Here is a 72,089-nt window from a genome sequence, read left to right as displayed (position 1 = left end):
GAGAGGAAAAAAAACACCATTTTGGCTCTTGTAAAATAGCATAGCTTTAAAATAGGTAAAATCATGTCTATTTTAACCAGGTAAAGATTTGGCATAGAGACATTGATTTAAGCACTAGCTTGCCGATGTATTTAGATGAAGCCTTGGTGGCCAGAAATGCTAACTGCCCAAGGTGTACTTCCTGAGAGTTTAATTTAACAAGATTAATAATTTCTGAGACGTGGAAGGAATCATTTAAATGTTTTGGTTAGGGCATCACCAGCTGATGCATGACCTGATATGTCTGAGCAAGAAAGAGTTTCAGTTCAGCAGCTTTTATGACTACATCTGGTATTAGGAAATTAGGACTGTGTTGGATCAGAGATTAGGCCACAACTCCCATGCATTTAAATCAGTAACTGAGTATATTTTCCAAGAAGAAAATTTTTCTGTCCTACTCAATAGTTTATAGGGAACTGGCACAAAGCAGCAACAAAAATAGATCTGTAACTTCAGCCTGCTGAGCAAATATAGGATTGCCTTACACTAGAACAAGGCAGATTTCCACAGAAGCTGCAAAGACTCAGCACTTCTAGAGATCTCTCTCTTGCATGTGGCTATGGGGGCTGGTCCATACATTTAGGCTTGACTTGAGTTCAGAAAGTGAATATAAGTGGTTACGAGAGCCCTGGTCCTGTGCCCTATCTCTACCATGATGCACACCACCCTCCATGCTATCCTCTGAGGCCAGCACCAGCACAACAGTTGGGTTGTTTTAACAATCTTTTTTAGCACTAAAAGCAGCAAACATTTTTTTTAAGAAGATAGGTTCTGTGCTTTTAAAGTCCACATGTTCCTATTTTGTGCTGTCTTTATTCTTTCCTTCTCTCTTAGTTTGAATGCTTCTCCAAGCCAGGCTGCCCATGAATATTTTCCAGATTTGCCTAAATCTATAGTAGCCAGATTGCCCCTGAATAGCAACAACGCAACACCTTTTGTGTCTTAACAGAAAATCAAGCTAAAAGCCACTGCTTTTATACATGTATAGTTAATAACAGAGAAAACCTGAAGACAGCTGAAGAAAAAGGGGGGGGGGAATGTTTAAAGACTCTTTCTTTACGAGCACAGCAGCAAACTGAGGCATGGATCATCCAAAGCAGAAAAGCCAGCAGCCTCAAGCAATGCCATAATAGAGATCAGAAACCAGCATTCAGCTCTCACAATACAGAATAAAAGCTACAAAGAGAGTCTTCTGCTGATGCTAAGTAACAGGGAGTGGTGACAATGGAGACCCAAAAGACAAATGGCTGTTGAAATGGCCTTTTTTTTTTCAAGTTACCACTGACTATTCTGTTTTAAAGTCCTCCACAAAGTGTGGTCTTCTCCAGTGACAGTATAGCTTACACATAAACTAAGAAAGTGTGTATGGCATGAGGAGCATCTGCTCAGTAAATAAAGCTCATCTAGCTAAATGGATCTATTAACAAAGCATTTTTAATGTAAGCTTGAAGTAGTCAAATCAATCCTAGATGGGAGATTGGTGCTGCAGGATGCTAAAAGCTCTCAGGTATGTCCTTGGGGACATCAATGGCCTTGCTGGATTAGATCTCTGTTCAGACAGCTTTGGGGGATCATTGAGATGAATGCCAACAAAACCCTTAAGAAACAGGGAAGCATTTTGTGCTAGTATGCATGGGCACATACTGTTAGATTAGCTCCTTAGTGCTTTGCACCTGACATTAAGATTTAATTACGGTGCAACCTGCAATTATCTCTTTTCCTGGCTGCTTTAAACCCTTGCTTTCTGGTTGCTGTAAATCCCTGCTTTGCCTTGCAGTTCTCCTTGGCTTCAGTTGCTCTATTATTAGTGATGGACTTACTCGTGCAGTAAATCAGCTCAGACAGAAGGACTTCAGTATTATTCTTATGCTTACCCTTTGCTTGACCACGGACTAGCAGAAGTCACATATGGCCAAGTACCCAGTAAAGCTTGTTACCAACAATTCAAGGTCAGGTGGCATCTGCAGGGCACTATTTACTCACATTTGTGCCATGATAAAATGTGTCCCAACAGAGACAAAAACAATTATATTTTTAGATATTGTAACATTATCCATTGTAAGATGCTGGAGCAAATACTAATTAAACCCTACTTTCTTGCCTGCATTACTACACACAATTGATATTTTAGAGTAGGGTACTTAGAATAGCTATTTTGCCTCTTCTTTAACTTGCATTACTCGTTACACTTTTTCCTGTACCCAGACAGAGCAATTCTGGAAGATTCTTTCTTCTGAAACAGTTACGTGATCATCTAGGTGTATAAATACGCAGACTTATTTATGCTTTTACAAACTGCAGTATAAAGCAGCATGTTAATAACCATAGGAGAGTGAAACAATTAAATGTCATTAACTTTTAGCTGGGCACAAAGGAAGTTACGCTCCATGTTACCTTTAATCTGTTTTTATGAAACAGAAATCTTCAGCTGTATTAGCATTCAATAGTTCAAAGGTAGGGAGGAAAAAAAAAGCCCTTGGAATTAATTTCCTTGATATAAATTTTAGAGCTGGCTGAACAGCATAAGAAAAATGCTAAATAAATTATGTATAAAACTGAGAATATGTGCAGAATAATGTATGACCTGGTCAAGACACTCTTATTTTTTGGGAAATCAAAAGTGATTCGAAAGAAAATTACCTCAGTATAATAGTACTAAAGAGAACTAGAGCAATGTGAGGTAAACTGAGCACAACTAGAACTTTTTCGTTACCCAGAAATTTGGTTGAAATCAGCACTATAACCTGGGATCAGTGTGTACATTTATAAAGGCACATACCATAGAGGACTCAAATGACCATCTGTCACTCCTGATGCCCAGCCACAGAGCTGGACTCTGAGCTAAGCTTGACCACACTGACACTCTGGTCCCTCATAGAATCATAGAATAGTTAGGGTTGGAAAGGACCTTAAGATCATCTAGTTCCAACCCCCCTGCCATGGGCAGGGACACCTCACACTAAACCATGTCACCCAAGGCTCTGTCTAACCTGGCCTTGAACACCACCAGGGATGGAGCATTCACAACCTCCCTGGGCAACCCATTCCAGTACCTCACCACCCTAACAGTGAAGAACTTCTTCCTTATATCCAATCTAAACTTCCTCTGTTTAAGTTTTAACCCATTATCCCTTGTCCTATCACTACAGTCCCTAATGAAGAGTCCCTCAGCAGATGCTATATTCTCTGTTACTCCTTCCCATGCCCCAAACATTGCACAGAAGCAGTCTTGCCCCCTGCTTGCACAGCGGCTTAGAGCATTTGGCCACTGTCCTGGATGCTTGCACTGTCCTTCGGGACCCAAGTGGGCATCACCAAGAAGCCACAGCCATGAGCCTAGAGGTGGCTGTGTGACTACCGGGGTCTTTCTGCCTTCCCCTCTGAAACCTGGATATCGGGACATTAACTAGAGTATTTACTATAAGCCATTTTTCTCCAGGAAAAGGGAATACACTTACGGCTGCTACCTCTAGGCCAGCAAGTAAATACCCTGTGCAGCATGATGACTGCTCTAGCAGCTTGGTAGGCAGAATATGTTCCCTTCCTGTTTGTAATCCACCTCCATTTCTTCTGCAAAGCTGGACAGTGGAGGAGGAATGTGAGCAGCTTGGATTTGGTCTGTTTTCTGAATGCAGCTGGGTTCCTTATGGGTTACACAGTCCTTCTTGGGTAGAGCTGGTAGCTGTGTCAGGGGGGCAGAAATCAGTTCAGCACTGCGGTGCTTGGCTGCCTGCAGGGTAATGGCCTGACCCAAGAGTCACTTATCTGGAAAGCAAGGAGCAGAAGGCAAAATTTTGTCACCATCTGCAACAGCTACTGTGGAAAGAAATTGCCTTGTAGGTGGCAACAAGGTTGTCTTCTGAAGCTTGAGCAAAACTAGCACATTCAGAAGATGAACACTGAGACTATTACAGCACTGTCTGGCAATCCCCAAGCAATGATCTCACCTATCTTGCATCATGACAACAAGCATCTATTGCCCTCACAGGGTCAGACACATGTTGCACTGAGGAGACTGGAGAACTGCAATCAATAACTGGCAGACTCCCCATTCCCTTCAGGGGTCTTCACAGCATTTAAAGACACAAGGGGTCCAGAGGCCACTGGGTGCCTATCTGAAATCCCCCAGGCCAGGGTCTGCCCCTGAGGTTACCAGTCACTGGCTCAGTTCCCCAAAACCTGTCCTTCAACCTGGCAGAGAAGCTGAGAGCTCTAAATGTCAGCTGGTTTTCTCCACCAGGACTTCCCTGATGGGGTGTCCCTCATGTTTGACTGAAGAGCTGACACAGCCAGATCGTGGGCTCTGCAGATGGAAGTTAAATATCATCTCACAGCGGTGATAGCTTTTTTCAGGCAAAGACTGCTTGCTGAGAGGAGAGCTGAGCAAGGTAAGAGCGCACACACATTTGCAGACCTGCTGACATACTCTTAAATAAGATAAACACAAGGTGAAGCTTCTTTGCCATGTTTGTCATATGGTCTCATGCCTTCCAGTTTCTTCTGCTGATTTCCCCGGGGTAATTGCAGAGCATTCTTTTCTTCACCCATTCCATTGTACCCATGGAAACACAGCTACCACCTCATCAAGCATCCCCAGAGCAAGGCATCCTGCAAGGCTGTGGGCCACGACAAAAGCTGGTGACAGACCCTTGTGACAAAGCGCAGTGCTGAAATGGTGATGGTAGTTGTTTGCACAGATGCTCTTGTGCCTGGCATGTTCCTCCACCATTTGCTGCTGGAGGAGTGCAACAGGTTGGAGTTGGCCTCTCTGGCTTCTCACATTGATACATGTGTTAGGTTCATTATCATATTTGCAGTGCTTTTCCAGGATAACCGAGATGTGAATGTTTGAGCTGTGTCAACAGTACTCACTGTTAGAACTCTGAGGAAATTAAGGCTCTGAAACAATTGCAAATGAAAAGCCTTCTTTTTTTTTTTCTTTTTTTTTCTTTTAATTAGTAATTCAACCAACCATTTAATAGAGAGCAAAACAAACACACAGAGGTGAAGGCAAGGTATGTAAACTAGATTTCTGCTTGGCTGGATATGCTTTCTTAGGGTGCAATTGGTAACACTTGTATGTGTTAATAAAACAGTACCTACCCAAAATACACGGGAAAAGCTGGGGCAAAATGCCTCTGCTGGCTTTTTCAAAGATGTTTCTGATACTCCTATTTACTTCCATTTATTCCTCAAAGGTCAGCTTTGATCCAAATAAGAACTGAGGATTTCTACATTAGTTTGAGAGTATTAAGAATACATTTTCCAGTGACTATTTCCACTCCTATTATGGAGGTCCAAGATCTTAATTTAAAGCCATTAAATCTTCAAGAATCATTAGACTGTTTTTGGCTAGATGAAGTCCATGCCAGTAGGGTTTCTCAGCTGCACTTATTTACAAAAAAAATAAGTAAACTTTTACAGAAAACATCCAATGCTGAAAGATGCTTTAATATATGCATATCCCTGAGCAATATTCTACATTACATTTTAGTCTACACATATCACCCCAGAGTTCTCCTTACTTTAGGAGTCCTTTCAAATCCATATATCCCTTCCTTTGCAATTAATTTTTGTTCCCCCCTTCCCCCCTTTAAACTAACCCAGTAGGAAGTTTTCTTGCTGAATATTTTGCATAGTGCTGAGGTTTAATCTGCTTCAGCTCCTCTACAATGGATTTTGTGAGGGTTTTTTCCAGTTTTGCTCATCAAGCAAGCTGATGGTTAGAGGAGATATCTTGGGCACTAGCTGTAAGTGGAGGGAGAGATGTGGCACATCCCTGGTGCTTTACATCTTTAGTGTCAACCGGGTGCTAATGTCACCTGCTGCCAGGTCCCAGCATCCCCAAGCATTCCTGGCTATGCTGGGGAAATCCTGCATTTCACTTCCTTCTCCAGCAGCAGCCCAACATGCCATAGCACAGAGATCTCCCTGATGTGGGTAATGGCATCCGTGCCTGCATCCTGCTAGTTGTGGAGGCTCCAAGCAGCTTCACTACATCCTTTGCCAGGTTCAGAACCTCCCATGCTCGAGGCTGACCTGCCAGGTATTGTAGCTCAGACACCACTTGATTTAACTGCAGCCATTCCTACAGCCTCAGGCAGGGGCTTACTTCCCTTCAGTTTGCCTCCCTCCCTCCCAGCCCTCAGGAGTGGGGAAGACTCCTCTATATGCTGTCAGAAATGACATGTAGGAGGGTGAAATTCAGAGACAGTTGGCAGAGAATCAGCACTCAGGCTACTCTGGTGAAATGCACATTTTAAAGCAACCAGGAAAAAAAAGAGGATAAAGTACACTGCTTTATACTGCTGCGTGCATTTGGGCAGAGGTCTGTAATAGGCCCAGTGTATCAGGATCATTCCAGTTCACCAAGTGAGAAAGCAAAGCATCTCCCTTCCAAATTCATCATGATCTCCAGGAAGGAAAGATTATAAATGCTGGACATACACTGGGAATGAAAGCATAAATCTACCTCAGAGAGCACACTATTCAAACAGAGCATTAGTCACAGCCCTATGCTCTTTAATAGCCCCACTGCTGCTATTTATAACACCACAAGCGTCCTTGGAGCTACAGAAAGTCCAAACACCACTGGGACGAGTATTTTCCCACCCGTGAGAACAGAGAACCTGTTTGTATGATGGTGGTGACTCAGCAGCGGCTGGGGCTCCTCCATCCTCTGTTTGCAGAGCAGTGGTGGGAGAGAAACCTTGTGTGTGCGAAGCTGCCACCTTGCAGAGTCAAACTTGCCACGCTTAGACTTGCAGAGAGGTTTTAGGCTGAGCACTAGAAAGTAACCCAGGTTTGTCAGGGGGTTTCAACTTAAAAAAACAGTAGTGGAAGTGCTTGTGAATAGAAGCATGTCCAGAAAACTATGTCTGCTCTTTGATGTTCAGTCATCTGCTGTCTACTTGTGACAGGAGCTGTTAGAGGATCTGCCCCCTTCTCCAAGAGGAATCCTGGCTCCCTTAGGCCTGAAGTTGCCTGTCCTTGAATTTTCCCAAACAAAATCCTATCCTGTGGCTTTGCCAAGATTTTTGTTTGGCCATTTTGAATTTACCATTTCACTTGCTCTAGTCAAGGGCTTTATATGCAAACTCTGACGCAAGTCTCAGCCTTTTTGTACCAACAGTAACACACTCAATGATGGAAGTATGTAATAAGCAAATGTTCTTCTCTGGGTGTGTATAGCAATGCACAAAATTTAGTTTTTCTAAGAAAGTCTTCTAATTCTGTTCCTCTCGGACAACAACTCTGAACTCTATTTTCTAACATGTCTAAGATAACTAATGCTTCAAAACAACAAGGTTTATCTGTCTGAGCTCTGCAACTGAGATCTCTTGGAAAGTTTCAGCTGTTGCAGAACACAGAGTTAATGCTGTTGTACAACTATGCCTATGTGACTGGGCTTTTTTAAATGTATTTATTTCTGGAGCAGAAAGTCGGGATTTTGTTTTATACATGGAGATTTTGTTTTAAATAGGGATTGTATCTAAGGGGAAATGAAATTCCTGCTCCTTAATGTCAAATGAAAAATGGATTTTTGCAAATCTTTACTCCTTGAGAGCACCTTGATGGAACAGAATCTCATCTTTACATTTCAGAGTAAATATGTGGACATACCTGTCTACCAGGGATAGTGATTTAGCAATCTAATCACCAACTGCAGAAACCACAGCCTCCAACTCTTGCCCCTGGGGGCCCAATCCAGGAAAGAGAAAAACACAAATGTCACATTTCCCTGCTATTAAAGCTCCGGGGCACCCAGAAGTCTATTCAGCCCAGAAAGAAGCAATCAGCTTTTTCTGCATCTCCTACAATATCTCCTCCCAAGCCTATACAGACAGCCACCAGACTCTACAGGTGACTAAGACACTATGAGGCCATTCTTCTGCATTTTAGAATAAAGTTAAGAGGTCTCACAACAGTGCCCATGGTAGCAGGCCCCACAGCAATCCATAGTAAAAGGTAACACGTGTCCAGGAACACCAGTGCCTAAATAAAGAGAGGAAAAGAGAAGCTCAGCTTGATAAGAAAATGTGCCCAGGATGACCCAGCCCAGCAGCCAAAGAGTGACCAGATCAGCCATGGATGGGGCAGGGACAAGGTAAAGAGAAGCTATGTTTTCTGTGGCTTTCTTTGGCATGGCTTCTTTCTCCTACACTTTATACAGGCATGTACCTACTTCTCTGGTCTTGACCTAAGCTTATCATCCTCAACACAGAGGACAGCTGCTCTCCCTGACAGAAAGGGGCATCCAGCCGGCCCACTTCAAGTTCCCATCCTGACTTAGGCAGACAGGGGATTTTAACATGGGCCTTTCCCAGTGATGCCCTAACCACAGGGCTGCTGGCTATTCTGCCTCAAGGTTCAACATTTCCAGCTGGCACTGTTCCACTCTGCAAATAATTAAGCTGGAATAAATCTGGTTTGGTCACTCTCATGAAGCGTAATGTAGTATAGACGTAGAAAAGGGGTTTCACAGAGTTGTCTGTGATCCCCATCATGTTATGCTTCAAGAAGAAGTTGTGAATTTCCTCCACACTGAAAGAAGGAACTAAAGGGGAGATCCCAAACCCTGGGTAACCCGTCTTGGTTCAACCGCAGAATGAACAGAAGCAAGCACAATTAAAGGAGGAAATGACATGGCCAGTCTAATGTTGCATCACTGGAGTTGGCTTGGAAACCTCATAAGCCAGGTCTGCCTGCCTGTGGATGGGAAGAAAGAAAGAAAATGTTTGCTGCTGCTGCTTAACTGCATCTCAGCAAGGTTCCTGAAAAATTCCTCGCATGCTCCAAACCTGCGCATCTATTGTCATACATTACGTTGCTTGGAGAGAACTCTTAGATGTTCAAGATCCAAGCAAATCTCTCAGGGTTGCAGAGCAAATCAAAGACTATAGGGATGGCTCTGGCAAGGGGAAATGAAGATATTTGAAAGCTACTCCCTCACACACCCCAATTTAACATAATCTGACTTCTTTCAGATCTGTGTCATGTGGTTGATTTCAAGCTCCCAGGGAAACTTTTCCTGTGGTTGGGACATTCACTCTGTCTCTCATGTGGGTGTTCCAATAGGTAACAACATATGTGATTATGTTGCATACATTGCTTGAACTGGGGTGCACATCTTGTCTTCTTTTATGGGGCTCCAGTTTTCATATGACTGATGGAATAATGTGTCAGACTTTCTCCCCTCTGAAAAATGTGAAAATGACCAAAGGTTTCAGACACTGAGACATCCAAACAAGGCAGCCAACATGACTGCGTACGACTTGCTTCCTTAGAAAAAACATACTAGAAAACAACATTCATGTAGCTGTTTCCTTCTGTACTCTTAGTTCTCTAATCCTTGTTAACTAGTTTGCTGGTAGGACTGGAAAACCTTTTGTTCGCGGAAGCCACACAGTCTGTATTGGTGAGGTCCTAGGCATTAGAGCCTCTGCCTCAATTTACAGGTTCCCTGTGTTCTACAGGTGAGGAAATCAATCCTTCCTTTAGCAAAACCTTCCTCTACCTACTTTTTTTTGATGAACGTAAGTAATGAAAATTCTATTGACTATTTTCACAGCACAGTTGAAAGCCAGATACAAATGTAAGCAAAACCGGGCAGCCTTCTCTTCAAAATACTCTCTTCTCCAGAAAAAAGGCAAGAAAAATGTTGGTTGGAAGTGTTAGTCAGCATGTATAGCTGGGATGAGCAAAAGCACCTCACTTACAGACAGACACTTATGAAAAAGAGGAAGAGGGTCCATGTTCCATACCTACCATGTAACACCCAGAGAAAGCAGACCTACTTCCTCAGAAGAACCTCAAACAATTGTGGGCTGCCACAGATGCACTTGGGAGAGTGGGAGTATGTTGAGTTTTCAGGGTACCAGCAATATAGTGCTATAGGGTCCAGCATAGCTCATTCTGGTAGCTAATGCCAGCCTCCCTCCCTGCAGGCTGGGAGTACAGATATCTGGGAGGAGGAAGAAGAGGAGGAGGAAGGTGGTGTCAGCGACATGATTCACACCTTGCGAAGCAGCAGCCACAGCAGCTGAGAAGACTCCCATGCCATGAAACTGGATTGCAGATAACTGAGAGGTTTCTCCCATGTACTGTGAGTCTATAAAACTGCATGTGGGTGGGTTATCTGCCTTGGAGTATGCCTTTTCCCTTGACTGAACCTGGGCCAATAGCCTACCATTTCCACCAGGACCCAGCTTTGCCTTAAGAAGCAACATGTGGCTTGAAAAGTGCCTTTGTCATCCTGTATGTAAATAACAGACACAGTGCAAGCTGCACCAAGTTTAGCAAAGACAATCATAGCTCCTATAGATTTATTGTTGACTGTGTACACATTAACATGTAAATACATTTTTAAAAGCCTGAATGCAGTACATATTTTCTCAGTCTGTGTTCTTAAATTGATAAAATACATCTGCTCTGAAGAGCTATTACAGCTTATCACAGAAACTTGGATCTAATTTACTGCCAGCAAAAAGCTTTCTTAAAGTCTCTCTCTCTTTTTCAGATACTGTACCATAAAACATGATAATTCACATTAAGAATGCATTTAAACACTGCTGAAAAGACAACTTGTCCTGAATAAAAGGCATTCAGGGTGATGGCTAGTATAAAACATAGCCAAGATTGTAAATACAGACTTCAGTGATTTGGAGTGCTTCAAATCTTGCCTGATGAGCCTTATATAGCCAAAGTGGCCTAGAGCCTGCTGAAAACCATTGCTCATTAAATCAGCTCCCTTATGAGTCCTTAAAACCACCCACAAGAAGTTTGAGAAATCCAGACCCATTGCTTTCCCCCCACAACAGTCTCTTCACACTCCTTTGAGGGTTTGGTAGTGTACCAACCAGAGACAGGCAGAATTTGTTGTTCCTCAGAGGTTATAAAATAAAATCAAAACAAATTAAAAAATCAAATAAATCCAAATCAAATCAAATTAGAGCAGGGGAGCAAGTACCAAATACATACTAGTAGACTGTGGCCATGAGCTGAGGATTGGTGCACTGATGGACCATCTGAGCCATCTTCTGCCACAGACAAAAGCAGATAACTCCATGTCTTAAGGAAAGGTTAAGGGGAAGAGCTTATGAAAGGAGCTTGAAAGGGGCAGTAAGGTCTGCATGAAGCAGTCTTGCTTGCCCCTAGACCAGTCTTGCCTGGCCCTGCAAGAAGTCCCTGCCCACAGGAGAGTGCTGCCACAGCCCAGCTGTACTCCACAGTGCTCATCCATGCACAGGGCTCATCATCCTTCCCAGATGTCTTCCTCACACAGTGTCCTCTCCAGCCCTTGCCTTTTTGTCTTCCTTCCCCCTCTGGATGGTGAGGTCAGCATAGAGCGGTGATGAGGAAAAGTGGTGTGAAAATACTCCTGGTATTCTCAAACAGCACATGATTCCCTAAGCAAACTGTGTCTAGGCAGCTGGCTGCAGAGCCATGCTTCCTGGGGAGCAGCTCCTTTTGCTCCTGCACCAAGGACCTTCTTCAGGACTAGCACCTTTCTGCAATGGCTCTAATGGATTTGGTCTGAGAGGGTTACAGTTACCTACTGGTGCTTGGTCACTTGTCCAGTTCTTCTCCTCAGGTCCAACCCCAGTGCTCATGTCACTAGCTTTAAGGCAGATCCCGGTGCCATGGGGTAGCAGCTCCCTTTTCCCAAAGAAAGAGGTTGAGAGAGAACAATACACTGTCCCCTCCTTACCCTGTTGCAGCAGGGACAGACACAGCCTTTCTGACAATTTTAGGGGTTTCCAGACACCTGGCAACTTTCTGCAGCTCCATCTTAGACACTGGTTCCTGTTTGCATACAGAAATTAACCACTTGCTCCAGGAAACAAGCAGAGCTGAAGTCCTGCCCTTTTATCACTACCAGATCCCTCTTCCTCAGAAACACTCCCTAGCTGAAGGCCCAGTGGGTATTGGGGCAGGGTGATCCTATGTGCATGCAACCACTGGGACTGGGAGTGCTTTTCAGTATCTCCTTAGCCACCAGGTGAGGCCAGGCAGTCGCCTCCTTACTCCAAAACCAACTTTCAGAGCATTCAACCCACCCATCTGCTCAGAGAAGCAACCACCTTGCTATGACTGCTTAAGACATGGTAGAACAGGAGTATTGGGCTTGCTCAGTTTAAATTCATTTCTGCTTCTGTGTAGCCCCGTTAAGTGATCCCTAGCAGCTGCTGTTCAACCACACATCCATGTTTCCTTGTTAACAAACTGGAAACACTGTGCTGCTCTGACACCCCTGATCAGTGTCGCTGCAGATGCACTTTTGCGCAAGGCTGTTCTGCTAACATCACTGCAATTCTGAGCATCGCCAGCAAAGCAGGGCTGCACACAAGCAGAGAGGCTGCAGGAGACAATGGAATATTTCAGGCTAGAGATGCAATGCCATAGATGAGTAGAAAGAAGGAAAAGAAAGAAACACATAGGTAACTCTGCTCCTCCCAAAGTATCAAGTTCTCTGGCAGATTTTCAAGCTTTAAAATGATAAATGCCCTTGCATTATTGCTTGAACCACTCTGCCAAATTCTCTTCCTCCCTCTGAGCAGAACTCAGACTTTCCTGGAGACCTCTCTGCAGCCATGGATAAATCCTGTATTTTTTTGGCAATGTTTAAGTGTTACTGTGATCTCTTTGCATGCACTCAGGTGTCCGTGCAAAAGCAGCACCAAAACCTACCCAAAGAATTCAGTGCCAGGCACCTAGCAAAAGCTGGGGACATACATGTTAAATGCTTTGAAAATACCACTGTAGAGCATGCTTCTCAAGCCACTGACTCCAGCTAATTTGCCTGCCTTTAGAAAAGGGCCCATTCAGGCCAGCATCCACAGATGAATGTTGTTGTGCAGGAATACAGTATTGTTGACTGTAAAGAAAAGAAGAAGCAAAAAAAAAGTCAGATTTCGTTGCTTCTTCAGGCATTACAGTTGCTTAACTGAAAGACTTCAAATTTTCCTGTAGTCATTTTCTTTTTTTCTGTTATGCTTCCAAATAACAGGCATTCATTTATGAAACTCAAGAAAGAGGAAGATGTTGAAAAGCTATTGATCTGCCAGGTGGAAAACTACAGTTTCCAGCACTTTTTTTTCCAGCTTGGAAAACATCACATCATTGCATTATTAAAATACTAAAATCATCATAAAATTGTTTTATAACAGGAACAATCACAAAGACAATTCATTCTTTGAATTTCGTTTTCAAGCCTGCACATCTATTGTATGCCATGCCTGTATGTATAGCCAGTTGTGAATAAAGTTCTGGGACTTGTTCGCAGTGCAGATTATAACCAGAGAAGAAAATCCTGCTAGCAATGCTGATATTCATCCCTATGAAAAAAGCATCTCTAAAATAACTGCTCATGTGCCACAGAAGATGCCAAATTATAGTACCTCCCTTTCCATTAGTCACTCCACAGCATTGTTCCCTGTTGCCACGTCTCATGCTTCCCCAGCAAGAAAGCAAAGATGCACCCAACTCCCTGCTACCTTTAAGAGACAGATTAAAAGCATTTTCTTTTATATTTTCTTTTCTTGTGGGGGTTAAGGAGGAAGTGGGTCATGAACAGAGTTACAGAAGAGTTTGGGATGTTGCAATTCTAGAGTTTTACAAAAACACTTCTTTGTAGAATAGCAAGAAACAAGAATGCTCAGCTTTTCATCATGCTTCAGGTATTTTCTCCAACTAGTTCCCAGCTTATTGTGTCAACTCTCTCCAAAATAAAGTGCCTGCCCTGCACTGTTTAGCAAAGCCTACTTTCATGTCTCTTGGGCCTGTGGCATTTTGTTCAGCAGCAAACAGAAGCCGCCAATACCAGCAGGTACCCATTGATTGCCTACTTCAGCTATTGCTCTTGTCAGATATAATGGGGCCTGACATCACATCTTTCTCTGTACTTAATGAGCACTGTATTGCAAGGGTCAGAGAAACCCTAGACAGACAGTACCCGATGTTGAAAAAGAGCTTTTAAAAAAGTCAAAATCCTGTTCTTCCTGTAGTTGCTCCAGAGTGGGTGAAGTTGCAGAGAAAGGACAGCTTCAAAGGCACAAAGTGGATTCTGGCATGTTTTCCCCTTTTGTGTTCCAAGCTTTGGGTTGGAAAAGGCTGCACTGAGGGTGGGGTTTTTATATTCGTTCGGTTTTGCTGCTAGACATGTATTTAATATTTTTCCCCAATATTCCTGTTATGAGAAGTTGCAGCCAAAGTTAGGGAAACATTTATCAATAAAGAAGGCACATACACAATTACTACAGCATGGTCTAAAACAAAGGGAGTTCACTTTTCATTACCCTGAGGCATTGAAAAGGCTCTGCCATTCTTCACTTATTCTCTCTCGCACCAATATTCAGCTATTGGAAACTGGCCCCCACCATTTCCTAATGAAGACACAGTCTCCTTGCAAGTTTTTAGTGAAAATACTGGAGGTGGACATCAGTGTGGTTGAGGTGGGAAGGGACCTGTGGTGATTATCTGGCTAAACCCCCTTGTTCAAGTAGGGTCACCCAGAGGTAGTTGCGCCAGGAGCATTTCAAGAAGACTTTCAAGTATCTCTATAGAGTTTGTGCACATAAAACATTTGTTTTCCTCATGTAAATGTGCAGAGTGCTTTATTTTACCCCAAACATCCTTCCACAAGAAACAAATCACACAAATGATAAATAGGTCCCAGTGCAATGAAAGCAAGTCTTCAGATACAGCATGGCTGGGGCGTGCATTAGTTTCTCCCATGACACCAATCAATCCTTCCACCGCTTACATGAGAAACAAATAATCCTGATTTCTCTTCCCTCTGACCTTTGTCTTTTTGCCCTTTCACACACCCAAACTTTGCCTGTGGTACCAGGCCTTCCAAGAGGATTACAGAGACAGAGGGATCCTTTTTTCTGTGAGACACCCAAGAAATGCACAGCCAACTTTCTAATCATCTTATGCCATCACAAGGGACAGCAGGGGTGACAAACCAGCCTGGAAATTTTATGTGGGTCAGATGGGTGGCTCTGTGGGCAAAGCAATGACTAAGCAAGTTTCAGTTCAGCTAGCTTGCTGCTCTTCCCCTGGGGAAAAACAACTCCTGTGTGAATAAAGAAGTGGTTAAATGTGAGGTTACATGACCAGATCTCTCACCAGTCTTCAATATTTGGGGATTTGCTGGCCACTGATGCATTCATTGCTTAATTTTGCTAACATATGATAGTACATTCTGCATATTATTGTCATCCAGGCAACTACCCTGTGGCTGTTTTTTGGGGGGGTTGTGGGGTCTTTAGGCTTTGCTGACCTGTGGTGATAACCAGCTTTGTAGACAAATGTCATTTATGTGAGGGACCTTCTTCACTGTATGCATAACAGTGTACTTTTTGGAAGCTAGCCCTGATTTCCCCGGAACTTTCTCATTTTCCTATTAGGTGCAATAATATCCCTCCTCCAGCACTGACTGAAATAATTAGGAGTCATATCTCTGGGCTTTAAGAGGCTGAGAATGAAGCCTCCAATTTGCTGTGTGAGACTTTTTGTAATAGCATACCACAATGAGCTGCCCCTGCAGCGAGAGACTTATTCAAGAAGGTGGTTGGGGCAGCAGGAGGTTGAAACTGCAAGTTTCTCTGGCAGAACTGAAGCTTCATGCCCCTACCTCTAGCAGGGAGATCTAGTACCATGGCAATGCAGTGCCTGCACTTTTAAACAGGGCTTAACAGCTGGGTTTGTTTATCCCAACTGTTACCATACTTGATTCTTCATTAGAAAGATGGTGTGACTATAGCAGCCCAAATAAATGGGCTAATAGTACTTCTTGATAGCTGAAAAATCCTATTAATGATAAAAAGAAAAATAACCATGATCCATTTAGCTTGTCAGCTTACACTTTTCTCTGTTTTGTATCTCAGATTGGTTAATCAACTCAGTTTTATTTTTATTTATAGTTAACTTTTACTGGTGGATTCAATTGCAAAGGCTGAAGCAGGGAGGAGACACAGCCCTGTATGAAAACCAGCTGTTGACATTGCATTTTTTTTTAATGAGACATTTCTGCATTGCTTTGCCTATCATTGCCTAATTTGTGGCCAATCACAAACACATTCCTACAGATGCAGATGATGACAGTGTCAGAAGACTCTCATTGTTCTGGGGGTCACAGGAAGTCAATAGCAATGGAAGGGCTTGGGATCCCCTGCAAAGAGATTTCTAGTGGTTTTAGAATTTGTACTCAACAAAAATCTAGGGTGAAATTAAATTAGACAAAACTACTTGAAATTAATGTTTTGGCAAAGATATTGTGTATGTTATCATTCCCACCATATACATTTGATTGCTCTGTCAGGTTGTTTTCAGGATTTTTCCACAAACACATATTGTGCCAAAATGTGAAGTTCTCAATTAGCCGTGCAGTCTATTGTGTGAGCAGCCCAAGTCCAAAACACAGCATTACTCGTGTAGGTAACCCTGTAAAATGCATTAGATTAATGCATTAGAATAAATTCACATGTTTCAAATTAGCTTATATCAGAGATGGGTATTGACTGTGATATGCTGGTGCTGCACACAAAATATTCCTCCTGTATGATGCTATCCAGCCAAGGGGCATGAGCAAACACAAGACAATAGCCATAAGCATACAGTAATCAAGAAGGGAATTACAGCAAGGGGCAGGTGCAGAATTTGCCTGCCTCTACTGGAACAAACACTATGTACAAGCAAATCTCAGGGGTGCTAAAAGGCTTTGCTCCAAGGAAAGGCTAGGACATCCCAGGAAAGGGCACCAGTCAGCCAGACTCACCTGGAACACAGGTTGCCCCATCTGCACAATGCAGTGAGAACATCTCAGATACACTTTAAAGAAGTGGTCCTTTAACCCAACCAAGTTTGTGTGCAGCACCATACTGTTTGGATCTTTTTCCTGAGGGCATACATAATGCTTTCATGTTCACACTTGCTTCGTCATCCACTGTGGAGCTGATTTGGTTTCTCATGCTGATGAAGTCTTGCATTTCACCAGTTCTCATCTACCAACTCACTTGGATTTCTTTAATCAGGCCATTGTTTCTCTCCAATTCAGTGAGCCAGTTTCTAATTCCTAGTTCCATTTGGTTTACCATCAGTATTATACAGTTAAGGCTGTTTGCTTTATGCCTGTAAGTTCAAGATGCCAATGGCATTTTTACTAGCTCTGCCTACCTCACTAGGCTGCAGTCAGCACCAAAGCAAGGAGATGTAAGATGAGCAGACCAAATAGGCTGCAGCTACAGAGCTCATAAGAAGCTCTGCAACATAGCAGCAGATACCAGGTTCTAATGCCATAACTTTGAAGGGAGATGGCTCCCCCACAAACCATACCCTGTAAAAAGTCAGCTGTATGACAATGGATATTGCTGAAAAACTAAAACCTGTAGATCTTGGAATTAAACTCACAAATGAATAAACTATTAATAGGAAATCATACCATGTATTCCTTCACACCCATGTCTTCCTCTGTTTGACGTCTGCCCACCAGCATGTCCCAACTTTTAGACGTATGTGTTGCCTGACATTATTCATCAAATAGCTTAAACTACATGACAAAAATTATGCAGCTAATTTGTAAGCAGACTCCACAAGCATTTAATATTCAAAATTCAAGCTGTGGTGATTAGTCTTGATTGAACACATGAATCAGACAGTGTCTTTCTGTATTTGAATGATTAACTCCATTTTTTTTAGAGGAAAAAACCACTTATGATGAACTCAGAAGCTGCGTTCTTTGGGACAACTCTGATATTTGCTTGGAGTCCATTCCTCTTTTCTCCCACCACTCACCCCCCAGTTCCACAGCACTCTCACCAGTAAACCCATTGGCAGGAAGTAGGCAGAAAATGTGGATATATTGCAACAGATTCTTGTAGAAATTTGGAATTTACTTTTACAAAAGTTTTCTGCAATACTTCCTCTGATACCCGATTTTTCAAGCAAATAATGAATTGATTCTGATGAGCAGTGGGCATCTTGCTGACACCAACTCAGAAGTGCTTTAGAATTATTTTCTTTCTCCTGCTCTCTCTTCCTTGCCTAGATCAATGGATGTGAAAGACCACAGAATGGATGTCTTTCACTTAACTATTTTTCAGAGGAAAATCTTGAAAGTTTGCTTTCTCTGTCTTACGATGAAAATCCATTTTGAACTTCACTGTCACGTCAGCATCAGCAATAAGATCAAAATGAAGGGTTTCTTACTTTCCCCCTTAGTGTATACCTGGAAGAATATCAGAGACCATCTGATTATCATGCCACGTTTCCTCTGGTGGCAAATGTTCTCTTCATCCTTGGACACTGTTGTCCTTTACTAGTACAGTGGAAGAATGCTTTAGAACGAAAGACTCAGCTACTAGAACATCAGTATGAATATCCTACCACCAGCCTCATTTGTAATCAACTGTAAAATACACTAGTGTGGGAGACTACTGAAGCAGTATGCATCCGGTAAAGGTAAACCACCTTTGAAAGAGCACAAGGTTCCCTCAGAAAACAGCCTTTTAGCAAAATCAGAGAAGCACAAATTCATGTCAAGATGTCAAGTTTCACAGACATCATGTTTTGGAAATAACATCAAAAAGTAACTGCTGACAATACCAAAAAGGAATCTGATAGCAGTGTTTACAGTTTCAGCGTGCTAAAATTAAGTTGTTTAACTTAATTTCAAAACCATCTTTGTTTCACTTTTCAGTCAGTCAAGTAAAATCAGTCAACAGATACAAACCCTCAGGATAATATACAGATACAAACCCTCAGATATATACCCTCAGGAAAGAATGGGATGGAAATGCATGCTTCAGTTGCTCTGAAGCATGCTGGGAGGAGGTTTTGGGGGTCATTTTTTTATTGTAATTATTTTGGTCAAGAATAGTGCAATTTGGGGGTATCATTTGAATCACAAGGAAATCACACTTAAAAAAAGAACCCAAAACCCAGAAGTGATGATGAAATGATGGTGAAAGAGCACCTCTATCCTGCCCCTAGCTCCTGGTGCGACAGCGAGGGGATGGTTGTTCAGGCACTGCACATGTTCCAGCTCTTTCCTTTGCCTGGCAGGGACGGTCTAAGGATCTTCTGGGTTTTGCAGCTTAGGAGGAAGGAGACAGAGCAACTTCAGGTTTCCCCAATAGGAACTTCAAGAGGGCAGACAGGGTAGCAGGAAAGTTGATGGATATGTGGGAGAGGGAAGGGCAAAACAGTGTCTGCTTCTGGGGATAGGGGGAAGGTGTTGTACTGATGTTTCTGCAAGAGGGAATTCCCCAGAAGCTATTTATTGCCATTTCTAACTGAAAAAACAGGACTTGGGGAAATTCAGTAGATGGATAAATGGCACTGAGAAATTCCCAACTCCTTATCTCCAATTTCTGCTTCAGATGAGGCAACTGAGGCCTGCTTCTGCTCTTCAAAGCAGCTGTGTCTCATGTACATACACTTTCTATGCATCTTATAGAAATAGTAAGTCTAGATTTGTTTCCAGAGAAGACCAAGGCAAGGTTGGACAAGGTGCAAGGTAGCAGAGCTGTGCCTCTTTATGCTGCAGGGTATTTTTAGCAGCTCCAAGGGGGAAATCCCAATTTCAAAGTGAGCCTTGTCCACAAACAGGAGCTGTCTTACGATAAGAAACCCATCTCACAGGCTCTTGTAGAGAAGGAAAGGTCACACCACTCCGCAGGAAAGAGAGATGCCTCCAAACCTAGGATGGTGGGAGGAGAAGAGGGGGGTCTGCTCCATCATGAGGCTTCCTAACAAACACTGCACTCATGGAGTGTGCCTGCAGGCACACAGGCTGTGGTATGCTATGGAGTCACTGGTACAGTGTGCTGAGCAGTCCCACTCCAGCCTTTTCCCAGCCCCACAGAAACATCTCAACACGCTCTATTCATGAGAACCCTCCCTTACTTGGGAATACACAGGCATGATGAGGAAAACCCACTCAGGATGAACAGGCATGGATGGGACCCTGTGCTGCCACCATCGTCCTGCATTAGGGGATGGTACCCAGCAGTGCTGCTGCAACACCCTTTTCAGATGCTAAATCCCAATAAGGCAACTTCTCACCTCCCTCAGAAGGATGGAGATGGGGAGCTCTTTTCCACACTAAAGCCAGACCCTTTTCTCCTAGGACAGGGTCATTTCATAAAGCGAGTGACCAGATGGCAAAGCTCAAGTGCTGCACTAGCCTGTTTTGGGGGAAAAAAACCAACAACCCAAGTCAAAACTGGCAGAGCAGAAGGAGAACCACGTGAGTACATGCACCCACTCACCAAAACACAGCTGGCTGAAGCTATTTTTAGACCCACTTTGACAGGGTCTCTTTAAATTTCACTGGCTTTTGTCAGTTTGCATCACAGAGCTAACGTTGTTTAAACAGAGCACATTATTTTTGGCCCGTGAATCACAGGACTCACTCGGCAGCCTTTTCATGCAAACTATCGAGAGGCCTCTGTTTTCTCTGCACCGGATTATGGCAAAAAAACCTTAATCACCAGGTACAGCGATTGGCTTCAAAGATTTGCAAATTAGGAGTAAGCTATCAAATAGCTTCCTAGGGGCTGCAAACCATACAAATCCCATTGCCATTAATGAGGGCTTATGCTGCTAAATAATAGTATCTTTTCTATGCATGTATGTGTATATACACACACACAGAGCATATAGAGCCTTTCAGTTGAAGGCTGATGGAGTGTCTGGCTGGTTTACCCATGTAGAGGAGCCACATGGGATTTTCCCAGCATAGCATCCTTGCTAAACCTAACCACCAGGCAAGCAGGGAGGTCTCCCCGGGACCCCTCACAGGGACCATCCTCTGGGAGCCAGCACCCTGGGAGCAGCATTGGTAATTGCTCAGCTGTGGTTCTGAGGGAGATGCTGGCAGAGGAGCTGTGGGAGTGTTCCGAGGGAGGGTGAAGCAGCAGGGGACTTTAAGTGTTGCAGGAGAAAAAACAAGGGAGAAAAAAATCCCCCCAAAACGGGAAGGGAAGGCAGTTTGTTTTTCAGCTGTGTTCCCAGAGACCTCTGTAAATACGTATGCCTTGTGCTTAACCGCTGTCAGTGGTGACAGGGATCTTCCTGGCTCCTCTGTGGCGGAAGAGGAGGAACATCCCCATCCCCAAGCTCAGCGCCTACGTAGGAGCGTGGTTCCCCCAGCCAGGCTGGGCCACAGGCAGCCCTCTTCCTGCCCTGGAGCATCACCAGTGCCCTGAGTCACAAGCCTGGGTGCCTCTGCCAGCAGACCATAGCCTGCGTAACCCTTGGGGAAAGCAAAATAAAAACAAGCCACATGCTCCCCCTGCTCCATCCCACAGGATGGATTTACGAGATTATTTGCAGCTGTCGCACAGGATTGTCAGCCTTTGGAAGCATCGTCCCCTTCACAGCGCCAAGGGGAGGGGAGGGCAAGGGGAAAAGCAAAGCCCCAGGGAAGTCACAGCTCTGGGAAACCCAGTCCTGCTGCTGAACCATTCCGAGTTGTTACTGGCTTTCCTCAACTTGTGCACATTCAAACCCACTATTTTAGAACTGCAGGAATATCCAAATCATGACATATGTGTGAAAATGAAAGGAATGCAAATGTTTGGATTTTTTCACTTGGATCTGGAGATTCTCTTCTGCTCTAAATAAAAGAAGAGAGAAGGAAAAGTGAAAAAGCACATAGCTTGCATTTCCCAGGTTGAAATAAAACAATGTGCTTGCTCTTTTGCACCAGAGATTTCCAGGCTCATCCTTCCTCCACAGTGACCAGTCCCTCAATGCTGCCAGTCTCCCTGGCACAGCGGGAGCCTGCAGCAAGGCCCGGGCAAAGGGCAGGGCACAAGTGGGTTGTGTCCGAAATAGCTGTAACTGCGGCCACATTTCCTCTTCACTGCCCTGTATGTGACAAGCTGGGAGCCTTGCCCAGTCCTGTCTAGCCCAATTTTTCTTATCCAAGGCAAGCTGTACTGCCATTTGTGCAAAAGGGGTAAAGAGAAGGTGGTGGGGAGGGAAGTAACAGAGCCCAAAACCCCAAGGAAGCTGGGAGGGATGAGAAGCAGGATTAAAACAGCAACCATCATTCCCAGGATAAAAATGGTAACTCCTGAAAAATGGTGTCTTGGAGAGATTCCAGGCAGATGCAGATTCTCAAAACTGCATATTTCTTCATAAAACAAAACAAACCCTGAACGCCACACAAAACAACCAGAAGAAACAGCCCTCTCCATTTTAAGAACCACTTTCCCAATGTGGCGGCAGCAGCAGTCACTGCCTTCGCTGGCTGCACAGCCCCATGGTGCAGGCACTTCACACCATAACCCAGCAACATGTCCAAGCACAGCTCCTCACACATTTCAATCAACCATCATTTAAGAATCCCAAATTCAGTCACTCCAGAAGAGGTTGAAAAGCACACCTCAGCAATACTGGGGTGGGAAGCTCGGGACAAGGTGGCACCACCCTGCAGCACGGCTGGGACATGGGTAGCTGAATGTTGCAGGCGAGGCACTGGCTGCACTGCACACAGGTCACATCACCTTGCTTTTCCTCACTCTATGCACCACAAATGGAGAGAAACGCAAATGCATCCAAGTCTCAGAGGAAAATCTGTAACAAGTACTTGACCAGGGCTCAAAGCTGAAGTAGGAAGAAGTGCATGAACACAAAGTCAGATGGTTGTTTCTTTCCCCTGAGCAAACATTTCCATTTTCTTCATCCTCCGATGACACATTCTCACTTTGTAAGGCAATCTTGGCCCACTCCAGCATCTTCTTTGCAAGACATATCATCATCTGGGACTTACGGATAACTTTTTCACTTAAAAAAAATACCTATTGCATACAATTACCACTGTAGCTTAATAGGGAACATATTCTCTTCAAAATAAACATGTTGGACCTGTGAACTTCAAGTGACTTTGAAACAAGGCTTACCAAAACAGAAGCAAAACTTATGTGAAAAAACAAAAAAGCCTTTTTGAAAAAGCATATATGAAAAATGCAAAAAGTAGATGCCTCCTTTCTGCATCCCACACACACTACAGGGGGGAAAAAAAAGGTTTGTCCATGGTGGCAGATTCCACCTGAAGCAGGGGAGAGAGAGGAGTACATGGTGAGGGAGAGAACAAAGCCTCCTTCACTGGGGGAGAGTGGGGGTAAAGTTACTTCTATTAAAAGAGAGAAAAAGCATGATTACTATTAGCTGCTATTTCACCTCAACAGTTGAGCTACAACAAGAGAAGAAATGATTTCGTTTTGCTGTTGAGGACACAAAGACCTTAACAGGTCCTAGGAAGTAGCATCAGGAGAGCTTCCCATCAGGTCCATGGGACAAAACCACAGCAGACGAGGGAGACAGAACTGACATCTTAACACAGAGCAAGAGCCCACATAGGCAGCTGCTAGGATCACCTGATTTTGGGGGCATGTCAGAAGGTGACAGGACAGTTTAGTGACTTGGATGGCAGAGCTATATACTGTATGACATCCCTAAGGAGCCCAGATCCCTTCCTTCCAGTGTTTCGCTGGAATTTAAAGTTGCTGAGCTATGCCTCTATTCCTTCACAGGAGACAACTAGCATAGGAAGCTTCTATCTCCTACCCCCCAAAATGAACTGGGTGGAAAATGAACAAGGCAAAAGGAAAGTGGGCAGACACCCAGCTGTGCAGGACATGTTGTGCACCAGTGGAGAAGTGATGTGCAAAATCAGTTTTCTGGTTTCCTTGCCATTTCTGCAAGAATTGTGTAATGCCAAAAAGCTGAACTGCCTAAGAAAGGGCAGGACGCACATTGCTTCCATCTAACCAGCATAAAGCACCTGTAGTTGTTAAGAGCTGTCAAACCCAACAGTTACCTTTCAGATAAAATAGTGTTTGCTGACCACATGTGCACACAGTGAGGTGAACTCTGTCCACTTGAATGCTGAAAGTGGGAAAATAAAGAGAGATATTTGAGGACCAGTGGGTGGGGAACAAAAAACAAAGCAGAAGAGAACTTTTTAAATAGCTTTGAGGCTGCTGAGTATATCCCAACAGCAGTGTTGCCAACGGGGACTGTGCAGGCCTGTTCCAGCCCCTGCAAACTGGGGCAGCCCCAGGAGTTTCCTCTAGTAGGCGCCAGCAATGGGGCACAGGGTGCCAGAGGAGAAGTGAGCATCTCAGCCTCAATCTAGCCTCAGGCTGGCATCTCCTGGGGATGGTTCTCTCCAGGCCACAGCTGTGGTGCAGCTCAAAGCATCTCCAGGAAAGCTGATGAAATGGGCAGAAATAACTGTGCTTGACTGGGTGGAGAGCCCTTGGCAGCACAGGGAGAGGAGAAAAAAAGGAATGGGGGAGGGACAGGCAGTGAAGACTGATTTTTCCATGGGGCTAGTGAAACCCTTAGAGAAATAGCAAGTTTGGGCAAACAAGAGCAAGTTCATGTGTCTCCCTGACTAGAAGAAGCATATGGCCTCTGAGGGGACTTCCAAATACAAATGTGCTGGGAGCAGCAGAAGTTCAACAGCAGCAGCTGCAATCCTGGTTCTTTTGTGTTGCTTCTCAGCTCTTTCTGTGTGCCTTCATCCTAGTTTAAACCAGTTGCTGAAGTCACTTAAGGCCCTGGATTTGGGGATGAGGTTGATAGGTGTATGCTTTGTCACTTTCATTAAAGTCTAAGAGCTACCAATTACAGCTAGAGGTACTAAGCAACTCACTGGAAATATCCTGCATGCTGGACTTATTTAAGTTTTCAGTTCACCCTGTTTTAGGTAGAAGTTTAATCAATGAATAAGCAACCTACAGGATAAATGTGCTTTCTGGCTGAGGAGTGGTTAACACCATGGTCTCATAAATCCAATACAGACAGACTCTTCCTTCCATCATAACGCTATTTTAATAGAAATGAAGCATCCCACATGAGGCCATTCAAAATGTCATCACAATCATAACATGCACACACATCTATAACAATAAGTAAATATAGGGAATCCAGAAGACAGAATCCCCCTTCCCTGCTTCACCAAGCCATTTTTTTATTCTAAAGCAATAAACTTAGAAGTATATCCTCCTTTAAGGAATCAGCACCCAAAGGTAACAAAGCCACTCTGAACTGCTGCTACTGATATAGTTACCAACTTGAATGTTGGTTTGTTTTGGTTTGAGGTTTTTTTTTCCTACATTTGGAAAGCAAAACAGTTTGAAAAAAAAATTATATTCCATCTTCCTGGAGACTGTTTGGTGTTTCTTCTTTCCATTCCTTTAGGCCACTTTTCCCTTTGCCCTCCTACTTTCTTCCTGTAGTTCTCATATTTTTCATTCCTGAACCTCACCTTTTTTGCCTGCCAAACTTTTCTCCATGGCCTAACTGCAAAGCTAACCATGGAGGCTCATTGAAAGAGAAGGTGCACTCAGTGAGACCAATTACACAGAATGAAGGGCTTTTTTACTCCACTGCAGAAATATGCTTCAATTAAAGTTTTAAGAGTCCGTACGTGTGCCACAGAATTATGTGGGTAGCTGTAACAGCAATCCTTGAACACATCACTTAAAAATGCCCAAACCACTGCACTACTGAGTCAGTTCAAAGGGCTCACTTGGATCTATATTCTCTTACATCTTTCCATATGGTGTTTCTGTCTGTATTTCATACTTTCGTTATACATTCAGAACAAAAGACCAAGGAGTAAACAAGGCATCCCATTTGCTGTTGACTGTATGTATTCAAAGTCCCTGTCCATTGAAGTGCAGGGCTCCTGTTGAAGTCCTAAAGAGGAGGTTTTGTTTTCAGAGCTTGTCTGCTTCTCCCCAGTGTAAAAATCTGGCTGATGAAATCTGTTATCTTCTTTCTCCTGTAAGCTGGAGTCAGTGTTGGAATGGCTTCTGCAAGTCTAGCATAGCCATGAGTTCTGTGGAGTCACTAGGGAGCCACAAACCTACTTTTATGGAAGAAACAGATTTGGGATTTTAATGCCATGCAGCTTAGCCTTTTTTACTTTTTCTTCTTCTTTTTGTAATTAACTGATTACTCCCCACAGTTGGTGTTTTCAGTAATCTATAGCAAAGCCCCTTGCATGCCCCAGCTTCTCTATTGTTGGGGAATGAGCTCCTGTCTTGTGAAGGTCCAACTCATCTTTGGTGCAAGCTGGAACTGTTCAGTATTATAGGCATCAATTTCACTCTGGAACAGGCTTTCAGCAAAGCAATGCGAAGCTGCACTATTAAAGCCCTCTGCTAGCTTCAGGCCCTAAACCTGCAAGCTGTCCTGGGCAAGGGCACTTCTGGTCCCTTCAGTACCTCTCCTAATTGACTCTTGCTGTGCTCATGGAAACCATCTCCTGCACGATCCAGCCCTTGTTATTTCCACAGGTCATATTCTGCGTGTGTGCGCACACACCATCACGCTGCATTTCCTGGCTCCACTGGAAGGAGACTCATGCATGTGGCAGGAGGGAAGTTCAGCAGCAAGCCTCATCTGGCTAGCTAGGGGAGCAGGGCTGCTGCTACCTCCCACACAGTACAGATGCAGGCCAGGTGGCTCACAGGGTCTTTATTACTGCAGTACACTGACTGAGAAACTTGAAGGAATGCAGCTTTGGACAGTCTGGAAGTCATTATCCCATGGCGCCGTCTTATAGAGTAGCTATTCTGTCTTACACGAGGCTCTCTGAAATGTATGCTGCATAAGTGTTACGCTTTAATAAGTGAAATACAGCTTTACTCGAAAATAGCTGCCAGAGTATATAGATTGCTCTTTGAGAGTGAGGGTGTGTCGAACTAGAAGAACTGTTCTGGAAAGTGAAGATGTTCTGCTTGAGGCTGTTAGTAAATATCTACAAAGAACCACAAAGGCCCAGATTCATTCAGCATGGACCTTCGCTGTGCTGTAGTCAGCAATAGTCACACGTGATACTTGGCCTTCCTGAACTGCATGCTTTACAGTTCAATTTCTCAAAAAAGGCAGAAAGGGCAGTTCAAAGTGTCCTGAGCATGTGCTGCAGTCATGTGCCACATCCTAGCTACAGCTAGTGGGATTGAACTAGACATTTTCAGCAGATGGTAGTTTGAGCTAATCACTGGGATTCTCCGCAAAGCTTTTCTTCCAACATAGCATCAGCTTGCTTCAGCTCTAACACCAAGCTGGCCACCAGAATACAGAAATTACAAGCCTTTTTATGGTGAGAATATATTTTGTTGCTTCCCAATCACACACAAAGCAAAGCTTCTCTCCCCCTTAAGTGTCCTAAAATGATGTTAGCTTCTGAGATTGGGAATTTACATCCCAATGCAAAGGAGAGGAAGATGGAAAGAAAAAATGGTAAGAGTGAAATAAGTGAAACTGGGAACGATCATCCTTTTAACACGGCAGTCTCTGTCCCTTCCATTCTGGTGTGAACTTTAGGTCCCTTCCTTTAACTAGCTATATTTGCTATTTGGTTATTCCTTAGTTTTCACTCCTTAGTACAGACAGCCTGGATTCTCCTCTTTTTTTTCCATCGTGAAGCATGCATAACATACTGTCCAGTCTCCTAACACTAAGCCCACTTAGCTAACATCACCTTCTGTTGCATCTGTAGTAGTCTGAAACAGGTCACTATTCCACAGTGACTAAATGTTTAATTAGATGAACAGTGCTATTTGGGTTCATGCTTACTGCATGACCCTGTTGGCAGACATGAGGAAAGAAACACGCACTATGCTTATGTACGCCTGTGTGAATGAACTTCTACCACCAAAGTCAGAGAAGCAGCACAAAGCCAAAACCAAGAGCACATGCAAGCTCTGAGTTCTTAGTATCAGAGCAGAATCACCTACTTTTTCCCCTGTGTTTTCTGCATACATGCTGGGCTGAACTCCAGGGACTAATTTACCACCCACTGTGCAGTTTTGCAGAGGAGGAAGGGATCAAAGACTCGTTCAGCAACATGAAGCTGTCACTAATGACGCAGAGGCTGATATTTCCTCTTGGCAGCCCAGGGAGCAGAGAGGTAGTGCTGGCACCTCATTAGGTGGCACCAGCTCTCCTCCCCATGTCAGAATGGCACTGCTGAAAGGCAGCACTACCCAGCCCAGTATACACTTGGCTGCAAGAAAAGCTTCAGTTTCACATCCCAGCAAAACTTCAGCTCTGCTTACGCAGAGCTGGTGCTGAGAGCACCCAGGAAAAGCCTTATCTAGGTCTGAGGTCTTTTTGATTATTTTCACACTTTCCCTTTTTTTCACCCTATGTATTTTCTTGTCCTGATCACCGGCACCAAAAGGAGTCACTCTAAGTCAGACTCCCCCTGACAGCCACCCGCAGCAGCACCACTCAACATCAGAGTATATTAGCACAGGCAACTCCATTATCATGAGGCAAAAACTGGGAAGAAACAGGATGCTCTTAACTCCTAACTTTTCTCTGTCTTTTCACACTAAATTCTGTCTTATTGCTTGGGACCAGCACCCCTGCACAGCTTTTCTAGAAGCTTAGGTTTCCTTCTTCAAAACAAGAGTGATAGTACCTTCTTTTTAAACATCCTGAAATTCCCAAATAGAAAGCAGTACTGCAAATCGCCACTGAGTGTTACAATTAAACAACAGCAGAAAGCTTAAGATGAAAACAAGCAGGCAGCTCTGTCCTGCATGCTGCAGATGAACTCAAGCTCACTGCCAAACACAAGCAGTTGTTTAGCTGTGTAAACAGTGGAAGCAGCTGATAACCAGCACCTCAAATTTGGCTGGGACAGGTTTATTTTCCAGCCCCACTTTTAGGAGATAAGAATGCAAGACAACTCCAAGTCTTTGAGAAGGGAAGCTAACAGCAAACAGCCCTTCTCCCCACCAGCTGATCCCAAAAACAGAAGTATGTACAAATTACCTATGTTTTCCCTAAGCAGCTAATGCACATGACCAAATAGGTCAAATCTCTCAAACTCATATAGCATTAATGAAATACAGCATATTTTCAAAGGGCAGTGAGAAGAAAGAGGCCAACACAAGAGTTTTGTACCAAGTGATTCTATGGGGCCTTATTCCAAACTTAGATTCCTCCTAAATATATCTGATTATCTGACCAATAACCAAATGAAATGTTGCAGAGGCTGGAGGCACTTTTCCTCAGCACTGAAAATAGCTGTAAGGAAAGGAAATGTGCTGATGTACATCATGTAATGGAACAGACAGTGGCAGAAAGAAAGTTAAGGTGGATTTTGACAAGAGCAATGAAAAAAAGTAATGTTGAATGTTTTGTGGGTTTGGGTTTGTTTTGTTGCTGTTGGAGTTTCCTCTTCCCTCTCTTCCCCTCATCCAAGTTCATTTCTAAGCAGGATAATTTTTGAGGAATAACTTTTTATTATAGAAGACAGCAGATCTTACAAACAGCTTCAGAGCAATATGCTCTGCTCCTACTAAATCAAACCATGAGACTGGTTGATGAGAAACTTAACATGAGCCGGCAGTACGCACCTGCAACCCAGAAAGCCAACTGCATCCTGGGCTGCATCAAAAGGAGCGTGACTAGCAGGTCAAAGGAGGTCATCCTGCCCCTCTACTCTGCTCTCGTGAGACCTCACTTGGAATATTGTGTGCAGTTCTGGTGTCCTCAACATAAAAAGGACATGGTACTGTTAGAACAAGTCCAGCGGAGGACCACGAGGATGATCAGGGGACTGGAGCACCTCCCATATGAAGACAGGCTGAGAAAGTTGGGGCTGTTCAGCCTGGAGAAGAGAAGGCTGCATGGAGACCTCATAGGAGGCTTCCAGTATCTGAAGGGGGCCTACAGGGATGCTGGGGAGGGACTATTCATTAGGGACTGTAGTGATAGGCCCATGGCAGGGAGGTTGGAACCAGATGATCTTAAGGTCCTTTCCAACCCTAACTATTCAATGATTCTATGACAAAGGGGTAATGGATTAAAACTTAAACAGGAGAACTTCAGATTGGATATAAGGAAGAAATTCTTCACTGTTAGGGTGGTGAAGCACTGGAATGGGTTGCCCAGGGAGGTTGTGAATGCTCCATCCCTGGCAGTGTTCAAGGCCAGGTTGGACAGAGCCTTGGGTGACATGGTTTAGTGTGAGGTGTCCCTGCCCATGGCAGGGGGGTTGGAACTAGATGATCTTAAGGTCCTTTCAAACCCTAACTATTCTATGATTGTATGCTACATCAAGCTCTGTGAGGATCAAATAGAAAGTACTCTCTTCCTGCCACCTCCACCACCTATAGCACTGCTGGAGCACAGGCAAACTGCAGATAAGTGCTGCGTGTCAGAACTGGGTACTACCCAGCACAGCTTTTTGGATAATACATGCTTTACTACAGTACTTTGAGGAGGTGGGAAAAGCCATACAGAAAGAAAGAACTGTGCAAATTAAGAACTACAGTGAGCAAGTATACATGTGAGTGCTAAGAGGAAGCGGGGGGAAGTGTATTGACCTCCTCACAAAGAGGCTTGTGATGGGAAACATCTTTATGTGGGGGTTTATCCTGGCGACCAAGATAAGAAGAAATAGAGAAGAGGCAGTAAGCTACTTCAGCTTAGGGAAGCAGGGCAGGGCTTGATCTGGACATCTCCATCCCATCTTCAACAAAGAGATAGAAAATTCAGAAAGATATCCCCAGGGCAAAGGGGCTGGGTGATAGGGAGCAATTTACCAGCTCTTCACAGCAGCAGAATTACTGCTGAAGAGCAGTAGCCAAGACGCTGAGATACTATTGGTATACAGCCGCTGCTGCAGGATTTGCTTTTTTGCTTGAGAAGGAGGGGAAAAGTAGCATTCACTTGGTAAATTGGATACTAGCCTGCTTCCAGCGCCCCATTAGAGGCTGACTGCCAAGACAATGCCTCACCGAGGGCTGCACAGCCCCCTGAGTAACAGTCCCTCTTCCAGTAAGGAACCACTGGCAGCTGACCGCCCAATAAACAAGCAGGGTCTGAAGGCACAAGCTGTGTCAGATCCTGCTGATAGCTTATGTGTGAAGGCTGCATCAGTGGCATGACTGCTCTTAGTCCCCATTGCTAGGCAGGCAGTCTGACCAGCCCACTGGTTCCAACTTTGTTATGCTGTTCACATCGTGTTATTAAACATGCATCGTTAAAACACTGAAATCTTTTTTTTTACCTTTGTCTTTAACATGCTGAAAAATTATTTTGTTGTTCAGTGTCTGGTAATGAGCAGGAACTGGACACTGGTTTGATGTACAAGGATTTTAGTATTCTCAGGGAGAGGAGATCCTTGTACTTGCCAATCCAGCTGACTCAGCACTTAGCACCCCAGCAATTCACAAATATTGGGAGGCTCTTGAAGTTGTGGCATGCTTTATGATACTAGTAACAGGGTGCGAAACACTACCTCTTCAACATCTCCTGCAGAATTACATCATTTACTTCAATATGCTCTAGGTGTTATTAGTTCCAAGGCTTTCAACATGACCTTGGACACACCATTTCATTGCTTTGTGTTGTACTTCTCCATGCACATTGTGGGGATAATCATTTCCTTCCTCTGCCCAACATTTGTTGCAATTTAAGTACCAAAGATTAGGACAACAGATTTAGGTTGTACATCAATACAGGCAATACCTAGGCCTTATCTTATTATCTATTTGTAACAATATCTGTTCTTTAAGATAGACTTGCACATAAACTACACCATTTCAGCAAGCACTGACTAGTGGGGTGAGTGTTGGATGATTCTTCTATTGCATGATTCCACTGTAGAATGATATGCATAACAGGAAGATATCTAATGAGAACCATTCATACTTTCTCTGTTAAATTTAGATATTTAACTATAAACTGCCATGGCATTTATTCCCTAGCACACTGTGGCATGAGTGTGTGTTTCAATCTGAACTTCAGGTTTTTTATGCACAATTTTTCTAAGATGTCAAAGATTAATTTTGCAACTGTGCCAGAAAATAGAAAAGATATAATATTGCTCCTCAGTTTTACATCTCTTCAAACAGTATAAAAGTTCTTAGAAACTATTGAGAATTCATGAGAATAATGATTTTTATTTCTAAGCAATATTCATCTTGCCAAGAGAGAAGATGCTATTGGGGTTTGGTGATAAAACGAACTAATTTCCACTACAAGTTGGAGACAATGAGCTAAGCAAGCATTTATCCAATCAAATGGTTTTTAATTTCAGCATACCTACTTCAAGAACCCAAGCTGTTAGCTGAAAAGGTTTTGTTTTGATTCATGTCATCATTTGCATTCATTCTAGAGTCAGAAATGTCAAATCATTGTTACACAGAAAGTTTTGTTTCTGGATCAAAGTGACATTGCATTTAGCAAGCTGAATAAACATATAGCTTAAAAGCCATTGGAACTCAATGGGAGGGAGAAACTCAAATATCTGAATGAGTACTTCAACTAGTGAATATAGTTTCTGCTTGTACAGCAGCCATCATTTTGTGATTGAAAAATCCTTCTGGATTTTGGCATTTTTGGAACAACTTTTTAACAACAGTTTGGAGCAAACTTAGGAAAATGGTATAAACCACTTCCTGTCTTCTCCTTAAAAACCATATACTTAAAAAAAGAAAATTCTTACACAAGGTAAAGGGGAGAGGCCCATGCAGGAGGCTGCAGAAGCTGTCTTTCAGCTGTATAACTTTCCTGTTTGCCATACACAGCAGGTAGCTGTTGCAGCATTGTCCATTCAGAGATTTTTTAATGCAATATCTCAGGATATTTTTGTCTTCGTAAGCTGTCACTACCACTGCTTATCACTGGGATTTTATTAGTAGTTAAAATGGTTTTATACTTGTCGCTCACACATCTGTGAAGAAGAGTTGGAAAACTCAGACCCCCATAAGCTGCTAAAGCCCAAGACAAATAAAACCAGAGAGAATTAAATCTTGTGAATTACGCTAACCACATGATTTGAGGGAGTTTGCCTCAGGATTTGAGGATGCCTGTAGCAGACTATGTCAGGTTTGCAATTTTGTCAATTATGCTTCATTTCATACATCAGAACCATCACAGAATGAATGATTACAGATGTCCCTGGGGACACAGAGCTCAGACAGCCTCATGCTACATGCTGAAAAGCTTTCTTGGCTAATGCTTATCAGAAAATGCTTTTTCCACGCAGACTTCCGTGTTACCTGCATCTAAATCAGAATGTAGCAGAGACAGCCTGTTAACTCTGGACACGCTCACATAACACATGGAGGATGTTGAACAAGAACAGCCCCAGGCCCCACTTTCAAGGAATGCTGCCCTTAACGCAAGCCAGCTTACAACAGCAGTAAATTAAAAATAAATAAATTATGAAACCCACACACAAGGGAATAGAACTGCATTGAAGATAGAAACAAGTGTCAGAAAAGTAGAAGAAAAATGTACTTACCTAACTCCTTGTGTTTTCTTTACCCTATAAAATCCCCCTGACAGAGACAAATTCCAGTTACATATCAGGTCCTTGTTCTTAGATTGTGCCTAGAAAAAAAAAATCTAAACACAAAAATCCAGTTTTGGTTTTTAGGTCTCCAAAACTTTCTGAGGGCTTTGCTTGGCTTAGAATCCTCTCCTCCCACCTAGCTTAAACTGCTGCCACCTGCCAGTAATTTCCTGTCTTGCTCATGCTTGTTTGGTCATCATTGAATGCTACCCTGTCAGAGGGGAAATTTTTGCCAGGGCAAAAATATTGAACAATATTTGAAATGTGCCTGACTGGTCTCTAAATGAATTGTCAGCCCTAGAGGAAGCACAAATGTGTGTTTCTACCAGCTGCCCCGTTAGCAACAGGCTGAGGTAGTAACTAAACACTATATGGTAATGACAAGCATACAGGAGACTGTTTCATAACTTGGAAATATCATGCCCATCAGTGGAGACACACAGTCATGCTGCAAACAAACAATGGTGGTCTAAAATACTACCAGTTTACACTGTTTGCTGTCATCTCTGTACCTGAATATGAATAATACAAGAGGCCGCAAGTGGAGGATATTTGTATACAAGGTGATTTACAGCTGCAGTTAATTGTTACCATTCTTCAGTGAACCGTGTTAGTGGACTAACTGGGAGCTCTCATTTTGCTTCAGTACAAAGTCAGCTGTTGCTGCTTGAATCAGATGAGCCCATGAAGCAGAGTGGAAGCATTGGCAGGGTGCACAAATGTGGCACAGCTCCAGGGAAGCAGCAGATGTGAACTGGGATCTGGTAGCAAGCAGATGGAAGATTTCCTTAAGCTATCCTACTAGATCTGAAGCAGCACATCTGGCTGTGCCTGATGTGCTCCTTCTTTCTTCCTTCTCTCCACTCCCTGCAAAAAGTTTTGGGCTTCATTTCCTATTCCATTGAAGCTTCAGTAGATGGAGAGACTGTGTAAGATCTGACTTTTCCAGTGCATTCACTCACTGCATCACACTGGCAGTGAAATAAGAAAGACTCCATGAAGTGTGGGGTGTTGGACTTCAGATCTTATCTGGCACTCATCCTTTCTTTGTGATGTTTCTGTGTTCAAATTTAATCCCTTATCTAGGCTGAAGGATATGTATCTTGCTTCTTATATATGGGACAACAAAGCAGATGGTCTCAGTCTGTGGGACAGGTGTCCACATCAGAAAACTGTCACCGTACTTGACACCTTCCCAGCCATACTGGCCAAGATCCTCCAGAAAATTAAAAACATACCTTGCCATTTTGCATACATTTACATTCATTTGCATGCATTTGGGCACCTCCCAAGCAGAAGCACATGCCTTCCCATTTTTAAAGTTGTACTATAGCAAAGCCTCAGAGAAAGTGCTGATTGCCTGGTGCCTTTGATATGCAAATCACTAATAAAAAGGGCCTTTCTATGACATAGTCCTGTTCCCTTCCTACCTTAAGTCACAGAGATAAGTCTCGACAAGTAGGAGCAAAGTGAGCAGCTCATGACAGCACTGCCCTTCCCCAGAAAACCTTTTTCTGCTAGATTTCTTGGGAAAGCCTGATGACATTGCTGGAGTCCAAAAAACTTTTTTTTTTCTGGCAGGGGTTTTCTCCTCCAACCTCAGCCAACCACAAAAGGCACAAAGGATCTACATCTTTATTTTCCCTAAGTGAGGCAGAAATATTTCATTGGGATTGTGGTGGCTGGAATGCCTAGAGAATCTGGATGCGGGTAATGTGAATTAGAGGAGAAGTCAATGAAACACAGGAGACTACTGAAGTCTCTTATTGTAAGGGCTGTTTCCCAACATGCATGTACATTGCTGTTTGAGTTCATAGGAAGTCATCCCACACAAAGCCTTATGTCTGGTACTGGGGGGAAATAAAATGCAAGAGGAAAACAAAATCAAAACACAGCAGATTGCTCAATGTGGCCTGCAGGCCAGTTAGAAGGACAACAATCTGAGACCCCTTAATGCAGTTTGCTTGTCCAAAGCCTAGCCCTGCCATAGGGACAGCCTTTGCAGGGGCAAGAAGAGCAGTTCCTCTCTCCATCCTCCACGGGGAAAGTGCAGGCACAGGCTTGGGCAGAGTACCTATTTCCTACTGAGGCCCCTGTGAAACACTCAGGTGTCCATTACTGCTGACAGCACTGCAATTACAGATTCCAGCCCAAACATGGAACGCCATGCGTGTTTTCCTGTGCTAATTAAGGCTACTTGGTGAGGTAGGAGGGTAGGGAAAAATGAGAATTTCCATGGGAACTTTTCTGACTTCTTCATTTTAGTGTCATTGTGTGCATATTGGTTCTTTTCCCCTGCCCTGATGGTGCGACAATGTCATGCCAGGGAAGAGGGGCTGTCAAAGGTGCTTGACAGCAAGCAAAGAAGCAGATACGGGAGATGCCCTGCTCAGTGCTTAGGCTTTGTCACCCAAGGCCTTTGTCCTGTGTCTCCATCCCTGCCAGAGCTTTGAAGCAACTCAGGGTTTAGCCAATGTGGCAAACACAGTTGTGAAGGATCCCAGCTCCATGAAGCAGCATAAAGGCAGCAGAGCCTATGCCCACAAAAACAAAAATGCCAGCACTTGCAGTGATTTCCAGTTCAGAGGGCCTTTGCTTACAAATACTCTCAACTTCCTTGCCACCTCCATAGCTTATCAACAAATCAACTTGTTTTTTCTCTCACAGACTGTTTCCCGTTTCTTCCTTTGGCACAAGGGAAAAACAGTCACAGAGGCTTCAGAAGCTGAGCTGGAGGCATGGCTGCACCCACAGATACGAGTGGGGAAAATGACACTTGTTCTCACTTGCTACCCAAAGCATGACAGCCTGTTACACAAAACCAGCAGCAAAGCTGGCCATACTTTTGACAAAAAAAAAACCCAACAACAGCCCACCCCAAAACTTATGTAACTCTGCAACTAATCTTTGCTAATCTTGAGCAAGACATTTAAATCTGGTGAATAAGCCTCTTCTTTTCCCCCCTGCCCCCCCAGCCTGTCTGTACAGTGAAAAGGGAAACAAACAGAAGCAAAGTTCACAGCCTTGTGATTATTCCTTTCAACGAGAGCAAAGTGGCAACGTGTCCTGAGCCAGCTCTGAAGTAAACCCTCCTGTCCTGCCATTTCCCATGAGCAGCAACTGAGGTCCTTAAGAGAAAAGCTGCTTTTAGACCGATTATCACTTGCTCTTAGCTAAAGCATGGAAATCTCTACTCTCGCAATGTACCATTGCCTTGCTTTTGTCTGGTATTTTTTCATTGCCTATTCAATCACAAACATAAGAACAGAAGAGCGGCCATCTGAAGTGTTCTTTTATGGTGGGCAGTGGAAATATTTGACAGTCCTCAATCTGGTAAGCAAATCGTGTTGTACAGTGATACCAATATGTCTATTTGTTTGTCTGCCATCTGTGCCTCAAGACATATGCAGCTGGTATATTTGCTGCTGTTAAACTTCTTCCTTTAACGGTTTATACCCCAAAGGAAACTACGTAGGGATCTATGCTTGTGCTATGAAGTGTATTCACAGGTTTTATGCAGAAAGAATCTTGGCTGGTGAGCTGCTTGGCTTTCAGAAAGTACTCTGAAGCTAGCTGCCTCCTTGTGAAAGAGACAAGCTATTAGTGAGGAGAGGGACAGAAAGGTAGGGTATGTCCAGCCAGGAGACATCGAGGTTTGATGCATGTTATCTAACCCTTAAATCAATACACGTTATAATGCTGCTTGGAATTTTACTTCAAATTTTAATAGCCTTTTATGTCCTGTTAATTACGGAAAAGGTAAAGCATAGCACAGTGCTGATTTAGCCATTCAGAGTACATGCGTAGTTTGACAATCAGTTGAGAGCACAAGGGAAAGAAATTACAGCCTGAAGAGAGAGGTGCTTGTGGCATTACTACGAGTCTTTTTAACAGTGCTAGTGTTTTAACTGCTTGATGCATTTCCTAAAAGTATACAGGAAGACACAGACCATAACCTATTCTGATTCTCTTGATATGCTTATGTTTCATGAGACAGAAATCAAAATGAAAGCACATGAGATACCCTGCAGGAGGCTTGTTCACAGTCCAAGTGGTTCATCAGTGATTTGTGGTCATGGTGGCAGTGGGGTGGAAATATCGGGTGTGTGGAGAGGGCTCCTACAAGAGACAAATTTCAGGGACATTTGCTAATCTGAAAGATGACTGCAGGAACTGCCAAAGACTTATGTCTATTCTTCATTACTGTCAGAGTTAAATATCAGTGGGAGGTCTGTCCCAGGGTGTGCTTGTCTCAGCTTTTACTCTCCAGAAGGAGATACTCCATGGTGGAGTTCAATGGAAGCCTAAAGGCTCCCCAGCTCCAAGTGGCACCTTTGGAGACCTCCAGGGTGTTATGAAATTTGGGTCCCTTCCAACCTCAACCATTCTGTGACTCTGAAATACTTGCAACCAAGAGGCAGTGAATGGCACATGAGTTGACTAGAACAGCCTGGGCTTCTGGGAGCCACAGAGCCCTTCTCAGTGACCAAACTGGCTGTGGAAGGATGAGGGTACATATATCACTGCAGTCAGGATGGTATATGTATGGTTTGTTGCTATGTTGTCACTGTATCAGTAAATAAAGGCTTTTTGCAATTATTTAAAAATTAATTTTTCTGAAAAGCCAGCAATCAAATAGTCAGGATTCAACAACCTTAAAGATATTCAGTTCATCCTGCTGGGACATATATCAGTAGCCCAGAACACCACCAGCCAAGGACTTTGTGCCCAGCTCTTCTTCTGGGTCCATTAAAGTATCAGCCATTCTTCCAGGCAAAACAATATCTCCATGTCCTGGCAGCATTATAATGAGGTCTATCACCCAGTATATGACACAGCTCTAAAGCATGAGATCAGGAGTAGAAAGCAAGTAACCCATCTCCTAGTATTTTGGGAAATTATTATCCATCTTCCCTTAGTGACCATCACTAAGGATGATCAAGGAAAGGCTGCACAAGACAAGAACACATATAAGAGTAAAATGAACTCTCCGTGGCTCTGACTTCACAGTGTCATACCAACTTACCCAGCCGAAAATAAATCCAGGCCAAGGCAGCTAATACCCATTCAAAGCCTTGTTTTCATCTCTCTGAAGGAAAAACATACCCGGTTATACTTCTGGTACTTTCCCTGTTCTGAGGCAAGTGTGCCTTGTGTGAAAGAGCTGTTCATTTTGTTGGTGTAAACCTGCTTCCTGACAACTGAATTGGATTCTTCTTCACTTCTGTAGTATAATCTAATCATCTGTCCCTGTTCACTTTTTTCTTTGCCACTCATTAGAGATCTCTACCAGATTTTCCCCTCGGTTATTCTTTTCTGCAAGCTGGGAGTCCGAGCCTTTTTCATCCATCTTCACAAAGGGCAGCTTCTTTCATTAAAGCATCCTTGTTGTCTTTTGCAGTAGTTTTTCTAGTTTCAGGAAGGGGTAAGTAGGGCAGGCTGCAGTGGTTGAGCTATGAGAACAGCATGGATTTATACAGTGGCCCAAAGGTTCTTCCTTGTCTGTTTATTTCTTCTTAACGATTCTTAATTCTATATTTGGTTTTACTGATGAGCAAGGCAATTTGGGAGAGCTATCCACAGTGGGTCAAACAGTTCTTTTCTGGATGGTGATAGCTAATTTAAAATCCACTGTTGAAAAAAATATAATTCAAGCTGCTTTTTTTGTTGTTGTTTTGTTACATTTTTTTTTCTTTCCCCTAAAATGCATTACATTGCATTCACCAGCACTGATTTTTACCTGCTATTTGATCTCTCAGGCACTCGGTATTGTGAAATTCTTTGGCAATTTTGCAGTCAGGCTTCGCTTTGACAGAAGAAAAAAAAAAAAAGATTTACAAAGCTTTACCCCCTCAGTGTTTGCTCCCTTCCCCAGCTCATTTATGGATCTGCTGAACAGCTCAGGTCTCATTAAAACTCTGTGAGCAGGGGCCCTTGCTCCACTTCTCCAGTTCTTTGTCTCCCATCTTTTAACCACTTATTGATCTGATCCCAACACTAAAACAGAGCTGTCAGGCAAGGGTCAGGGAGATGGTTTAGGCTGAAGATGTTGCATATCTCTCATGCAGAAAATGTAGCAATGGGGCAGGGTGGGCAAAAGTACTCTTTTGTGGCTGTAGTTCTTCTATAGAAATATGTATTTTTTTCAAGAAAGAATTACCAGTAAGGAAAGGGGCCCAGGGAGAGAAATGCCATTATTCCCCCTTCCTCTGCTGATCTGGACAGTGGCTGTTGGTATCTCCAGGTGATAAAAGTTTCCTGAGCAGGTATGTAAGAGAGGAAAAGGGAGAGAAGACGATATGGCTCAGGGGACCATGGAGCTCCTTGTGGATCTCCATAGGACCTAGAAGAATTGTCCCATGGTTTGGTATTAAACCACTTCTTGTTGCTGCTGAGAGACATGAAGGAACCTGGTGGCTGTCAACCACAGATGACCATAAGCTGCACACCTGATGCCTTACATTTCTCCACCTTTGGAGGTGCCTAGTCCCAGAAGTACCTTGGGATGATGGGAGATACGGTCCTGGGGAAGAAGAGCAGGCAAAAGCTTCCTGCTGGTCTGCGCTGGTTCTGTTGAGCTGCCACGCTGGGCTTTCCTAGAGCCAGGCATGCAGAGCCCTTGTCCAGTTTCTCTGCCTGTCTCCTGCCAGACTGTGATTGCCTGGCTTCTGGCACTGGCTGGATGAGATGCTTGGAAACTTTCCCAAAAAAATTCATCTTAGTTCTTTGGAATTGCATTTAAAAATTTCCTTCTGTGGAAAGCTGCTGTGGTCAGCTCACTCTGACCCGAAATGGAAATACTGGGAAACGTGGCATTTTCCAGTGGTGGAAATTCAGCTTGACTCCTAGCTCTGCTGGAGGGATGCTGGAAGAATTTGATAGACATGACCCTCTTTTAGCACCTCATTCAATTCCTCAGTAGTCATGTGGCTCTCCCAAGAGAGCTACAGCTCTGACGTTCAGATCCATTTATCTAGTTAATGATCACAGCAATCAAGATTCAGAAAGGAAATATTTTTGTAGGGGAAAAAAATAGATAAGTGGGTTTTGTACCAAAGGAGTTCATTGACTGATTATTGAGCAAGCAAAAATGACAGATAAAAACAGTTCTGTATTCATTTGTCTGTGACACAAAACAGGACAAGCTGAATCATTCATTGCCTGAAATATCCAAGTTTATAAAAATCTGCTCAGTGCCACAAATCTATTAGCAAATCATCATATAATGAGCACACTGCCCCTTTAAAAAGTATTAATTGCATTCCTGTCCCATTTTGTGCCTTACATTTTTGTCTCATAATTGAAATACTTTTCAATTCTCCTAAAAGCAGGGTTTATTTTATTTCAAAATAGACACAGTATTTAGCATACTTTCCAGGTCACTATCATGTGAATGGATGTGTGTCTGTCTATACTCAATGTTAACTGTTATATCTAAGCCTACTCATACTATGGGATTTATCCCCCTTTACGGGCAGAGCTCAGATCCCCATTTATTTGTACTAGTTGGAAATTTCAATGTACACATATGACTAGATCTTACACAGGAAAGTAAATCATGTCAGGTCAGTTAAACAGAAACACCCTTTTTATCGCTGCAGCAGATAAAAATTGCGTTTGTCTTTGTCACAATGACTCTCAGTTTGGAAAATCGATCTGGCCAAATTAAGTGTTTCTACAGCACCTAGTGCCATGGAGCTCTGCAGGGTCTTGAGGAGAGCAGCATCTCTCCAACAGGGATTAGTGTATCCATGTTGTCCTCTTTGGAGTAATCATTAGCTTTCTGAATGCTTCCAGTCTTCCTTCTGTTCGTGTGGAATACTTTGGGGGATGCTCTTTATATACAGCCAGTGGATTTATATTCCACAAGCAGCTGCAATGGATTTATGAGCGCCAGCACTGCTGTTTGGGAAATTCACAGGACATCTGGAATAATTTGATGTTTTCATGTCTTTTTTTAAAAAAAAGTCAACATTTTGTCGCTAATGAAGGGCTGCGAGATTTGGATGCACCTTTCTTACAGGAATAAGCTTGGAAAAGCATGGGTTTGCAGCTCTGATTCTAGTCTACCAGCAATGTACCCTGCCAGACTGAGTGTTACTAAGGATGGTTCTAACTAGGTTCAGGTTTTCTGGCTTGAAAATTACTTTCATACACTTGCATTGCTCCTGGAAGTACGGGGTGACCACAAACTGACTGAACCCTCTTTGGACTCACAGAGATGAACAAGGGTAGAACTCCAAGCAGTGCCAAAACAAACTCCTGAGACTCAGTTCAAACTTCTTCAGGAGCTGTTCTCCATGTCCTGCCAGAGAAATGGGTCAGGTTACACATTCTGATAAGCAGTTTCCATATGGACTATAAAATTATCTTTCCCTGCATATGACAGAATATTTACCAGACTGAGAATGTGGCTATTTTGGGACTGTTTCTTTTCAGCAATGTTTGTTTTAGTCAGTTTTGAAGGCGGGTGAAGAAGCAGCCTATCCCTGTCCCATGATTAATGTAAGGCTGACCATGAACAAGATAATAATAGCCCCATCCTCTGGGAACCAGGCCTCTCCCTAATTGCTTTATTGGCAATTAGTCACCATGTGTCACCAGTCTGTCACCACCCTCATGTTCATTTTTCATGCTTTTTGCAGAAAGTTACTGCTGACTCTACAGGGTGTAATGAGCGTCTGTTTGTTACCAGGCTTTTCATAGCTCTTCAGGAGCTTGGTTTTGGTGTCCTGGTGTGGCTAAGGACTGGGGCAGATGTTTGGGTTGGACATATGTTTGGGTCTAAGTACACTGTGCCTCAGTATGGACTTTTCTGAATGAGGTTCGTGACTTGGAGGGATGAATCTCTGTGGGCTGAAATTGTGTCTGCAGCTACAGAGGCTAATTGTGATAATAGGGAGAGAGAAAACCACATTTAAAAGAGCTGGTTTGGGTGCCTCAGAATTGAACTAAACCATATGTGGGTTCTGATGAAGCTGCTTGGGGTTTTTTAATGTAAAAATGTGGCTGTTCACCCCATGCTCTTGAGAGGAAACACAAGGCTTTGCAGCTGAACCGAGTGGTGCATGATCTCCAGTACCTCATCCTGGGTGACCCTGGGCCAATCACCCAAGCCTGTGTCAGCACCTCCACTGCTGTGGGTCTGCACAGAGATGGGGGACACGTTGCAGTCTACTGTGGGCACCATCTGAGCTGTGTAAGGGTTGGGGGGAAAAAGGATATATCTTATCCATTTGCTGGGAAGTAACAAAATGAATGAGGGTGGTTATGGATAGCTGCAAGGATACTTCGGTCATGCAAACTACGGTCACTTTGCTCCGTAGGAAGACTCAGTCTCTGTAAAGTAAAGCTTTCAGAAACCCTTGTTTGACAATGGGCATGGTGAATTCACAGTTCCCTCCTTCCCTGAGATATTTTGATAATAAAGTAATTTCTGATGGAAAATCATTGCACTAATTCTGTCCCCTCTCAAGCACCACCCTTCTCGGCTCCTTCAGAAACCGCTGAAGTAACCAGCCACATCTTCAGTCACTTTGCTCTAAATACATATCTGATTCAGAGTAAGATCATGGCAAAAGAGATCTCATCCTGAAAGCTGTGACACAGCCTCTTTTCATTTAAGCATCGCTAGCTGGTCTAGCATTTGCAGTAGTCTGCATTTCCCATATTGCATCACTCTGGGGCAACACAGACTGAAAGAGTCCATCCTGTAAGTTAACAGGACTGAACTAGATTCAGTGCTGAATGCCAGGTAGTTGAAGAAGTAGTTTTCTGCAAGGCTTTGCCTGTGTGTGTCTGAAACCTGGTTCAGCTTGATCTGCTGTGTAGCATTAGGACAGAAAACAAAGTAATTAGTAAAGCAATTGGCTTAAACCACAATACCGTGACAATTTCACACACAATCTGTGGAATTCTATTTTGTCACTGTACACTTACCCGATTCTTTACCAAATCCTCCCAGCACCCTCCCAAGCAACCCTACCTCATTACTTGTAAATGATTTAAAGAAAGAACCAAAAGACAATCCCCCAAACCCCCATCTCCAAAATTCATTATTTATAAATACTTTAACTTACTCAGTATTAGTTAGTGAAGTCTGGATCTCTGCTTCTAAGTACTTGAAATTCTTCCCTGAAAGCCCTCTGAGTTCAGCAAAAGAAGTTCTGATATTGATAACTTTTGCACCTAATTCTCGTGTTAGAGCATTTTGAGCAACTTGACACTGAGATCAATTGCACCATGAATCCCTGGAAAGAAAGCCCTGTGTTGGCTAAATGGCGAGAGAAACTATCTAGCAATTGCTTTATAGAATTATGCTTTTCTGGCATATTTTGTTATTTCCTGCTCTTGCCCACATGCATTAAAAGTAACAATTACTAGAAAGTGTGAAGGAGCTGGCTTTCAGCATGTCCTTCCACCTCTGCTATCTGAATCACATCACACATCTCTGTTTACTCTATTAAGTGAGATAGTGTTAAAGTTATCTCCCGAACAACTTTACTTAATCAGTTTCAGTTAGTAAAAAAGATCTAGCCGACAGCTATTTCCCTTACGCGGGCTTGCAGCTCACGAACAAAACAACTCCCTGAAGAGCATGAACAGAGTTCATTGAGGAACATGCTAATGAAAGCTGAATGAGTTTCCCTCATTAAGTATAATCACTTTAGGTTTTGCAGGCTGTCTTCTATGGGGTGTCCTTCCTGGCTGATGTGTTGAGACTAATTAAAAAACTGCGATGTGCTAAGTGTGTAATTTCCAGCAGAGACCTTCTTTTCAGTGTCCTGGCTTTCCCACTGTCCACAGTAAGTAACCTCTGTAAGTAAAAATAAAGTCTGCACAAATGGTTGGGTGTACAAGTATAACACTCACATGTATACAATGGATAAGAAAAGTAGGGTTTTTTTACCATTTGAAAATGGTTTTGGACCTTTTAGAAGAAGAAACAGTGCTGAGCCTGTCAGAGTTGAATGCAAAGCTTCTTGCACAGACTTTAGGGTTGCTGCCCCCAAGCTAACATAGATTGACCCCAAAGGGTGAATGAGGTGCAACTCCTCCGTTAATCTCACAGTCAAAATAGCTGTTGATTTATCAGTTTAGGTCATTTCTCTAAAGGGCAGCATGGGCCAGGCAGACATGGGAAGGTACCTAAGAGGCAGCAAAATCTCACATCCCCTTCTCTGACTCCACTGTGGCTTTAAATAAGCACTGGAGAGAAACAAATTCAAAGTACAATAATTACAGTCACAGCTTACCTCACATTCCCCATGGATTACCTACTCCCTCATAGACAATGCTGTTTATCGAAATGTTGTTTATCAAAATGCTGTTTATCTGGCACTGTGTGTTGGACAGGAACTGATGGGTTACTTATATGCATAGGTATGCTCTGTGTGAGTAAAGCCTGCAGCTACCTCTGAGTCTCAAAGGGCTGAGAAGTACTGCTTAAATCTGGTCCACAGGCAGCTTAGCCAGCTGGCTCACTAAAAAGTCCTGCCAGGGACTACAGGGATACTGGCTAATTTATCTTCCCTGCACAGCAGTACTCATGCTTCTGCTGCCATATCCCCACCAGCCATCTTCACTGTGCCCTCAGGACAAGCACAGGGTAGTCCTCTTCTAGCATCTCACATGCCTGATTTCCAACCCCAAATGCAAAGTGTCCTCAAATACAAAGCAAGGCCAAAAAGGTACAAATTTGCTTCCAGGTATCAGTAACTGATACCAGGGTTCATTTCCTGCAGTTAAATTCTCCCAGCATTAATCCTCCTCTGTTGGGAAAGAAGTAGGTACCCACAGGGCAGCTTGCACCTGCAGTTTAGAAATTAGGCATGTGAATTGTGAAGATAAGGGTAAGTTTTATGTGAACTGTTTTACCAAGATCTGGTTTACTTTGTAATTGAGCAGAAAAAATGCTCTGGCTTGAGGAGAACTTCTGGACCATCAAAAGATCCCATCTGCAAAGGAAAAAAAAAGAAAAACAGTTTAAAGCTAATCCACTATTCCACAGAAAATGTCAGTTTTGGCTGTTTATAAAGGAGGCTTTTCTTGCTGTATCATGACAGAACATTGCACCTCAGACTAAATTCTTTTCTTTATGTTGTAACATCTGAGATACGTGAGTTTATCTGACAATATCACCACTTTACATGTAGGTGATGTTTTGCCTCCTCAGAAATGAAAGCACTAGCCAAAACCTATCAGTTATGTTTGGCTTTCTTTTTGAAATGTCTTTCATTTTGTGTTTTGGTTCCAGTTTGTGTCTATATCCTTTTGGACACTGTATAGCTACAATCGAGAGCTGGTTTACCCTAAAAGCCTTGATGGAGTCATCCCACTCTGGTTAAATCATGCTATGGTGAGTAAGAAACACCCCTGCCTCTAGCAGGGAAGAGACACTCTGCAACGTGCTTCCCGCCGTTGCATTGTGTGGCTTCCCAGAAGAGTCACCTCCTCCTTCCTACTGATCTGAATCTGATGTTGAGCTGTATACAGCAGAGGTATATGCTTGAAGTCACCTCAACAAGCCTTTTAGCATGCAAGAAATGTCAGTGAATTTGTGCTTGTCAAGCCTCTTAAGTCAACAAAATGTGTAGTAATAATCAAAAAAGAACCCAAAAATATCTTGTCAATTATTGTGACTCAAAAAATGAATTGTTTCTTCAAACAGAAGGCTATGAAATATGAAATGGCTGGGAGTATAACAGCAGTTCTTAATTGTTGAAAAAGGTGAAGGAACATCTGACATTTCTACAGCTAATAAGCTAATGTGTGCACAGCTTTGAATAGATGAATCGCAATGATTGTTTACAGATTTGCTATAAATACTTTCCAGATTTCTCCTTCATTTGCTCTGGCCGTTTTTATGATGTGTTGAATAATCACATATTTCTCATCAGTCAAGTGCAAAGAGTCTGACAGTAACATGGAAACTGTGGGTGGATTGTAAGGTCAGGGAGGCCTCATGGGGCTAGTGGGAAGGGGGAGAGAAGGGAGGGGTTCACCGCTAGACTGAATCAGAGGAGCCAAGAAGTATGAAATAATCACATAGAAGACTCATTTCTCTCCAGACTTCATTTCTTAAGTACAACACTTTGCAACCCACTGCAGCAGCTCCCAATACCTGTTGGAGATAAACATGGAAGGCTTCAGGGTTTCTGGCCATGGACACTTGATAAAGGTTTTGAGCAGCCACTTGATTTAGACAGGCATATTCAGACACGTGTGCCTGGAATCCAAACACACATAGGCATGTCCGCATTGCTGATATCTGAGTGATAAACTGCAGCCATCATGCACTTTTAACCTCATCACCTGCTCTCTGCCCACCAGTTCATCTTCACCAGGGTCTTTGCATGGCTGTCCAAACTTCAGCATGGACACAAACTGATACCACTCTCTCAAAACCATCATCCACCAAAAGAAAAGATTCTTTGTGTCCTCAGCATCATGCTGGCTTCAGGTCCGGGATTTGGTATGGGAGACTGGTTGAAGCTTAAAATCTTCACAGTCATGGAGGTGCTGGGGAAGGGGAGGGCACAGGGTGGAGCCAAGAGAGATGGGCTTTGCTGCTTGTTTTAATCCCAGCGCACAGCTGAGAATTTGCCCTTTCCATTTCCACATTTGTTTATGACACAGAAAGGTTGAGAGGTACTAAGATATACATTTTTATTTCATATACAAGAGCTCTTTGCAGGAATCACTCAAATGTATTCGTTATAACCTTTTTCCTTCCCTGCCTACATCTACATTTCATAGTAAAGTCATTATGACAACAACAAAAAGCTTTTCCATTTCAGAAATGTCAAAAACAGGTGTTAAAAAAGGAAAACGATACTTCCTCAAAATTATTTTGACGAGAAACTTCACATAAAGCAAGCTTCAATCATAACCTAGTATTTTATTTCTAAAGCTCTTAATATACCGCAGACATCTTGTGTTTGACAGTTCCTGGGTTGGAAATTTTCCTTCCAGTCATTATAGAGTGTAAAACACCTGCCACCAGCATAGACTGATCCGCACTATTGACAGTCCCCACATTGAGGGCCACCTTCCAACAGGTGCTTTCGGGCTTATCTGAGGCATTTCTTTCTTCCAACACAAAATATCCGCTGGGAACACTAGGAAAATCCAGAGAGCTACTGACACTTTAAGGGACAATCTCCAAGTTCTGATTGGCAAACAGACACTTCTTTGGGTTCATTTCCTTGCACACTGCTATACTTTATAGCTCTGAGATTACAGACATTTTATGGCAGATTGAGGCAGCATCTAGCTGGCTTTGGTGGTAAAGACATCAGTGTATCAGTAGTAGACGTCAGTGCCGTACCATTTGCAGTGGGAGTATTTTTTTTTATCTCAGCCTATTTTAAAGTTGTAAATAGGGAAAGCATATGTTTTTATGTAACTGAAGAGGGAACCTAAAAAATAATCGTGCAGAAACACTTCAGGAATACCAAGCTCCTTGAGTTCTCAGTGGTGCTGCAGCACCTTCCTTGCAAAAAATGAACTAGCCATTTATTTTTCTCACATTTACTGCTCTTACAGTGGCAAAGTGTTGGTGCCCACCTGGTAGGCCAGAGTCATATAGATAGGTTTACATTTTGGGCATGGTTTTGCATGCTGAGCAGAAACCTTCTCTGGTTTTTGCAGAAAGGATGGCTGATGCAGAAAGGAATCTTGCTGATATTCGAAGGAGGCCAAATACTCCAGACTACCTGGGTTTCTCTCCGCCTTTTTTCTGAGTTTAACTCAAAGGCTTTGCCACAGTTTCCACTTCCGTTCGCTTGGCATAATTATGTTTTACCAACTTTACACAAAGCTTTGAGTTTTATCGATGGAAGAAAAACCCGAACCTACATAAGTCTCAAGCACAATTATTGCATTTGAACAAGATCTTTGAAGTGGAAGACGGTTGAGGCAAAAGATATGCCTGCCAATTCATCAACTGAAATTGTTTATTTCTTTCCCAGTCATTTCTTTTCAAGCAACATCTGGATACTCTCCAGAAAGCAACTAACTGCTGGAGACAACTTGGGTTAAACCATATGCATGTATTATTCAACTGAATGGCAGTATAGGGGAACACTACATTTTGAAGGGGCTGACAGAACTGAATGGTAAACAAAGAGGGGCAATGGTGGGTCAGAAGAGATCACTCAGAAATCTTTTAATCTGTAACAAAAGAAAAGATACACATCAACATTGACCAGATGTGTTCACAAAAATGGTTATGGCATATATATTATATAAAGGAGGTTTATATTTTCAGTCTGTAAGGCACAGTTCTCGTAAAAGGCAAATTTTCTTGTGAAAAGCATAATTCTCTTTATTGTCAGGCTGCAGCTTGGTTTAGCCATCTCCTTTCCTGATTTATTTTGTAGCTGTGCTACCCTCTCGCCTTTACAAAAATCAGCATTTTGGTGTCCCAGGCACTTTACTGACACATGGTTATGAACTGTGTGTGTTCTGAAGACCTTGTAAGCTAAATAACTAAAGATTAAAAAGGAGGGATGGTAAACAGCCACAGAAGAAAGATTACTTACCTGTCAGATGTTCAGCAAAGATGACAACAGATCCCACATGGCCTGAGCCTCTCAAGCTCCTTTGCACTTTGCCCCAGTGTAGCTAAGCAGTATCTGAATATAAAAAGAAAATGCAAGAGAGTGAAAGAACAAGACTCATCATGTCCCCTCTCATCTTGGAGCTTCTTGGTATCTACAAGCTGCTTGTGTTTGTCTCACCTAGCTAAAGCATTACTTACCGTCCCTAGTGTGGACACAACTACATCAACAGAAATATTCTTTTGAATCACTATGATTTACTTCCATCTGAAAAAGAAAATAAGTTATATGAGTACAAATTACTCAATGTGAGGGCATCTGTGCAAAGGATTACATTTTCCTACAACAACTTCAGGAAGCTGCTGCACCATTAACCAGCGAAGAGGGTGGCAAAACCAGTGTGTGGAGCAGAACCCCATTGTCCTGGCCACTCTAATTGGATTCCTACTCCAGGAGTGTACACAAGAACCACTTCAGGCTCATCTTTGACCATCTTAAACGATTCTCCTTGCAACTGTTATTCAAAGCTTAATAATTCTTGCCTATTTACACAAGAAAGAAACATTTCCATTTGTTTGCATTTCACAGTATCTCAATTTTAAGCTGTCTGGCAACTATGGACATTCATAGGCTTCCAATTATACTCAACTTTTGGCAAAGAAAAAAAGTGTGTATGTGAGGGATATGGCACGTGAAATTAATCACCCCACACATTTAAGAGCAAAGACACTTCTCTTTTCCCAGACTACATATATATTTTTTTGAAGTTTCCATTTTTGCTGACATAAGCCCATTTCCCCAGGGAGAAAGTATGTGTTTCACAGACACATGTTATGGCAGGGACTCCTCCTGGGCTGCTGCTACCCTGGCGTGCACAGGTGCAGTCTCTGCAACCCACCCCGTGAAGGAACAGCTGGAGACGAATATTCCACAGCAGAGGATGTGTCATTTCAGTCTCATGTCAGCTCCCAGCTGCAGTGCAACATCAGTTTCTTAGACTACGTATCTAATGTCAGGGAGAAATGCAATTAAAATTCTGGCACGGACACGGAGACAAACCATTTGCTAGTAAGCAATAGGATATTCAGCCAGGGCCTTGTTTCCAAAAATCCATGTGTGTGTGCAGGAAATGTTATCTCTGAAGCTCTTTTACCCCTTTGATCATACAATTGATCTAATGTTTGTCACAGTAATGCTCCCAAAGTAACTACATGTCTCTTGAAGCGCAGGGGAAGAAAATAAGTGTTGCTTTTCCAGTCAGCATGAATGGACCTGGAAAAGGTAGAAACAGTAGTGGAAACGGAAACAGAGACAGGATCATTCAGAGAGGAGTACTGCTGGAGTTAAACTGGGCAATAGCTTCCTGACTAATTTGTCACCACACCTGCTCAGTAACAGGACTCCTTGTACCTCCCACTCTTGAAAATCCTTGAAAATTCACCGATGGTGAGAATATAAAGGACAGGTAGTGACTCTAAGAGAGAATTATTTCTTTAGCTAAATACGGCAGTGTACTAGTTAAAGAAATTAAATGAACGATCGTGCTTAAGGACCTCCTGCCCTGAAAAATAAAGAGGTGAAGTGAGGAAGAAAACGTCTAAGAACAGATTACAAAAGAAAATTTTAAAAAAGGCATTTGAATGAAGGCAGCGTCGTAGCAAAATAAATCAAAAGAGGGAACTTGCTCCAAAATGAAGCCAAGAAAGGAGAGCGCACACAGAGATTCAAAAATTATGAGGAGTATAAAACTAAATAGAGGTTATGGTGACAGGAAGCCATTTAGTTTTATTATGCTCAGATAACACAGGCTATAATTGTTTATGAAAGCATCCAACCCAAGGAAATTTCCATAGACAAGAGGACATTTCCCAACAAAGAGTTGAATAACTGAGTAAATACCTCAAGGGTCAACTAACGAACACTGTCTTAATGAGCCTCTTCAGACAGCACCAAAGCGGGTTTTTACTTTTTCTTTGCAGTAACATAGCGATGGAGAAGATACAAGCATGAGTATTGGCCACAAGTGGTTGTCAGCACACCAGCTCTGCGGGAAATCTGTCTGAAAGGAGAAACATGGGCAGTTTTTCAAAGCACTTGATGGCGTCGAACTGTGCCCAGTGGAGTTTAGTTTGGCCAGTGGTAGCTGTTTGTGAAAAATCCCCTGCTAAAGTCCCACATGTTAATGGAAAGCAGACACAGAGGGTATGTAAATGCAGACAAATTAGAAATAAACAGCTATGGTCAACCGAGGCATCATTTCCTTCACTCTGGAGTCAAACAGGGTCAAACCAAGTCAAACTGAGACACACTCATTAAGAGTACAAGTGATCTCAGCAGCTCTGGGGAGATTATTCATAGGCTTAAAACTCAGCCTAAACTGGAGCCTGCAGCTGAACACAGCCTCTACCCAACCCTGTCTTCTTAGCCCCAGGAAACTTGTTTTTACTTATATTCTCAACAGCAAAATGAAGATATAACTGAATAAATACACAAATTCTCAAAACATGGGGAGTAAAAATTCCATATGGACTTACCAAAGAGTGGAGATATATCTGGAGAGGACTATTTATCTCAGTTTAAACTCATGAACCTGAAACAGATTCTGGGAAACATACACCATAGGGCTGGAAACAAAAATAAAGAAGCGGGACAATGTTATAATTTAATTCTCCACGGGAGATGAGTTAACATGTCAGTATTTCAGATACAGCTCAGCATACATTTCAGAAACTTTCTCCACACTGTATTTATATGCCAGAGTTTATGAGCAATAAAAAGAATGTTGCAATTTTACAACTAGTTCAGATTCACCTGAGTTTGTCAGGGTAAAAGCAAAAAAACCAAACCCAAGTTAAAAATCATAGTAAAAGCCAAAAATAAAAAGCCACAAAGGATTGTTTGGGATCAGAATTCAGATAATAAATGTGATTAGTTTACAAAATGTGTCTGATAATTTTGAAAATCCCGTAACTTTTATCCTTCCATTGTAAAAATAAATTTTAAAAAAGGCATTTAAGATACTTCTGTCCTTACAAAATTTGTAAGCTGAAAGCTTTCCTCAACAGACATCATTAGAGAAGTAAATATATTAATATTTCAAATAACATAAAAATAAGAACTAATAGGATTCTTGCCAAGAGAAGGAAAAAGCTCTCAGTTTCAGTTCAGTTCACTGACAGCCTGATCAGCACACACAGCTATTGTTTTAGCCCATTTTCCTTACCTTGGAATGAAATAGTTTTTTTCTCCCTCTGTGATAATTACTTTTGACAGTTTCACTGTTTATATGTGAAACTGAGAAACTGTTAATTGAAATAAAAAAATGAGTCACTGTTTCCAGCAATTTTTTGCCAATGTTTTGATCTGTGTCAATCTGAGCTTAATTATTAGGTTTTCTTTAAAGCAAGAGGCAAAACTGTATATTTTAATTTGGCCCCTACAAATACTGCAGTCTTTAGACAATTGTCGGTTTAAGGATATAAAACTCAGCTAAATAGGGTTGAAAGTATATCTAATGACTATGCACTAGAGACCTATGGTAAAAATAACTCGAATGAGAAAATACTTCTTTTTTATTGAGAAGGATATGAGAAGTCTTTAAAGCCTATCAGCAGCTATGATTAGCCATGACATATGGTCTATCACTAACAATGCTGCCAAAATCAACGTCTATCGGCTGTGAGAAGGAAATCATTTGGAAAGCAAACTGCATGTCATAGGCAAAGGGCAGGCTTTGCACCCTGTAGCCAACCACACGTTACTCTGGTGTCTGCTGTATAAATATGCATCTGCTCTCATAAACATGCTTGACTATTCTGTAGAAATTCCACTGTGATTTTACTGCTAATGGACAAACTGGGATTGGCAGAAACATGTGAAGTCACCAGTAGACCCAGGGATAGCAGAAATGCAAGGGAAAGTTTTCCTACATACTTAGTGGGCCTGGGGCGTATGTGTACATGAGAAGGAAGTGGGAGGAAAAGAAGTTTTCTGTCCAGAAGAGAAAAATTCTAAACCAAAAAACTTTTCATTCTGGGGGTGCATGAAGTAGCGGAGAACTGTTGTAAAAATCTTATCTCAAGAAGGCATTTGCATGGCAAGTTTAAATGGCCCTACAAAAAAGCATGTTGATTTGATATACACAGTGATTCTCTCTAACTAGGAATACGCTAAAACTGTAATAATAAATACAACTGGAGCATTATATAGCAAAATATTTTAAAGGATACAATTATTTGTACAGAAGACACAGCACACATTTTAATAAGTCATGGGCCAGTGCCATCTTAGACTTGAGAAAAAAACACTTCTATGCCACAACAATTTTTGTTTTGTCTTTTTTTTTCTTTTCCCAAATCAGGGTAGATCCAACACCTCTAACAAGCTGTTCACAAAGCAAGGAGCAAACAGGGCCACTCCTGGACTCTTGTAGGCAGTGGAAAGCTCAAATTCAAGCCCCTGTGAATCAGGCAGAACAGAAATTTCAACCTACCCCTTCCAATAAACTCTTGGCTATTTCCAAAAGCAGCCAAACTTTCCAGCTTTGCCAGTAATTTTCAAACATCTTTTGATTTATGGGCCCCCGACTATTTTCTCCAGCTTCTCCGTAAGTGGAGGAGCTCGCCAAAAGATGACTAGCTAAGCAAATCAGCATTTTCTAAGTCAAGACAGAATAAAAAGAAGTGCTCCCAACTGTCTTTTGTAACCATTACCAGTTGCTTCTCCTCTATGGTGCCAATGAGTGTGCTAGAGTAGTGGATTTCCCCTCGTTACTCCCAGCTTGTTACTGCCTGTGACCGTACCATGCTGTTCACATATTGTTGGTGTGCTGCTGCAGGGTGCCTCCAGCCATCATTCAGTGCAGTGCCGCTCATGCCTGTGAGGCAAACGAGAAATTGTAAATAAGGTCCAAAGCTCTGCTTTTTTCTCCTCTTCCCGCTTTCCTGAGGGATTCACATACTATAAGGCAGCTCAAAGATGCATGGATGGAGAAAGAAATCAGCTAAGCAAGTGGAGACATTAGTGGTCTTAGCCATGATAGCTTATTCGTGTCAGAAGAGGACAGCCCTCCTTTCTCCACGCTTTCATCCTGTTTCTGGACATGTGCATTTGCTTCAGACCATATAGCTCTTGGCAGAGAAAAACTGAGGCTGGTTCAGAGGTGCTTGGCAGAATCACACTCAACTTCTCCTCTAGCTTGTGTAAAAGGACTTGCCCAGCTCCCTGCATGGTCATTTTCCTATTTGCCCTTGCTGCATATTTCCCAGTATAAAGCTGCATCTCTCCTCTTGAGGTAAAATGAGCCAATTGCCCTTGGTCATATCTGCAATGGACATGGAAAACTCACCCATTCAATCATCACTGTATCAACCTCTTAAGCCTCTGAAACCTCTCTCATTTAAAACCTTTCATTTTCCTTTTCTCTCTAAATGTACCAACACATTCAGCCCTGACTTCTGTGCCAGTCCTTGAACTGATTTCCTGTTCATAATTTCTTGCTGTTTGTGCTGTCCTTTTCTGGGCATGCTCCACATTGTCTGCCCCTTTCAAAATGGGGTGCCCTAAATCAGAGATAGAGTGCCAGCCAAAACCTCATCAATTCAAGCAGAGCATCATAGCTAATTCCCAGATCTTTCTTAACACTCAATACTCCTGTTAATACCATCCCAGAACACCACACACTTTTGCTATTAAGGCAGCATCATAATGCAGACTTGCACATATTTAACATTCAGTCTGAGAACAAAAAGGCCCAAACTAAGGAAATAAGTATATATAATAACCCCCATCTAAAAACTGTTCACTTCAACAAAGGATTATTTCACCAGGTCAATCCTACAAAATCCCTCTTAGAACAGCAATAATGCAGCTGAAACAACCAGCTTAGAGTAGTTGAAAGTGTTTAAATTAATGAAAAGACTAGCAAGAACATTTTATATATTCCAAAGGATCTTTGTAGCCCACTGGATGTCAGATGAAAACCAGAACTTATATCCATTTCAGATAATGGACAAATCCACTGCAAAAGGCTAAAGCCTTAAAGGGACGACTAAGTGCAAGTTTTCCATCATTGCTGTCTTGCATGAGTATTTTGGCCTATTCAAAGACAAACTATTGAACACCTATGGAAATTATTCTAAAAGCAGCCTGGCACATAGATTTCTAACTAAAAGACAGAGGGATTATGTATGAAAAGTGTGTGCATCGAAGACATTTTAATGGTTAAATGAATCCAGGAATCACTTGTATTGATACAATGAGACCTCTGCAACCAACCAAGCTGAAGAATCTTTGTGAAACAGAACAGAGAAAAGTCTCAGTGGCAATGAGTGAGAGAAGCTGGAACATCCAATAAATCTTTTCTATCTCTTTTCTCTGAAAAATGATAACTGAGATGGAAGGGTTATTTTGGTAGTAGGACAGCCAGATATGAATAGCAGCTCCTCCAGGGCCTGAGGGAGGACACACAGCTTCCAGAGAGCTGACACTTGGCAATGGCAGACAAAAATGGATGTCTGCCTCTTAAACAAATAGATAAATAATGTTTTCATGCATGCTGTATGTAGCTCAATATACATTTAAAGATTTTCATGTGCATTTGTGGCAACATATACTGTGAATATACAGCAACAAAACTTTGACACCATACCACTAAATCAGATACTCAGCACCACTTCTGACAAATGCACATTTAAGGTACCAGAACCACTTCCCTCAGACAAGAGGAAACTTCATACCATACAGCATACCCAGCAGGTTGTGCCTTCACAGAAAAACAAAATAAAAAAAAATCATTAGTTTGGGTTTGTTGGGGTTTTTTTCTGTTTAAATGTCTGTCTCTCTCTGCTGTGCTCCCCCCTTTCCCCTCTCCATCTACTCATTAAATTATTTGCTTAATTAGCAGAAATTTAACCAAATAGTCAGCTACAGTTGTTGCTATAGTCTTTTCTTGTTGCACTTCATTGACTGTTTTTGCTGTGTTATTCCCCAGCATTGTTTAAGCCTTCTGTGCTAGGTATTGCAACTTCAAACTACCGTTTGCTTGCACAGGGACTATTACAAAACTTTTAGTGGGGATGTTTCACCACAAATCACCCAACAAGTTGAGGCATTCCAAATCCCCTGCACTGTCTGTTTGATAACTGAGCCCGGAAGGACTTACGCTCTGCCTCCAGCCTCCCCAGCAGTGAGAAGCATCCCTCTTGGAGGCAGCTCCCCATCACAAAACAGGCAGTGCCACCAAGTCTGTCCTGTCCTGTGCTAAAATTCCTCCATGCTCAGTTGTCATCATAAATGCCCTAGAAATTCAAACCCCTTAATACAGTTCAAACTTAATATAATTCAAACTTAGCATGAGGTATCCAGGCCCATGGCAGGGGGTTGGAACTAGATGACCTTAAGGTCCCTTCCAACCCAAACCATTCTATGATTCTATGATTAAACTCTTTGAACATAAGAGAATTAAAAAAAAAAACCCAAACCTTCTCCAGCAAGCTGACACTGCTAACCCTTGGCTAAGCATCTTTAAAGTTCCTTCATCATCTCATATCACAGCTAACTTAAGTCCTCTGCATGATTACTTCCACGTTTTCAGTTTACAAAGAGAAGCACAACAAACTGCAATTCAAGGGAGTAAATAATGTTTCAATATATAAAATACAATAATGACTTGAGGAGAATATGAAGGCAATTCAACAATTGCTTAGTGAGTTCAAGGAGGTGAAACAAGGGGACACTTTTGACATCCTCAAACGTACATAACAATAGGCTTCTATACCTTCTGTACTCTAATGGAATTACCAAAAAAGTTACTGTATTACAAAATGTAAAAGGGAAGCTCATGTATTATGAAGGAATGCAGGTCATTCTACAGGCAGACTCCATTACCCACTTTTTACAGCACACTAACAAGAAAATTTCCATGCTCATTACTGAAGGGGCACTACTTCACTATAAAAAAAATATAAGAATTTTGTGCATTTGTATACAGTTATATACAGTGCCTTTGCTCACAGGCAGGCTCGTGAGCGTTGTGATCAGCAATGACCAAAGGAGAGGCACCATGACTGATTACTGACACTTTCTTTCTCCTCAGCACACAGCTATATTGCCATTTGCTGTCCTGGAAATCCTTGCCTTGCCTCACCGTTACCCAGCAAAGAAGAAGGGATTGATCCTATTGGGATTTGTCAGCTTTCTGTATATCAGCTGGTAAGAATTACATCTTTTAAAACACTTTCTTCAAGTGATCTAGTTTGCAAAACAGGGCCAAATGTTGTACTTAGAGTTAGATCCCCTCCCAGGCACATGGGAGACAGCAGTCTGTTCTGTGGAGAGAAGTCATTCAAACTTCAGCTGAGACCCATGAAAACTATTTCCAGACAGAGGCAGGGCAGGTTTCTTCAAACACAGTACTGGTCCTGGGACCATACCTACTATCTCCTGCTCTTATAGGGCCTCTTTTAGAAAAGCAATTAAATTGCCATGAACTCTGGGGTACTTTGAGTTATTTCTCCAGGCTGGGTTTTTATTTCTAACCCAGTACATCTAACAGTGCCATCGAGTTTACCTCTGCTCGCTGTCTTGCTCACTGCAGAAACTCCAAATCTCAAAGGTCTTGGGGTCATGGGATCAGAAGAGGAGTAAAACCCAGCTTGGTATTTGGCAGGGACACATGGCTGGGTTTAGAAACTTGAGACAGAAAATGATACCCAGAGCCAGGTGCACACTGACGGGTAGCAGGGAGGCATCTGCCCCACTCCACCGGTGGACACCGCCTACATTTCTAGCTATGTACCACAGCTGATCTCCAACCTGTTGCAGGGTGATCCTGAGAGAACACATTATCCCTCACCAGACACCCCCCAGCCCATAGCCACCCCCTCACCTCCTGTGTTTGTCATGCACCTCTGGAGCTGGTTTTGCATCCACTCCTGCTCGTTGCATCCTGGATGCAGTGGTCTGGAGGCACTGCCTGCTCCATCTGAGTATGGGCACCTGTCAAAGCTTCAGACCACTCTGAAGATGACTTACATTGAGACTCAGCTCAAGAATGAGTCCGTACACTTTCAGGGTATGCTGCAATATCACTTTCCAGAGTGCAGGAAGCAGCCAGGCCCTAGGGCGGAGGGTACAGAACAACTGGTCAGCAGGGAGGTTACTTACCCTCATGCAAAGATTTCTGAGAAGTTACTGGGACTATAAGCGTGCCCATTCTTCCCATTCCCGCCCACCAGTTCCCACTCTCACCTCACCTAGAGACTGCCTTCAGGCCACCAAATGAAAATCCGGAATAGAAAATAAACTGCACAGATGAAATGTTCCTGTGACTCGAAAACCATCAGGGTGGCTGGCGAAGCAGTGGACTTCACTGCTATGTTACATATCCAAGTTAGGAGCCATTTATCCTAATCCAGGCTACAGCGTAACAGGATTACAATCACAGCTTCCTAAATTCCTTTTCTATGTTCTGGTTCACCCAGTTTCTTAAATCCAGCTTAATTTTGCTTGCCTTCTGACAGCATTTGGTTTTTACTGTCCTTGAGACCAAACAGCTCTGCAGGCAGCTAATGCAGCCATGAGTGCCATGCTTTTCCCTAAAGCCCCTATCAGCAGTGCAATTCCACCCCACAAGAGACACAGCTCATGCTGGGACCTGAATCCAAGGGGTGACAATCAATACAAGTATCAACACATTTGAGTCCTTGCAGTACCTTGTCTGTCTTGATGTCTCATGGTGCTGCTGTGATCCTGAGTGGAAGGTGGTCCCTGAGAGCACTTGTCCCCTGTGTCTCAGGGCCCTGATAACTGGGTTAAAGATATTAGGATTTCAATACTGTTGCTTTCTTTCCTCCTGAAGCAGCAAGGAACCTGCTGTCTGCTTTATTTTTGCTTCCTTGTCTCAGTTAACTGCAACCACAGAGAAAGGGTTCAACCAGCAGAAAAAAATTCTTAGCCTGTGCACTGAAATCTTAACACATGTAAATAGTTCACTGTTGGTTCTGCAACCTGGTGAATTAATAGCCCCATCTGGGCATCTTATGTTTCACAAGCAGCACTCCTTCCTAAAAGTCTCTCCTTGAACTGTCACTGTCATTGCTGAGCTTCCCCTTCCCCAGTGTGGATGTGCTGAGAACTGACTGGTCCCTGCTAGGCAGTAGAGAAGCCAAGCAGCCAGTGATGTCTTACATGAGATACCTGCCTCTGAGTGGGGTTTCACTGCAGCTTTGAATACCCATAGTGTTCAAAATGGAAAGGTGGCTTTCAGCTGTGGGGCATCAGGGTTTAGAGAACCTTTAGGCATGTTAGTTAATTCTTGCAAAGATGGAACTTGCACCTCCTGGTTGCATTAAGTAATGCCTTACTCCTGGAGTCATCACACTGAAAACAGTGAAGAATACATATATTTTAGAACTGGCATTTTTAAATCTTAAAAAGGAAATAACAATAGATTGACCTTTACCATTTCAGTGGTAATAGATTAGTATAAAATAAATCTTAATCTTCACAATTTTGCATGCGTCTTTGGAGAAAAGTGAAAACTTTCATATTCAAGGAAATATAAATCATTATAGGTTGCACTTTGTATACAAAACTAAAATACAAAAAACCCCACTACTTAAACTTAGAGACTGATGACTTTCTTGCAATAGGTCCATATTCCATCTCTGATAGGAACCAAATTCTTTTTCAGTCACTGCATGCTCATTTTCAGTTCACAACTTTTTAATTTAGAATTGACCAGTCTCAGAGAGATCATATGTAGGCAATATGTTACTTTATTCTTTTTGGATCATCCCATTGAATAATTCCCTAGAGATGACTTTTTTCCCCCTTCAGTGAATGTGGTGGTCCTGCTAACATTCATGGACAGGTAACAAGAGGACAGGATAAATTCACCAGTTTTATCCACCTGTACTATGACAGCACATCACCTCTCCTTGGTATCTAAATGCTGTTCTCTGTCCTATAGCAGTTTGGCAAATTTGGCTATGCCCAGAGCTGTTATCTCCATCTATTCTCCCAATAATTCTGGATATTTTCTGCTTCTGTCTCAGTCACTGATATTCAAGGTACAATCTTGGTAAAAAAATGAAACTTGGTAAAATGAAATCTTCAAAATAATAAGCTTCCAGATCCTGCATGTATATTTAATAGTTGGTTGCCCATGAGTAATGAGCACTATGCATTTGCAAGATGTGGGTTGCATTTTATAAAATCCCTAGCAAAACCCAAAACAAACCAAAACAAAAATAAAACCAAAACCTGTCAACCATTCTGTGGTCAAATGAGTAAGTTCAGGTATATCTGGAGGTATGTCCCAGGATAAAAAACCCGGAAACACACTGGGTTTCTACCAAGCCAGATAGCTGAAAGTGCTTTAGTGCTCCTGCAGAGTCATTTGTTTAGGTTTGAAAATACGGGTTGGAGTGTTTGAGTCTGGGCACACCAGCTGGCCAAACTGCATCAAGATAATCTAGTTCCTTGTTATAAAAAGGCAGCTATCACTCTGTTTTACTGTTAGAGGCACATTAAGAAAACATCAGCCCTGTGCAGTGAAGAACACATGCTGACATTTGCATGGGCTCCAGCTAGCACCCAGTCTTCAGTGCCTCTGCTCAGCCTCTCTGTGGCCTTCTGTGCAGGCTTTTTCTTTTTAATTACTTAGCTGTTTCACAGCCTTGTTTGCTTGATGAAAGAACCTTAAATCATGAAAATTAATCTCAACCCTTAACATTTCCATGCTCAGCCCAGACAGCTGCACTATCACCCCCCTCCATTTCTTCACTCTATCCCTTAGGTGGGGATTAGCAAATCTCTCTTTAAGGCACCTTTTTATGCCCTACCCCTTCCTTCTCTACCTAAAGAAAGGAGAAATCATTTTTTCACACTATAATTATTAGTAGTAGTAGTAGCAGTATTTTCCTTATCACTCTCCCATTCCTCAGTTTCATGACAGTTTCAGGCTGGTGGGGCAGCCTGTTTGTCATTTCCCTTTGAAGCATGATGCCCAGTGTAAGCTAACAGGCTTGGTGCCATCAGAGAGTGGGATTGCATTCCTGTGTAGGCACTGGTGGTGAAAAGTATGCTATGGTCTTCAGATGTGTTTTTTTTTTAATTAATAATTAAACCTTTTAGGACTTTTTGGACCCAAAGGTTCTTTTTAGGGAAATTATCATTAAAATAATATCCTCATCACAATCACTAGAGACCCACCCTATTTTTTATGTTCTTTACATATTGATTACAAATATATTAAATTTCAGCCATTATTTAATAAATAGGGACCATTTTTATATTCTTCAGTCCAGGCATTTGCTACCAACCACACTTAGGAGCCATAAATAATGAAAATAATATCAGTGGACTGACAGCCACTACAAGATGGGGTTTTTTTGAGAGAAGAAAAAGGCAGAAAGAAAGGGTCTAAACAGAAGAAAAGAAGCCCTGTGAAGCAGGCATGTTTATCCTTTTCCTTAACCTTCTTTCCCTTTTTCAGAGAGTGCTTTGTAAATGGTTTTGGCACAAAGGAGCAAAGCAGCTACATCTGTTTCCTACCTATCTGCTCCTCTTCTCTTCCTCCCCTTAGACCAAGAGGAAATGTGCTGGAGAATTGTCCTCACCCTCTTGCCTCCTGAAACCCTCTTCCCACTCCCCAAAACAGTGGTCAACAGTGTCAGGATAGAGACAGCGAGAAACAGCACTTTGCCTTCACAGACCCTTGAAATATGGCTGGGGCTGAAAAGCTGTTGTAACTAAAGAGCAAACACATATGTGAGAGCTCATTTGAATAAGCTTCACTTAGAATAGTCAAGTGCCATCCCTATTTGTAAGCATTTTTCTATTTTATCGTTATTTTGCAGCTGTTAATAGCCAGTGCCACCAGGGTGAAGAGCAGAACATTGTGTGCATTTCAAACTGTGCTGAAACCCATCTAATTCAGCAGCGGCTCAAGTGTGCTTCACAGCAAATAGCCCAAATGCCAAGGAGATGTATTGACAGTTGAGCTAATTTCCTCTGTATCAAGATTGTTTTGATAACTTGGCCCTTCAGGAGCTAGAAATCATGAAGTGGTTCTTCTAACTGAATGGTTTTAACCAAAGGTCATTTCTCTCCTTGCCCAGGGTCCTGTGGATTTATTCTGTAACGGGAGAGTGGGTATATCCGCTCTTTGCTTTGTTCAGCCCAGCCGGGCTAGCAGCCTTTTTTGCCGTTAGCATTGCCATCATCATCTCTTTCTACAACTTCGGGGAGTTCCTCAACCGTGTTATATGGGGTCAGTCCAAGTTTTGTTTTTCACTTCTATCTATATGAAAAAATATGATCTAAATGAATTCCTGTGATTGCCTAGGCAGGTGGGAGAGGAATCTCAGAATGGTTTGGGTTGGAAGGGACCTCAAAGCTCATCCAGTTCCAACTCCGTGCCACAGGCAGGGGCCCCTTCCACTAGAACAGGTTGCTCAAAGCCTTGTCCAACCTGGAAGGGGACACTTGTACATTGTGGGTGTGGTATTTGGGTGTCTGATAGAGATTGATAGGTCCTAACCAATTACTAAGAAACAGAACAAATTGGAGCAACAATCCCAATCCCACCAGATAAAGGGCCAGGTTTCACTAATGTGGCTCAAGAAATATCACCAGCATAATCGCTGGAATTTGAACTCCTTCTCAAACAAGGTTCCAGAGGAGCCAAATCTCTCTGGCTGAAACTTTTACACCTGCATTATATAGTGTTTGTCAAGGGAACTGCAATTTACTGACAATTTATAGGAAGGCATTAGTGTATCCAAGTGAAAGCATCACAGCACCTCTGTGGGTAAAACAGCACTTCAGAAAGTTTTACAAACTCTTGAGAACATCTGCCTTCTACTTTGGTAGTGGCATAATCAGTAGTGACTTAAAGAAAATGAAAGGCAGCTTCCTTGGAGAAATGGGCAGTTAGAAAAAGAAAAGTAGTTTAGGAGGACACATTCAACAAGTGAAAAGAATAAAGAACTGATGAAGCAGCTTTGGGGGTTTGGCATGGTATTATATTGTTATTATTTCTCACCTGGTTTCCTCTCTCCCTTCTCAGTCAAGATTATGTTTTTGAGGATGAAAGTGTTTCCATCAGGAAAACGCATGTATTTTATTTAGGACAAATGTGTGAACATTTGCAATTTCTTACGCTAGCTTTCTGATGAAAGAAAAAATGCTGCAAAAACACCTCTGAAAATAAATAAGACAACTTCCCTCTGTTCTCAGGGAACATTTAATGCCTGATGCATTTTGTGAAGTCTCACATGCCTGTCAAGCCAAAGCAGAGTGTCTGTAGCTAGTCTCTCACCATTCGTACTCTCAGCTACCCAAAAGCAGCAGATTGACTTTCAAATGTGCTGAATAACCAGCTTCACCACTTGATACCTTTGCAAATAAGATGCTTGCTCTACATGTCCATGTTTGGAAATTTTGGCCGTATTCTATTCTTGCATAAATGTGATACAAGATGAGGATTGCTGGTAAATTGAAACAGATCTGCAGCATTTCTGCACTAGCTCTGGTTTAAGAGGCATCACATAAACAGTAGCTATTACTAATCAAAGACCACATCATAACAACAAGACAATATAGGTATTTGCATGAGATCTGATAGCTTATACATCTAGGTGTCAGATTTCTTCATCACTGAGTACATAATAGTAATTTCAGGCCTAGAGTATGCCTAAATTGGAGATGTGTAAGCTGGAGATAATCAGAATGAAGTTAATTTGATTTGCAAGGTGTTAATCGATTGGGCAAAAGGTCATGCCAAACAGAGATCAAATTAACTGCACAAATTGGACGCATTTTGAACAGCTGACTAAATATGCCCACTTCAGAAATGTTAATTTAAGAGCTTTCTAAAGAAACTGGGACAAACACTCAGCTTTCTTTTCTGTGCACAGAGAAAAGCTGAAAAGCATCCCCCAGTTGTGATAACACAAATGTTACCTCAGAGAATATATGTAAACACAGCACGCACAATATCCTCCATAAGTATCTGGTGTGCTCTTGCAATCTGTGGCAATCTCCTGTGCGTGGTGGGTCTGCCTCTCCATAAATACTTCATGTTTTTCAAAGGATTCACAAAATCATGGCCTTAACAGTTACACAATGTTTTCATCCATGTGTGGGACACTGCGCTGAGTTACAGTTCCCCATGTTTGTGCAGACTCTTGCTACTACACATGCATCCTCTGCTGTTCATGCCCAGGACTAGCTATAGTCCCTGGATTTGTTGTGCACTGATAAAAGAAGTTTCAAGCTGTACCATGATACCTGGCAACTCCACAGTATCTGAGGCTACAGTTTGACAGTATGGGAGCTTTGGCAATAAGCTCCTGCCCACCACCCCTCACTCCCTCTTATTCTACCACGCACGCCTGTTTCATAGAATCATAGAATAGTTAGGGTTGGAAAGGACCTTAAGATCATCTAGTTCCAATCCCCCCTCCCATGGGCAGGGATACCTACCACTAGACCAGGTTGTTCAATCAAGGCTTCTTGCAAGCAGGGGCTGTTTTCAACACTGATTTTTTTTTTTTCCTGACTCATTTCTTAGCTGTGTCCACCCAGCAGAAGGGTAGGACCTCCTTAAGCTGGTATTGATAACAAGACCACAATAAATATTGAATCACAGCCAGAGGAAAGCTATTCAAAATTACAGTGTGCTGGAGTCTTAATATGTTCCTGACTGAGATAAATCTTTGGTTCAGCATTGCCAGAATAAAAAGAGGTGCAAACTGAATGAAGACATGATTCCAGCATACCCTTCTTCTCACAACAAAAATGGCTCCACTTACTTTTTTTCATTCTACCCTTTCTTGTATCACCTTCCCATCACAATAATGGAGATGATGCAGTTAAAATAACCCTGCAGAAAGAAAAAAACAAACCACAGAAAGCAAAACGATCTGTGGTGGTAGAAGACAAACCTCTCCATTTCTCCAGATCCTCCACCCTGTCCACCAGAAAGGATATGTGGAAGGGCACTTCTGCCCTCTCCTCTGCTTCCTGCTTGGTCCCCCAAAGGCACAGTTTGAGTAACGCAATTGTTCAGTAGGTCCCTATAGCACATCTGGAAACACCTTCTCCACTAACACCTGTAGCCACCAAGCAATTGGACCTGATGCTGGCAGCATCTGCCAGGCAGAGCACCTTACCTGAGCTGCTCTGACCAGGCTTCTACCCAAAGGGAAAGGCTCCAGGGAAGCTTCTTTCCTTCCCACTTGAAGAAAGAAATCTTGCTGAGTTTGTGGCAAGATAAGTTGTGTTTAGTCAAAGGTGTGAGAAGTGATTAACAAATAGCTCCACATGAATGGCAAGCCTCCTTTCCTTTTGGATTTACATCCTGTGGCAGACTCTAGGCTGCAAATGAAACTTGTCCCACAGCATACCATGCTTTATATGGGCTCTCTTTCACTTTCCTTATAGCCTCAGGCCACTACCACTAATCCTAAAAACAGCTATATAAATATTTACTCTTTTTCACCCTTAAAGTTACATTCAGTTCCAACTTATTCCAAAGTCTATGGATGGCAGCCTTCCATTTCAAGCAAGTAATTTTTGAAGCTGTATGTCCAGTACTTGACCAAAAAGATGCAGTATCATTTCTGAGAGCTGAAAAATCCAGGCTGCCGAATAATATAACCTTGTTTTTCCTTTTCAGAATAATAACCAAAGGATGCCAGACCTTAAATTTCTTTTATTATTTATAGACAAATTGTTTCATACAGTATTGGAGGTTTTAAAAATGTATCATCTCTTATGTACCTCTCCCTCCCCTTGCACAGTTGGATTGGTGGTAACTAAGGCAACCCAGCTGCACAGCCTGAGAGGCACAGAAAATAGTACCAGTAATGACTTTTTTTGCTTTAAATCCCAGAGTTTCTAGAGTACTAGACAATGTTGAGCAATACAGAAACTCCAAAGAGGATAATTTGAAACAATGGGCTGATTCTTTTATTGCCATAAATTCACCTCAGCCAAGTATTTGGCTGCAGGTTCCAAGTACCAAAGAGGAACTGTGCGATAGCTTCTCCTGTTCCCTAATGGGCAGAAAAAAAACATACAGGCAACTGATCTCATGTTACAACAGTCAAACTAGAACGCTCACAAATAAAGCAAAGCCGTTTTCCCTTGGGTTTTATTCCTGGTGAGACAACCAGATCCTCAGGAGAAATCTGGATCAAAGTTCTCCACATCAGGCAGAGCAACATTTCAGATGAGGTCTCTTCCCTGGCACCAGCATTTGAAGACAAAGCAGATTCATTTGTCTTCCATCTAACTCACCTGGAAAAAAAACAACAGAGAACAACATTCAGCAGCTGTTTCAGCTCAACAGTTTGAAATGCATCTGGATAGGAGCTGTAACTAGCAACAACTACCCACTGCACCAGTGATTTAAATACCTGCAAAGGGACACTGAGCAAACCTCTTTTGAGATTTTTACATCCACAAGGCCTCTGCCAAGTCCAGAGAAATGCTCATCTCTATGTGATAGAATGGGAGGCTGGCTCTAAGAGCATTCAGCAGCTCCAACAGATCCATGCCTTGATGTTCATTGACCTTCAGAGGAGAAAGCTTTGGCCAGCAGCTGACTAGGAAACACTGGGGACAAAGCCAGAATTACAGATACTGTAAAGCAAGGGATAAGGCAGTACAACAAGAATAAGAGCTATTACTCCCAGGAAAAAGAGAAAACTTATGGTTATTGCCCAGTGCACAGATGGATGTGCTCCTCCACATCTTCTACAGGCTCTTGAAAATCCTGTGAAGCCACTGCTGAAACATATTCACCTAAAGCTGAGCTAAAGTTAGACGGCAATCTTCTTTGTGGAGCACTTCAACATTACATGAATTTTCCAGAAACGTATAACATGTTTTAGGAACCTTTTTTCCCTGGGTTTTGTTTTTGTATTTATGTGCCTCTGAAACCAAGCTCCCTTAATACCCTGTAGTCTGCTTTTGGGAAACCCAGCCTATGTGACAGAACATGAATCTGCCCAATACAAATACTATAATACGATTGAATTCTCAACACTCTCATTCTTCTGAGCAGCTGTTGAGATTGAAGAAACCTGAGTGGCAAATAAAGGGATGGAAAGGGCAACTGTGTGAGATGCAAAGTCATTTTTCATTGTCCTGGCACAGTGGTTTTGCATGAATGTAAAAATGCTCGTGTTCTGCAGGTAGCTATTAATGCAGATATAGGTTCTACCCTTTATTATTACAGTGTCCAGGAAGGATCTTTAAGCTGAGCCTCTTTTCAAGAATATAACTTCATTTGCTCTATCGTGCCTTCGAAAATAAAGAATGAAAGTCCAGGGTGTATCTATTTCTTTCAGTGAACAAATAATGTTTATATCTACAATTTCAGTATATTGCCAGTGACAAATGGAACTCAAATTTAAGAGGATTTACAGCCCAGAGTTTGCAAACTAAATACAAATACCTACTTTTGTCTCATCCATTCATCCTAGTTGTGCCACAAACCTGTGATGGCATATTTATATCCTGCATATTTGTCACCCCCCCAAGCTGCAGTTATCCCTCGGGTAGAGAAGTCTAACTATTTAAAGGAAACCTGTGCCATCTGTCACACACCCTGCTCTTGCTGACAAGTTTATCTGATGATCCACTGGAGGCAGACCGGATCGGAAGCTCTAGCAACCTAGGGCTTATAGTTTCATCACTGGAGGCCAGACATTAACAGGTGTTTGCTAATATGTTGTCCCTGGCCTAATAAGATAGTCTGTTTTTTTTTCTACCCAATCTTTAAAATATACATTTGGTCGGTACAAAATACTTACAGGATCCTTTGGGAAGGAAGAAATGCCAGGATTTTACTCCATACCAGGTCAATTGCCAAATGCTAGGCAGGCTAGAAACAAATAAAATAGAGCAATTAGTGTTTCAGAGCCTCTGAGGTTTATGGACAAGAAAGCACAGGGTTCCCTGTGCGTAAATGATTGTCAACAGGAAGACTGAGACTATGCATTAGATTAGGTACACTTGGTGTGCCCCATGGCAGCATACTGGGTCTCTAGCTGGTGCTTCTGAAAGCTGCGGATCCTCAGTAGGTCCAGCACTGTCCTGGACAGCCATGTGAGGCTGCTCCAGACATCTCAGATGCAGGGATTAATGAGACAAGCTTTATTTTTAAAGCTTTTCACATATTCTTACACCAAGCTAGGTTTGTTTGGTGGCAGACATTTTATCCCATTAACAAAGCACCATTATTCTCAGTGGATTGGGGCCACGTTAGATTTCAAATCATTCCATAGTAGTCAAGTAATCCTTTACTTGCTGGGGACGCCCCAGGCTCATTAGACTTCTGCAGCACTTCAGCATCAGCAGCTGGTCCAAGCCATAGCGTACTCCCACTCCCAGGTAGGTTCGGTTTCCCAGAGATGTTGGGAGGCTGGGGCCAGGTTCACATCCTCCTCCCAACAGTGTGTCTGATCTGTAAAAGGACTTCTCTATTGTGCTTTTTTTTTTTCCACCCCATAATAATCTCTTCTCCTCTGCCTCCACACAGGAGATTCAATAGTAATACTGGACTACAGGCAGAAAGGCAAGTGAATCCTCCTCTTAGAGCCAAACAATTTCTCCATGAGTGCTGAAGCCATGAAGTAGAGGAAAATAAATGCAGCTGTGATAAATCCTTTCTCCAATTCATTGCAGCTTCTGGTGAAGCCATTATGTCATCAGACATATGGAAAACTAGTGGAAAATATGAAATGTTTGCCTCTTACATGATAACTGTGCAACTTCTATGAAAAGAAAATTGTGTTCATCTGTTTACACAAATTTCTCATCTCTTGCACAATGTATGTGAGGATGTGTCCATGGTTAAAACTCGTCACTGGTAAATGAACTCCCTCATGAGCTTGGCACTACTCTCTAAAAGACCTGTGAATGCAAGCCAGCTCTTGTTTGGATTGCCCTTCATCAAGTCTGGAAAAAATTAAGAGGAGGGATAATTTTAACAGTGCTGTGACTTCCAAGCTAGCTAGATAACAAATTGGGCTAACAAGGACTGTAATTAGGAATGTCTGCTCGGTTCACCATGAAGCCAAGTCCTCCTAATGAGAAACTTTCTGGGATATTAATATGCATATCTCTCTTCCATTTTAACAGGAAATTTGAATGCAACACTTTCTTTTTCTTGGTTTCAGTTAATCTTGCAGCAAAAGTAACCTAATTATACGGAATGTATGATTGCTTTGACAGAAAGCATGTTAATTTAAAGCACTGTTTAACATAAAGCTGCTTGCCATATAATTACACTCCATTCACATGTTTACTAATCTTCTTCAATATAGCTGATTTCTGTTATTAGCCTCAACATTTTGTTAACATCTAAAACACTGGAGATCTGCTTTGCAAACTCCAATAAACAAGCAAAACCAACAGTAGCATAAGTGTTCCTTAATGGTCAATGTGAAAAAGAAAGATCTCTGTTATTAGCCTTGCATTTAAAAGAGGACTTGAAACTAGTTCCAGTACTTAAATGTCTAACTCCATCTTCATTGCCAAAGCCCCTAGCTTAGAGCTACTGTGCGTGCAGCTCACCGGGGTGTTATTTTCATCTTCCAAATGCTGCTGGAGCTTAGTAAAAATGAAACACATTGTAAGCTGCCTGTGAGCAATAAAAAGATAATGTGTATACATAAGATTGTTCTTTTCACATGTTAAGCACCTGATAAAATTCTAGTCTGGGAAGTTAACAGACTAGGGTTAGACTGTAAGCTAAGTCAATGAAAGACGTGAATGCATCCAATAATTCCCAGCTTATCTAGATAACTCACTCCAGCTAACTTTGCAAGGGGAATGTAAGCAATTACGCAGGCACATCACTCCTCCCCCTTCTTTTTCTGCTGAAATTAAAGGAGAACATGGAAAGAATTCACTTGAAAGATGCTGGTCAAAGGAAATATTTCAGAGACAAAGAGAGAATTAAAAAAAAAATCAAGGGAATTAGGGAAGAGGGGACTCTGTACAGGTTTGTTGGGTATTTTTGCCTCTTTTAATATTTTGTTTTTTACTGGTCACAGAATCACAGAACTGTTGAAGGGACCTTAAAGATCCTCTAGTTCCAACCCCCTGCCATGGGCAAGGACACCTTCCACTAGACCAGGTTGCTCAAAGTAACCCATTGTAAAAGCTTAAATGTCAGAAACTCAAAACAGAGTCTGGGACCTGACATGGAGGGGTGGTTCTTTTCATGTCTGATCTGAACAGCAGATCTTGTCCTTTACTCCTGCTTGTGCCAGGGTTATCTTCTGGATCTAGCGAGGTGACTGTGCTGTTGAACTACAAAGGGTTTGAGGAGAATGGCATATGTGTGTGTGTTTCTTTCTTTAAAAAGAACACAGAAGAGGCACTGCTTTTTGCTGTGGAGAAGCTGGATCCCAGTCATGCTCTTTGGGAGAGCAATAAGGAGTGCCTGCTCCCAAAACACAGTTGCTGGGATCTTGGGTTTGCTTTGCTCCTTTCTCTGGAGCACATGAAGCCCTGTAAGGAAGAAAGCACGCATCTCTGTTGATCACAAACCAACACTGATTTCAGAAAGACTTTACTGCAGTACTCTGAGTGAGGATCTGACCTTTATGACGTTTACACTAGATTCCTCCTTCCAGCCTGTTTCTCTCGTTTTATTTTGAGAAAGCATGTGAAGTCAGTCAGAACTGTTTATTTATAGCCATAGATTTTCATGGCTGTATAAATTAGATGTTATTACTGAATGAGATGCCCGCCCACTCTCCCAGCACAGCTGTACAGGAATCCTTTCATGCTGTTTGACAGTACACAGCCTTAATCAGGAGGAAAACGACATGCTCCCCATCAGGTGAAAGGGCTGCTGCTTCTTAAACCCTCTGGTGAAAAACAGCAATTAATATTTTCCACAGTACAACGTGCAGTACAACAGCCACAATTACCCAATACTGTTTAGACCTGCCACTTCTGTTCGTCAGAGAGAGAAAATGAAGGTTTACGTTCATCAGAGTAAAAAACCCTGCTCAGACTAGAACCTATGCCTGGACTTTGTTTTTTTACAAGATCAAGTGATTTTTCTCCAGAGGAAGAGAGTAGGACAGGGACAGTCAGGGAAAATACGAGCAAAATTGGCTGTTATTTGAGACAGAAAATAAGGACTTATCCTATAGCCACACAGTAAGCTATTTCCAGCAGAAACAGCTGGAAAGCAATACCCACCACGATTAGGAGCTTTCATCTTAGCTCACACCTTTCTAAGTTTACTCCCACAAAACAGCATAGGCAAGTGATAATTTATTCCCTCCCCAATTTCCCACACAAATTTCTTGGTTTGGGTCTCTGCCAGAGCTTCAGGGTCATGATCTGACCTCAGTAACATAATTTAGGATTGTTCCAAGGCTTCAGTGGAACTACTGAAGATTTGCTTTGATGGATATGGGGCCAGAATCTGGCATGTAGAAAATATGCATTTACATTCTACCAAAGTGTCTAAAATAGTTGCCCATAGAGGCTGAAATTCAAATTGAGACCTTGTATTCACTTGGCAGAGTGAATTAAATATTTTATGCCACAAAATTAACCAGAGTCTCATGGGTATTGGTAAAAGGAAGCTTAGACTCAACCATGAGAGCCAAACTAAGACCCATTTCCCAGGCAAGTTATTCAGTAAATATTGGAAAAAGTCATTACATTCATATATAGGTTCATAATGATTTTTGTTAGGTTCATAATGATTTTTGTTAGTCTTTAACCTTACTGATTATCTGATTACTTCAGAGGAAGAGGTTATTGTCTATGTGGTTTTGTATGAATAACCCCAACATCAAGTTCTGCTCTTGAACTAAAGCTACTGCTTTCAGCTAAGAACTGTCTGCAATTAAATTAACTGTGGAAAAAACATCAGGTAAAAACCAAACACAATTACAATAGGCAAGACTTTGTAACAAGTGGTAGAGAGCTCCAAAGTGAAATGTTTGCCTTTTTGAAGCCCCCAGAAACCCCACCTTGCAAAGAGTTCAATGCTTCTGAGAAGCAAACCAAATACCTAAGGTATTTGATGTCAATACACTTTAGTTTATCTTCCAGTCATCAGTGTTTAAAAACATGGGCTT

The 72,089-nt window shown here is 42.4% G+C and overlaps 1 protein-coding gene across 1 annotated transcript; it reads left to right on the top strand.

The window, feature by feature from the left end:
• Positions 1-36,574: 36,574 nt before the first annotated feature.
• ADTRP (androgen dependent TFPI regulating protein) lies at positions 36,575-68,559 on the top strand. Its single transcript, XM_005149897.2, has 6 exons — positions 36,575-36,727; positions 44,065-44,199; positions 45,651-45,752; positions 57,053-57,168; positions 62,082-62,233; positions 68,516-68,559. The coding sequence occupies exons 1-6, from the start codon at positions 36,575-36,577 to the stop codon at positions 68,557-68,559; spliced, it is 702 nt and encodes a 233-aa protein (XP_005149954.1).
• The last annotated feature ends 3,530 nt before the right edge of the window (positions 68,560-72,089 follow it).

Source organism: Melopsittacus undulatus, chromosome 1 (assembly GCF_012275295.1).
Source record: "Melopsittacus undulatus isolate bMelUnd1 chromosome 1, bMelUnd1.mat.Z, whole genome shotgun sequence".
Lineage (NCBI taxonomy): Eukaryota > Metazoa > Chordata > Aves > Psittaciformes > Psittaculidae > Melopsittacus > Melopsittacus undulatus.
Note: the sequence above shows the minus strand (reverse complement) of the source record. Positions and strands in the feature narration are given on the sequence as shown.

What these genes read in the sequence shown, in the direction of transcription:
- ADTRP (XM_005149897.2), top strand. Translation starts at nt 36,575, where the DNA reads ATGGAAATCTCTACTCTCGCAATGTACCATTGCCTTGCTTTTGTCTGG. An exon ending in TGGCTTTCCCACTGTCCACA is followed by an intron (nt 44,200 to 45,650) that starts GTAAGTAACCTC and finishes TTTTGGTTCCAG; the next exon opens with TTTGTGTCTATATCCTTTTG. An exon ending in CCTCAACCGTGTTATATGGG is followed by an intron (nt 62,234 to 68,515) that starts GTCAGTCCAAGT and finishes GCCTCCACACAG; the next exon opens with GAGATTCAATAGTAATACTG.